The following is a 61,973-nucleotide window of genomic DNA, read 5'->3' on the forward strand; positions in this document are numbered from 1 at the left end:
ACCGGGGAGATCAGTGCGGTGCAAATGCACCAGCGGAGCCAGCCTGACACTCCTGCCAGAGCATTTGCACTGTGTCACACCTTCCCAGTAGACAACAGCAAGTTGGCTATCAGGAGATCAGGTGAGCTTCACCATGCCTAGATCTAACTAAACACCCCTTTCAGAATAATACAGAATCAAGTTGAATCTCTGCAGAAAGGATATGCAATAACTATTTATTCTTTTTGCATACACTAGTGGTTATTTTTATTTTTATTTAGAACATCCCAGCTTTCCAGAGATATAATGCATGCTCAAATTAAACAATCTACAAAGGCAGCTTCTACCAACTCTTCCTTTCCTTCTATTTTCTTGGCTGGAGTCTGGAGAAATCCTTATCGTTTGCCCTTGGAATGCAATGCTTCTCCCTTTCCAGGTTGCCTCAAGGATCTTCTTGTTATCTCTCATTTCCACTGAAGTCACAAGCACCATGCTGTTGGAAGTAGCACCTTTTGGGTTGGTTCCAGGTGAGTATCTTACAGCAATCAAGCAGTATAGGAAGCATCTTTGTTCTCTGGCAAGTCTAGAATAGAAAAATGTATTTTAAAAAAAAGAAAAAAGAAATCCACTAGATCTTTCCCACTCAACTGAAGTTAAAACTTCTGTGCACAAAATTGCCTTTGGGATGTTTTCGAGCGTTTTCATTCTAGAGACACGCCATGGGGGAAAAGTGACGTTTAAATCCATTGTATGTGCAGAAGGGGAACATATGAACCTTAGTTCCAGCATGAGGGTCTCACATTCTCCTGAAGCTTTTGAATAATAATGTAAACAATGAGGTTAAAATCCTATACCTACTTATGTGGTAGTAAGTCCTACTGGACTCAATGGGACTTACTTCCCATTGAGCAGGCATAGGCAAACTCTGGCCCTCCAGAAGTTTTGGAACTACAATTCCCATCATTCCTAGCTAACAGGACCAGTGGTCAGAGATGGTGGGAATTGTAGTCTCCAAACATCTGGATTTTGCCTATGCCTGGTTAAGAGGCTGTAACTTAACTACATTTCCGTTTCTGAAAGGGCAGTCAGGTTAAAAAAAGAGGCCAAGGCTTCTGCGACTTTAATAGTGATGTAGTAGAGGCAATTTCAGCAGGAATGGATTAACGACATCTGCTGAAATCCCCTCTTCTGCAGAGTTATGAATGATGCAGGAATCCTGTTCTCATTTGCCTTTTGGTTCCTTTAGTTGCTGTTTAATACCTACTAGTGTATCTACCACAGGTTTATACCAATGTGGATACTTGGATTTATTTATTGATTGCATTTATTTCACACCTTCTCCAAGGAGCTACGGTGGAGGATTCTCCCCTTCTGCACGTATTCCCCGCAATACCCCTGTGAGGTAGGTTAGGCTGAGAAGCACTGCCTGTCCCAAGGTCACTCTATGTCCATTCATTATAACCCTGATCCAGCTCTAGTTGTGCATACGTAAGTGTACTATAATATAAAAGGGGGTTTGCATCTCACTGGAAGCAGTTAAAAGCCTCCATGTTAGGGAGCTTATCCTATTTATGTGTTCTATGTGTTCTAAAGTCCGGAGAAGATTCTTCATACAGAGATCTCCTCCTTTGAATTGGGCCGAAGGAGATTGTCAGCAGATTATACCCAAATATGGCCATGTGGCAATAAGGCTCATTAGTGTGTGAGGACTTCTTGAAGAACATAGGGGTGTACTCTTGGAACAAATAAAGGTCTGTTTAAGGAAACCAGAATAGGACTTACATCCAAGTACAGGGTGAGTCTTTTAAAAGAGGCCCGGTGGAACATTTGTACTCTGTATCCATGGGGCCTCTTGTAAAGGACTCACCCTGTATGTAAGAAAAACGACTTGGCTACAACTCTGCAGATGGACAAGAGTTCAAGGCTGCTGTGGATTCAGATTGTGGGATGAAAGCTTATGCTCTTCCACTGATCTTTGGCAGAGGAGGAGAGGGATAACAAAAAAACATAATATTCATGTGAATTCCAGGAATGATTATTTGATCCTTTTACATGGTTTTGTATGTATTGTGGTATTTTGACTTGCTGTTATTTTTATTGATTATAGTTTAGTAATTATTTATTGTAATTGTCAAGAATGAATTTCTGTTTAATTCTTATTTGCTGATATTTTGAGAGTTGATTTTGTTGTGTTATGATATGTTATGATATGTGTAGAATATAATTTTTATTATATACTAATGGATTGTTGAATATTACTTTATTTTATATAAATTGTTTATTTTATTTTATAAAAATTTTATTTTTTGTTTTTTCAATAACATCTTGACATAAATACATTCCAGTATTTTCCAACAAATATATGCATTTTTGTCATGCCCCCACACCTTTTGCAGTTTCTTACATTTTAAAATTTATAACACTGCATCTCCTTCATTACTCCAATTAATAATTACTCCCTAGTTATCTTTTAACATTAATTTTAACTGTTTGTTTTAAATTAATCCTGCTAATGAATTTATATGTGTACAAAAGCATTTCAGATAATCCACGAATTTCCCCGTCTTTTGTAAAGTTTTTTCCCTCTTGGTTCTTTATTGCTCCTGTAAGTTTTGCCATTTTGGCATAGTCCATTAATTTAGTCTGCCACTCCTCCTCGGTTGGTACAGAATCATCTTTCCATTTCTGAGCATAAATCATCCTGGCTATGGTCATTGCATACAGAAACAGTTTTTGGTGGGGTTTTTTGGGTCTTTCAGTATCTCTGTACCATAAGTTGTTTCTTTTAAGCTATGTTTTTAATATGACTTTTTGTATTGGGTTGGATTATTATAAGGTGTGTGATCTTTGCTGGTTGTTGTAAACTGCCTTGTGTATAGTAATATAGAAAGGCGGTATACAAATTAAATGAAATGAAAGTTCTTTGTATTGGCTCAGAATGCACAGGGCCAGCCCTGTCATGAGCCAACGTGTGGCAGCTGCCTCATGCAGCAGATGCAGGGGGGGGGGCAGCAGGAAGGTGGCAGAAGGACAGAGCTGTGCATGCCATATGTTCTGTTCTGCTAGCCTGCTGCTCTCAGGTGTTGTGGAGGGCCCTGTCCTGTAACCATTGTTGAAGAAAGATTCAGCTGCCAGCCCATCAGCCTGCATACATAAAACTGGAGTTGTCGTTGCCAGAAAAATTAGCCCTGGGACTAACGAGAGTAGCTAACAAACAGTGCAATCCTATACATACCGTATTGGCCTGAATATTAGCCTCACTTTCCCCCCAAATTCTGACCGTGAAAAGTTAAAGTGCGGCTAACATTCACAACCTTACGGTATGCAACCGGGAGCGTGGGGCAACAGCGCCAGGAGTGCAGCAAACCAGTGCCTGCCTCCAAGGCCAGGAAGGGAGAGAGCGAGGAAGGGGAACGGCCGTCGGCAATGCAGTGCAGCTCCCCGACCCCACCCCCAGTATGAAGCCAGGAGCAGTGAGGAATAGAGCAGCTTATATTTGGGAATTTTCCCTTTTTTTCTTGCCCCCTCCCCTCCAATTTTAAAGATGCGGCTTATATTCAGGCCAATATGGTACCTGCTTGGAGGAAAGTCCCCTTGAATTCAATGGTGTATACTCAGTGGCGTAGCGTGGGGGGTGCAGGGGGGCGGCTGCACCGGGCGCAACATCTGGGGGTTAGGGTTAGGTGGGTGCAAATCCACGGGTTAGGGGACGCAAATCCATGGGTTAAAAGGTAAAGGTAAAGGTACCCCTGCCCGTACGGGCCAGTCTTGACAGACTTTGGGTTGTGCGCCCATCTCACTCAAGAGGCCAGGGGCCAGCGCTGTCCGGAGACACTTCCGGGTCACGTGGCCAGCGTGACATCGCTGCTCTGGCGAGCCAGAGCTGCACACGGAAACGCCGTTTACCTTCCCGCTGGTAAGCGGTCCCTATTTATCTACTTGCACCCGGAGGTGCTTTCGAACTGCTAGGTTGGCAGGCGCTGGGACCGAGCAGCGGGAGCGCACCCCGCCGCAGGGATTCGAACCGCCGACCTTTCGATTGGCAAGTCCTAGGCGCTGAGGCTTTAACCCACAGCGCCACCTGTGTCCCTTTAAATAGGGACCCGCTAGTAAGCGGTCCCTATTTATCTACTTGCACCCGGGGGTGCTTTCGAACTGCTAGGTTGGCAGGCGCTGGGACCGAAAGACGGGAGCGCACCCCGCCGCGGGGATTCGAACCGCCGACCTTTCGATCGGCAAGCCCTAGGCGCTGAGGCTTTAACCCACAGCGCCACCCACGTCCCGAGCGCCACCCACGTCCCGAGAATTACTTGCCTTGCCCTGGGTGCTGACAACCCACGCTACGCCACTGTGTATACTCCCAGGTAAAGTGTTCATTCTGCACCCACTTACCTGGGAGTAAAGGCTACTGAACACAGTGGAACTTTTATTTCCCATTGTATATCTATATAGGACTGTCATGTTTGTTTCTTAACCGAAATAACCCATAGGAAGCCCTATGAAAAATGCCCCATACTGTACTCACTTAGATTTACCTTTTATAGCGGCTCCCAATGAACATGGTGAGAGTTACTTCTGAGAAAATGTGTGTAAGATTAGGCTTCCTAGTCACTAATTTAGCCATACTAACCTCATGGGCATTGCCTGTGACAATTTGTTCATAAATGTGCAGATATGTCTGCATACTCACATATGTTTCATTTGAAAGTGGAATGAAATAGTGAGAATTTAAAAAGATAAATAAGCAAGTTGTGTTTGAGCTCTTTCAGATAAAACTAGTATTCATCATTTAGAACTGCATTTTTAATAGATTGTTTTGTGATTTTAAAAAAGAAAGAAATAGAATGGCTATAGCTATTTGAAAACCGTCCGTGCACTTCATTGTCATTCCACTAGAGGGTGCCAATTTGTAAGCAGTAAAAAATTACAGTATGTGGTTTAGCTTGTTGCTGCTCCCATAGATAGGAGAAATTAGCTACTCCCTCTTCCAAAGTTGCTCTTCTCATTTGCTTCCACATCACTTCAAAATACACAATGATGCTTTTGCATTTGGCTGTACATGCAAAGCTAAAGCCTAAAGCCATAGAATTTGCCCACAGATGCAAAAACCACAGCACAATATTTTTAATTGCAAATTTAGTCAACTAAAGAACCAAGGCTGGCTCAGATTTCTATAAAGCAGGGGTAGCATATGCATTTTTAAGACTTCCCATTGTCAGGACTAGGGCATTTAACCCTTCCTTCCTGTGCCATTTTACCTATCAATATTAACCAAGCTGCTGTTTTGTTCTTCAAGGTGGAAGGAAATGTAGGTGCTTGAATCATGCTTGTATATTTCCACAACCTAGCAGTTTGAAAGCATACCAGTTCAAGTAGCTAAATAGGTACCACTGCAGTGGGAAGGTAAACGGCGTTTCCATGTGCTCTGGCTTCCTTCACGGTATTCTGTTGTCCCAGAAGCAGTTTAGTCATGATGGCCACATGACCAGGAAAGCTGTCTGTGGACAAACGCTGGCTCCCTCGACCTGAAAGCGAGATGAGCACCACACCCCATAGTCGCCAGGGGTCCTTTACCTTTTTACCTGTTTCCATTACATGGAGCAAATAGCAACTTGGAGAGTGATTCACAGTTCAGTCCTATGCATTCAGAAGGAATTTTCCCTGTATTCAATAGGACTTTTCCCCAGGTAAGAATGTATAGAATTTCAGCATGAAACTGAGGGAGGGGTGAGCAATGAAACATTCCCCACAGCTACCTCTCCAATCAAATTATCACACAAATATGTTCCTTATCATCCTGGGGGGAAATGTTATGAGTGGGGTGCCACAGGATTCTATCCTTGGCCCATTATTGTTCAATGTCTTTATAAATGACCTGGACGAAGGAATTGATGGAATGATCATCAGATTTGCAGATGACACCAAACTGTGAGGGTTAGCTAATGCTGCAGAAGATAGTAACCAGGATAGCTCAGTTGGTTAGCATGGGACTGATGACACCAAGGTTGCAGGTTCAATTTCCGTATGGGACAGATTCATATTCCTGCATTCCAGGGGGTTGGACTTGATGATCCTCAGGGTCCCAACTCTACAGTTCTCTGCTTCTATTATTCAAAATGACCTTGACAGACTGGAGAACTGGCCCAGAACTAACAAAATGAATTTCAACAGGGACAAATGTAAGATTCTGCACTTAGGCAAGAAGAACCAGATGTACAAATATAAGATGGGGGACACCCAGCTTACCAGTAATACATGTGAAAAGGATCTAGGGCCTTAGTGAACCACAAGCTTCACATGAGTCAACAGTGTGATGTAGCAGCAAAAAAAGCTAATGCTATTCTAGGCTGCATCAGCAGAAGTATAGTATCCAGATCAAAGGAAGTAATAGTACCACACTATTCTGCCTTGGTCAGACCACTTGTGGAATATTGTGTCCGGTTCTGGGCACCACAATTTAAAAAGGTTGTTGACAAGCTGGAACGTGTGCAGAGGAGGGCAACCAAGATGACCAAGGGCCTGGAAACCAAGCCTTATGAGGAACAGTTGAAGGAGCTAGATATGTTTAGCCAGGAAAAGAGGAGACTGAGAGGAGCTATGATAGCCATCTTCAAATATATTAAGGACTGTCTCATGGAAGATAGGGACGCGGGTGGCACTGTGGGTTAAACCACATAGCCATGACTTGCCGATCAGAAGGTCGGCAGTTCGAATCCCCGTGACGGGGTGAGCTCCCATTGCTCGGTCCCAGCTCCTGCCAACCTAGCAGTTCAAAAGAACGTCAAAGTGCAGGTAGATAAATAGGTACCGCTCTGGCAGGAAGGTAAACAGCGTTTCCGTGCGCTGCTCTGGTTCGCCAGAAGCGGCTTAGTCATGCTGGCCACATAACCCAGAAGCGGTACGCCGGCTCCCTCGGCCAATAAAGCGAGATGAGCGCCGCAACCCCAGAGGCGGTCACAACTGGACCTAATGGTCAGGGGTCTCTTTACCTTTACATGGAAGATGGAGCAAGCTTGTTTTGTCGTGCTCTGGAGGTAGGACTCAAACCAGTGGTTTCAAGTTACAAGAAGGGAGATTCTGACTAAACTTCAGGCAGAACTTTCTGACAGTAAGAGCTGTTCAACAGTGGAACAGTCTCCCTTGGGAGGTTGTGGACTCTCCTTCATTGAAGGTTTTTAAGCAGAGGTTGGATGGCCACCTGTCATGGATTCTTTAGTTGAGATTCCTGCATTGTGGGGGGGGGGGAGTTGGACTAGATCAGTGTTTCCCAACCTTGTGCCTCCAGCTGTTTTTGAACTACATCCCATCATCCCTGACTAGCAAGACCAGTGGCAAGGGATGATGGGAATTGTAGTCCAAAAACAGCTGGAGGCACAAGGTTGGGAAACACTGGACTAGATGACCCTTGGGGTCCCTTCCAACTCTATGATTCTATGAATCAGCATCCACCAACCTGATGCCCTCCAGATGTTTTGGATTAAGATTCCCAGCACGCTAGGGTGTGTCAATCACGCTGCCTTATTATCTCAGACCCTTCATAGATCAGTGTGGCTCTTTATTGTGCATATCAATGATAACAACCTGGTAGTTATTTTCATTATCACTTTGAGCTTGGTTAAAAAGTGGTGATTTAACAGGTTTATGTAGACCACATACTCTAAATAGGATGGTGATTTGTATCTGGGACACAGCAAGGGGTGGTTCAAAAAGGGAGTTGGTCTTTGTCCACTGTACAGTTCAATACTGTCTGCATTCAATTGTTCCATGATAACTAAATTGGGCCACCCTTGGAACATGACATGAATCTTGAAGTGGTTTAAGTTTTGCCATTTTAGGAACTTGCCCACAAACTTTACAAACTATTCACTCATCTTTAACATAATCTCTTTTGAGTTAATAATTTAAATTTTATATTCCACATTTTCTTTTAGCATTAGCAGGGGAAATATGAGTGGAGCACATCACGCTTCAAAGTCTTCTATAGCCTTTTGTCTTTTAAATTAGATTTAAGATAAGCTTCAAGCTCTTCAGACAGATTCAGGTAGTCATAATTAACTGCCAACATTAAAATGTCCTGTCTAAGTCAACCCTGACAGTTTTTATGGCATAAGTTCATTAAAATCATGAGTCCATTTGCATTTCCACATTCTTTGCTGGGTATGTGAACTTGTATCTCTCTTATGTTTCTGATCAACATATCAGTCTTCATCTACACCTCTTGTCATAACATCCAATGGTACCTGGTTTTTATCTTCAGAAGGTACCAAGTACAACAGCCAATGATAGCCATATTAAAATGTGGAAAGTACACACAGGGGAAATGAAATCTGGAGAAAGAGTGCAGGGCATGAGTCGAAATACCCCACCCAAAGCTCTCATGGAGACTGACTCCATCAATGACCTTTTCGCATTCTACAGAATGGTTTGCATTTCAGCTGGACATGCGAAGAATCCTCTCCACAATCCAGAACCCCAATGCCTGGTCATTCGGAAGATGCTTGTCCAGCTCAACATGTGAAAATCAGCCCTTTAAACCTTTGGTGCCAGTGCATAAATATTGCGGACAGGGCTGCTGTGCTCCCTCCTTAAACTGTTTATTCCATCATGCATTCAAATACCTGAATAGGACTGGAAAGTAAGAGGGTTATTGTAAATGTCCTCCCAAGTGCTTTATTCCTGTTGGGTGTTGGTTCAACTTCATACCCTCCAACATTTCTCTGAAGAAAATAGGGATGTCCTATTCCAGGCATAGGCAAACTCGGCCCTCCAGATATTTTGGGACTACAGCTCCCATCATCCCTGACCACTGGTCCTCTAAGCTAGGGATGATGGGAGTTGTAGTCCCAAAACATCTGGAGGGCTGAGTTTGCCTATGCCTGTCCTATTCCTTCATCATCATCATACCCCACCCATCTGACGGGGTTGCTCGAGCCACTCTGGGCAGCTTAACAACATATATTAAAACATAATAAAGCATTAAACATTTTTTAAAAAAACTTCTGTATACAGAGCTGCCTTCAGATGTCTTTTAAAGGTTGTACTGTATAGTTACTTATCTCCTTAGCTCGGGCGTCACATAACTCCATACCATCCAACATTTCCCAAATCAAAATAGGGATGTTCTGAGGAAAAGCGGGACGTTCCGGGATCTAATCAGAAACCGGGATGGCTTCTGTAAATGCGGGAATGTCCCTGGAAAATAGGGACACTTGGAGGGTCTGCAACTGGAACCCCACTTCTTCTGTCCCTTGTCAGGAGGGAGAAGGAGTAACATGTAATGCTGGCTGCATTCTTGCCTCCCAGCCATTGTCCACCAGCAAGCTCCGCTAACTAAGGTCCTGGGGCTGCCAGGTGGCTACCCCTGAGCTACACAACTGGAGTCCTCAATAACACAGAACATTTTCTAATATCACCCTGGTAATAATGATTAATCTTGATACCAGATGGAGTAAAGACTCTCTCTTTTTTAGTATAAATAAATCCTTTTATTTATTGTTCTTCTCATAAGAATACTTGTACATTTTTTTTTTACTTTTCAATTATTGCATTCTAGGATTTTGAAGTGATTTGGAGTTCTTGAAAACCATCTTAAGTATAGCTAATAATCATCTCCTTTTTAAATGACTGAAAAACTAGCTTCTATTGAAATGTGCACAGATATGCAAGGCACTGGGGTCAGTTCAAGGGAAAAGAGAAGGGAAGCAAGATTAGCCAAACCTAAAATGAGTAAATTAGGTACTTACAGACAAGAAATGCTGATATTTCATAATCCTTCTAAGACTTTTTTTGTCTGTGTTTGCAAGATTATGGACTTTATTTTTTTTTTTTTGTCTGTGTGTAACATTATACTTTCAGTAGTTCCTAGGCTGACACCTGCATCTTACATATTTTTGGGAAGAATTATTTCCATACCCTGACTACTTAGATAACTCTTTAGGATTTATATGCATGCATAACTGGGTAGAGGATGTCTGCTGTGCCAGTATGTGGAGTGGTTAAGCATTTTCAAACTAGTTGAAACAGACTCTGAGAGTTTTATACCGTACTTGGGCAGTTAAGAGGGTCAGTATCTAATAGTGGAAGGATTAAGAACATGTACCTTAATGTTTTGGCCAACATGTCCCCAACACACAAACACACACACACACACACACACACAAATTGCATATGCTAATTTATATAAAGGTAAAGGGACCCCTGACCATTAGGTCCAGTCGTGACTGACTCTGGGGTTGCGGCGCTCATCTTGCTTTATTGGCCGAGGGAGCCGGCGTACAGCTTCTGGGTCATGTGGCCAGCATGACTAAGCCGCTTCTGGCGAACCAGAGCAGTGCACAGAAATGCCGTTTACCTTCCCGCCCGAGCGATACCTGTTTATCTACTTGCACTTTGATGTGCTTTCGAACTGCTAGGTTGGCAGGAGCAGAGACCGAGCAACGGGAGCTCACCCCATCGCAGGGATTCGAACTGCCAACCTTTTGATCAGCAAGTCCTAGGCTCTGTGGTTTAACCCACAGCGCCACCCGCGTCCCTGCTAATTTATATGTTTATGTGCAAATTAAGATGGTGGGTGGTGTTGGCTCTCACTGGCACTGTGCTTCATAGTGTGCACAGCAGACCTCTAAGGATTTTAAAAAAAAAAAAAAGATTTTAAAAGTGGGGAGGAGAGGGCAAAATATCTGTCTGGGGCCCAGTGCAAAAAAATCCAAGGGTCCCTGATGATACCCTTGCATATGTGGTTCTTCTTCAGGAGTATTGAAATGTAGCTACTCTACAATACTTTTGCCGTGAATAATGAAATGTACTATGCATGCCCTGCTGCCGACAAAGGTCCATATAGTAAAAGCTATGGTTTTCCCAGTAGTGATGTATGGAAGTGAGAGCTGGACCATAAAGAAGGCTGATCACCGAAGAATTGATGCTTTTGAATTATGGTGCTGGAGGAGACTCTTGAGAGTCCCATGGAGTGCTCACTGGATGGACAGATCATGAAGCTGAGGCTCCAATACTTGGGCCACCTCATGAGAAGAGAAGACTCCCTGGAAAAGACCCTGATATTGGGAAAGATGGAGGGCACAAGGAGAAGGGGACGACAGAGGATGAGGTGGTTGGATAGTGTTCTTGAAGCTACAAACATGAACCTGACCAAACTGCGGGAGGTAGTGGAAGACAGGAGTGCCTGGCGTGCTCTGGTCCATGGGGTCACGAAGAGTCAGACACGACTAAACGACTAAACAACAACAACATGCATGCTCTGCAAATGTATCAATGAGAGCTCCTGAAGGGTAGTGCTCAGGGTAGGGATAACCAATATGGTGCTCTACAGATGTTGTTGGACTCCAGTTCCCATCATGCCTGACCATTTGCTGTGCTGGCTGGGGCTTTGCTGTTGGAAGAGAAGAGGATCGTCTGTCCTAGGCTGATAACTCTTCTTTATAGCTATTTTGAGAAATAAAACGACCACAACAGTGCTCTTTTGGTCATTTAACCTTAAATGTACCTAGAAGTGAGCATTGGGACTGCCGAAATGGCACCTTTGACCCTCCAAGTGTGGTTGACTCCAAATCCCATCCACATGGTTATGCACAGCCAATGGTAAGGGATTATGAAAGTTGTAGCCAGCAACATCTGGGTACCGCAGTGTGTGACTAGCCCTACTTTCCAACGTGCTGAATTTTACCCCTCACCTTCTTTTTATGAGGACTTACAGAAGATTTCCACACAATTAAACTCATGACTGACGTACATTCTCATGCTTTTAACAGTACCCCAAAATTATAATTGGACTCCCCGCCCCCTTACCCATCCAACCATAAGAAAAGAATACAAATGTGCGCATATAGGCATTAGAAATGCTGATTGATGAGGGAACAATCAACAGATGCTGAGCTGGAAATTTGTTCAAAGGGACAGGAATGAATAGGCCTAATGACAATGTATGTTTTCTGTCTAAAATCAGTATTAGGAGAAGGGAAATGAAGATTGCCGCTTGTTGCTCAGGGACATACATTTCACATGATGCAGTTAGGGGGGGGGGAAGTATTTGCTTATCTGTATGTAGCTTCCAAACCTCAAACCCTATTGTCTAGAATAATTGTGGTCTGTCCTTTTTTTTTTCTTTTTTTTTAAGAAAGTGAGATGCAGCCCAGAAGGTGAACCTATTGATTTCAAATACAGGCTGATACTAGTGGAATTTCTTTTGTTTTCCTTCTCTGAGGTTTAGAAGTAAATAGGGTTAAAACAGAAAAGAGGGAAGCCCTACAAATGCAGGCTCTTTAATATAATTGTGAATAGATCTAACTACTGGTCAGGGTGGTTTTCCCTGGTTTTTAATTCGACTAGAGGGCAAAACGCATACCCTTCCTGAAATGCTGGCCGCGGTGAGATTAAGTAAGGAAAATCCCATACCTCATCTACTTCTTTACACCCTTCCTGTTAATATACATGCACTCCTCTCCTGGTCTCTCAGAAGAATGTCATTCTTAGGCAGCCAAGCCAAGGGATTTCTTCTTATTGCTTCCAGGCCCTTGACTGGATCTTAGGATTTCATGGGTTTTCAGAAATAAAAGAAGTCAGAAATGTATCTTTAGAACATCTGGTTACTTGGATTTAAACAAATTGCATTCACTTCCAGTAATCTGTGAAGTCCCATTCCTAATTAGTTTAGCACACCCCCCATTCATAATGTTATATCACTTTAAGTATCCAATGTACTTTGGTAATCCAGATGAAGGTTGATGAACTGCCATTCTGTATTAGCCGAGACCACTCAGAAAAGAAGTTTTTGAATAAGGTTGGTCTACGTAGCCCTGTCTTCTCCAGCCTGGTGCCTGCCAGATGTTTTGAACTACAACTCCCATCAGCCCTGGCCAGTATGGTCATGCTGGCTGTAGCTGATAGTAGCTGTGGTCCAAGCAAAACTCCCAGGTGGTTGTCACCAATGGAAGCTAAGGCGGTGAAAAAACTTAATATGGATACTAATTGGCCAAAATATTGTGAAATCCTAGAACAAGATGGTGAGAAGGTTAAACTTCAGAGTTATGAGAAACTAAAGTTCAAAGTTCGAGATTGGTTACATTACCGTCAGATAAATGAGACATTTAAGCAGGACAGGAAAATAGGATTTCAGAAGGAGAGGTCAAAGTTAGAAACAGAACTGTTAAAACCCAATACTAAGAATTTGTCTAGAATGTATAACTTGCTGTTGAAATGGAATACACAAGATGAAACGGTGAAATCAGCTATGATTAAATGGGCACAGGATATCGGTCATGACATTATGTTTGCTGACTGGGAACAGTTATGGACCACTGGCGTTAAATTCACGGCATGTAATGCCTTAAAAGAGAACATAATGAAAATGATTTACAGGTGGTACATGACCCCAGTCAAGCTTGCAAAAATTTACCACTTGCCCAATAATAAATGCTGGAAATGTAATGAGACGGAAGGTACCTTTTATCACCTTTGGTGGACCTGCCCAAAGATTAAAGCCTTCTGGGAAATGATCTATAATGAAATTAAGAAGGTCCTTAAATGGACTTTTCCTAAGAAACCTGAGGCTTTTCTCCTGGGCATGGTTGGCCAATTGGTGCCAAAGAAGGATAGGACTTTCTTTATGTACGCTACCACAGCAGCAAGAATTCTTCTGGCAAAGTATTGGAAGACGCAAGAACTACCTACTCTGGAAGAATGGCAGACAAAGGTGACAGACTTCATGGGACTAGCAGAAATGACCAGCAGAATCCAAGACCAGGGGAAAGAGACAGTGGAAGAGGACTGGAAGAAGTTTAAATTATATCTTAAAAACTGTTGTAAAATAGGAGTGTTGAGATGTCAAGGGGTAAGAAGTAGAGAAATACAGCGGCAATTATTAAGTTTAAAGAAATTTAATGGAAGGGAAACAGTAGATAAACTGATTAAAGGGTTGCTAAAGAACTTTGGAATAAGGATGCAGCGAAAGGGAGGTATGGGGAAGTCGGTATATGTTTAATGTTGGGTATGTTTTTGTTTTGTAATGTGTATGTCTTTTATTATGTGTTTGGAAAATTAATAAAAAAAATTATTAAAAAAAAAAGTAGCTGTGGTCCAAAACATCTGGAGGGCACCAGGTTGGGCAATGCTGGCCTAGCCCAACACCACCAGTGTACAGTGGTACCTCGGGTTACATACGCTTCAGGTTACATACGATTCAGGTTACAGACTCCGCTAACCCAGAAATAGTACCTCGGGTTAAGAACTTTGCTTCAGGATGAGAACAGAAATCGTGCTCCGGCGGAGCGGCAGCAGCAGGAGGCCCAATTAGCTAAAGTAGTGCTTCAGGTTAAGAACAGTTTCAGGTTAAGACCGGACCTCCGGAATGAATTAAGTACTTATCCTGAGGTACCACTGTATTCAAATGGTATACCATGAAAAGTTAAAACAATATTGACATGAAAATGGAGAGGGGGTTTTTCTTTAAGCCCAAAGGGCATTAGCTGAAAATGAGTTTTTTACTCTGTAGTCTCAAGGCCAAATACGTAAATCATGTTTGCATCAGGGGGAAGTTCGGGGGGGGGCGTATTTTGTATTTCAGGCAATTCTCAAAAATGCTTACAGCATAACCCTATGCATATTTCCTTGAGCATCATTCTCACTGTGTTCAGTAGCCCTTGCCCTCAAGGCATTAGATTGTAGAGAGTTGCTGGTCATTTTAACTGGCTACTGTACAGACCCACAACTGGAGTGAGCTGAAAATTCAGGCTACTCAAAGAAGCACAGTGGCTGTATTTCACGTGCTGCACATTACGGATGTCAGGGGTATTCTTCAACATTGCACAATGAGTTCCTGTCCTCATACGACTAAACAAAATGAGTTATTGGTGGTTAAAAATAACTGTACAGAACCAAACCTATGCACTGGTTACATGCTACAGAGGCTTCTGGCTCCAAATCTATTGTTAGTCTTAAATGTGTACTAAATATTGCAAATATTTCATACATATAATGAAAGCTCAAAGAATAGTTTTCCAAGAAAATGGCTTATGAGATGATTCTGTCATCAACTGAATTGTTAATTAAGCACCAAATAAAAATGACCCTGTTATTTTGGAGGGCACAAGGACAGGGCTTAAATACCGATATAGTGTGAGCATAAGAAAGCTTTGAACATTACCTCTTGTGCATAATCCGCTTTTCATAGAGTTTAATTTTTCTCTTGCTTCATCAGTTCCAAATAGAGCAGTCACCTCCATTAATAATATCCCTCCATTATTTTATTTAACAAATTCAGAATACCAAGTCCCTTATACATACGCTCCAACATTTCTCTAATGAAAATAGGGACATCCCATTCCATAATGACAATTTTACTATTTATACCCCACACATCCTTCTTACCTTACATTTTTTTTAAAACCCTTCCCTATACAGGATTGCCTTTAGATGGCTCAGGGATCAGATAACTCCATACCCTCCAACAATTCTCCAATGAAAATAGGGACATCCTACCATACCCTCCAACATTGCTTCAAAGGAAATAGGGATGTCCTTAGAAAATGTGGGACATTTCAGGATCAAATCAGAAATTGGACAGCTTCTCTAAATCAGGGACATCCCTGGGAAATAGAGACATTTGGAGGGTTTACTTATATCGGGGTGGGCAGAATGTAGAATGGGATGTAGTGGGATTTCCAGCAGAGTTCCAATGGTTTCTGAATCTAGTAGTTTACTGATAATAAATTAAAACGCAAGGGTTGGCTTTTGTTTAATGCTATACCATTGCTGCCTTTCTCCTAATTGCTTAACTCTCAACCCCAGTGTTGTTCATCTGTAAAATAGAGAGTATAAATCTGTTGCCTTTGACCACATCTTCGTGTTATTCTACTGGACAGTTTTCGAGTTTGGTGTTAGAATCCCTGACTTGCAGTAACTTCAGATTTTACTCCAGATTTTCACATTATGCTGATGTATGGTTTATAAATGTAGTAGGTAATTGGCTCCAACTCCCAAGACACACTTTTACAGCTGACACTGCCCTTTCTATTACTGTCCACCTGGCTCCAGTTAGCAGATTTCAACATTCCATGGAAAAAAAATAAAGCAAATCATATAGGACTGAAATCTGCCCACCTCTGTGTTATACAGTATGATGTTGGGCATCTTTAAGGGGATCTGTTCAATGTAGGACAGCCCAGGTAGAATGGAAACTGAGGAGAGCAAACAGTCATGCACTGTGGAAGCCCAAACAGATACAGTGGTACCTCGTGTTACATACGCTTCAGGTTACATATGCTTCAGGTTACAGACTCCGCTAACCTAGAAATAGTGCTTCAGGTTAAGAACTTTGCTTCAGGATAAGAACAGAAATTATGCTCCGGCGGCGCGGCGGCAGCAGGAGGCCCAATTAGCTAAAGTGGTGCTTCAGGTTAAGAACAGTTTCAGGTTAAGAACGGACCTCCAGAATGAATTAAGTACTTAACCTGAGGTACCACTGTACTGGTGGACACAGTACTGCCTGTGGGCATCAGAGTGGTAACCCCGCCCCCAAGCTGAATCACCAGATCCACCAATAAAGATCCATGCCTGTGATATTTCCTGCCATTTGCACAAAAATGAGCAGGTGACCCAGTGAGCTTCATTGCTACCATGATAACCTATGCTGTCAAACTGAAGCTTTTTTAGTCAAGATTTCTTCTTTCTACCCTTCCTGATAGCCTAACAAGTTATTGGATGAGAGCGTTAATGATTAAGTGGGGTGGGTATTTGCAGCAGAATATAAGCTGTTCCCTGAATCAAGGCACAAGTGTTTAAAATGTGCCTTTTTCCATCAAGCTGGAGGGTTTTGTGGTGGTATACAATTCCCTGTATTCTGAAATTAACTTTAACTTATTACATTTTATTAAAGCCTACCATTTTACGTTTAAGCTTTTCAAAAATATGGTCCTTTAAGGCTGCAATCCTAGACTCCGTAGCTAGGGTGTCTATTTAATGCAATGGGAGCTATTTCCAAGCGTTCTTGGGATTTTGCTTTATGTGATGCTATACACAATATAGGCCATTTTATTGCAGTTCTTTATTGATTTTATTAATTAAACCTCTCAGCGTTCAATAAATCTTTGAAGTCATTAACAGCAGTAGAGTCAAAAATAATGTATAGAACTAGCATCAATAGCTTCTTAGTGTTGCTAAGCTCAATGTTTTCAATGGACTGCGTAGAGAGGTTTGCACTCTGAATAGGGAGATGTGGGTTCAAAACCTTACTTGGCCATTAAGCTTGCTGGTGTTGATCTTAGGCCAGTTACCATCCCCCACTTCATCCTCACAGTAATCCTGTGAGGAAGGCTAGCCTGACCGACCTTGTAGGATTATGAGGATAAAAAGGAGGAGAGGGCACATACTGTATCTGCCACTCTGAGATTCTAAAACAAAGGTCAGATGAAAATGTATGTGATGGTTTAGTTTAGGATAACAGTTTCAATAAATACAATTCTTAATTTTCAATTAATTTTTGACCCTTAGTTATCAAACAGGTTATCATTAAGTGCTTACCTCTTTAGGTTGGTGGAAAATCCAAGTCTCCAAGTCTAACCCCTCTCTTATTTTTGCCAGCTAATGCAATCGTTCCCAATTAAATCCATCTGCAGTTCTTCATGTCTCAGAATGGAACTGCAGGATCAGCAAGCAATGTACAACTTTGAAGATATGCCCATGCAATTAAATTGGCATATCTATCATTTCACCCCTGTTTTCAAAGGAACGGTTTTGTGCTACCTGTTGTTACTTTGCAAAGCAGGACTCAGTCTTCTGCTGAAAAGTACAGCCTTTATTTTGTTGAACAGTTCCCAGTACTAACGCATGATTTCTGTGGTTAGTCAACACTAACACAATACATTTTTCTTGACAAAGGGATGGGGGGTGTCAATGTCTGTGTAGAATAACTATATGGCTAACCTTCAACTATTCCCCCTTCCAACCAATCAGGGTTGCAATGATTATTCAGTTAAAAAACACACCGGGTAGTACTCAGCTAAGTATTACTCAGAATAGACTTATTTAAATTAATGACCCTAACCTAGTCATGTTTGATCATTTCAGTGGGTCTACTCTTGAGTATAACTTTGAAACCCCCCATTATGTATACATGCACCATCATAGAGAACCTCCAGACAGGTTTCAGAGTGGTTTCTTCTGCAAGGCAGGGAGACTGGTAGCATTCATGAGTCCAGCACATATCCCTGCACCCCACCTTCCAAAACACCTATACACTGTATGAATTGGATTTTGGTCCAATTCAAATCCTGTCACCCTTGATGCACTTGTTTTGGATCCGTCATGACAAATGGGGAGATGTAAACAGGTATGAATATGCTTTCCTAATTCCTCAGCTTGTTTTTTTTTTAATCTCTCTTCAAATACTGCATTCTTTCTATCTTTGTAGTCTGGAATCAATTTAAAGATTTTATGAATAGAATCCTTGGTAAAGAGAATTCCGCCTGTGTGTCTATCGCTGGTCTGGCCTGGGCTTCTGTGTGAATTGTGAAATGGAGTAAACGAAATGTGAGGCTGCTGTGTGACTAGGTTAATAGTAAATTTGCATTTTTTCTATTGGAGTGTGAAAGGAGGAGGTGAGAAGCATTGTTAATTCCCCCTCCTGTTAAAAAGTGCTTAGGAAACTAGTCAGTTATCTCACAACTTAACATTTTCCATTGCTGCTTAACATTCAGCCACAGTAAGTAAAACCCAGCAGTGGCTACTATTGTACTTATTAAAGCCAACAGAGCATTGCAGAAAAAGATTTACAGTTACAAAAAAAAAAAAAAGAGTTCCCAGCCAGAATTATTTGAAAAATTAAATAAGCATAAAAATTGCTTTATTTGGTGGGTGGGTGCCATCTAGTTCATTTGTAAGTGAAACAATGACACACCCAGGAAACATAATCTAGTGTGTAATAAATAAATTGCACACAATAATAATTATTTTTTCCAGATATTTTTTCAAGTGTCTTACCCAAGAAGAACTGACTGTATTTTTATCTCCCCACAGAGTGAAATAAAGGTACTATTTGGCCTTAGTTATGTTAGGTGCTAGAGGAGACTCTTGAGAGTCCCATGGACTGCAAAAAGATCAAACCTATACATTCTGAAGGAAATCAACCCTGAGTGCTCACTGGAAGGACAGATCCTGAAGCTGAGGCTCCAATACTTTGGCCACCGCATGAGAAGACTCCCTGGAAAAGACCCTGATGTTGGGAAAGATGGAGGGCACTAGGAAAAGGGGGTGACAGAGGATGAGATGGTTGGACAGTGTTCTCGAAGCTACCAACATGAGTCTGATCAAACTGCAGGAGGCAGTAGAAGACAGGAGTGCCTGGCATGCTCTGGTCCATGGGGTCACAAAGAGTCGGACACAACTAAATGACTAAACAACAACAAAATGTTAGGTTAGGGTAAGAATCTAAAGAATAATTGCTGACTACCGCTGAAGTCCCATACCTACTTATCTGGGAGGAAACCCAACTGAATTCAGTATGACTTACTTCTGAGTAAGCATGCACAGGATTGCATGGTGAGGATTGATCCCATGTGCAAATACTATACAGATACAAATGCAGAAGGTCAGAGTGAGACAGGTCACAAGGCTCCTGTATCACGGGGCTGTTTTAAGCAGAAATGTATTCCTCTGCAGAATGGGAAAACCCCCAGAAATGATGCCCTCACATGGGAACTACTTTTCCATAAACGGCTCCTATCTTGTGTGGCTAGCGTAATGTTTATGATCCAACCATGTCAGCAGGGACTGATCACATGACCTTTTCCACTGAATTGTTATTTTCTCATCAAAGTATTCTATGATCAGGATCCATAAACCTGCCTCCGCTGTCATGGTTATTTCATCTGAATCTTGCTGTGTGGGAGCTGCTTGTGGAAGAACAGTCCTTATGCAGATAGGGTTACACAAGGATATTTGTGGCTGCTCCCAAGCAGGAGTTTATTATGAAATTGGTGCTGATCATGTACCCACACAATATTAGAAGCACCCACACAATATTGTTGTCATCAAAATGTCAGCCTGTCTTCTTGTTTGTTTGTTTGTTTGCTTACATTTAATATACATTTCCCTCTTGCCACAGAAATCTGATAAGTAAAAACAACCCCTTACAGTCACTGCTGGTGTGGAAGCTCGTTAGCACATTTGGGGTAGGAAGTGCGTAATATGTGTTGCACCATTTTCTTTGGTAGCCTCTAATGCCACACCCCTAGTCCCATTTCCTCCTCAGATGAGCACAGACTCCGCATTGTGTTTCCATTTCACAAAACTACTACAGTACTTCTACTAATTGCTACATGCTGAGCACATGCTCAGATTTCAACAACCCGATTAGGAGGAGTTGTCCTCTCAAGATTTCCACAGGGTACTTGTGGGGGATTACCTGGGAAATTGCAATTGTAGTACATACTTTAGGCATTAAGGCATTAATTTTAGCATACAGTGGTACCTCGGGTTAAGAACTTAATTTGTTCTGGAGGTCTGTTCTTAACCTGAAATTGTTCTTAACCTGAAACACCACTTTAGCTAATGGGGCCTCCCGCTGCCGCCGTGGCGCAATTTCTGTTCTCATCCTGAAGCAAAGTTCTTAACCCGAGGTACTATTTCTGGGTTAGCGGAGTCTGTAACCTGAAGCGTCTGTAACCCGAGGTACCACTGTATACCTCAGGCAGAGGTTCCAGGCCAGGATTTGATTTCCTTGGAATAAAGGTCAGCAGAGACTGTGGTTGTCAGGATACTGTCAGTGGCTCCCAGCTGGTTGCCCAGGGAAGTATAAAGACAAGGAAAAGTTTCTTACTGTCCTTTTTTATTTCACTCTTTACAGAGAAAGACTATAGAGCCCACCCTCTTGGAGAATGGCGTTGTCCCAAGTGACTCTCCATCCCGTCTCTCCAACTTCCTCATTTGTCACTTCTATGGGTGCTGCTACATGCCCTGTCTTTGTGCTCTTTGCTCTCCTACTTTTAAGGCTCACCAGGTTCTGGGAGATGGAGGATGTGGAATGCTTTCATGTGTCAGCCAGCTTCTGCTCTGGTTCTGCCTGCTCCTCCTTTCTCATTGTTTCCCAACTTTTCCCCTCATCTGCCTCTAAGCTGTGACCTCCCGCAAACCACTGTTGTAAATCTATACTGTCTTCCTCTTCCTCCTCCCTGGGAGGATCAGGATGGGGAGGCGATCTCCACCATTCCTCCTCTACCCAGTCCCTGACAGTGGTGTCTTTAGGATATTTGGTTTTATTTACACATATATACAATCTGAGATGGAGGGACTCACAGCATTAACAGCACAACAAACTTGCTTCTTAATTCATTACAAGTTTGGATCCAGCACAGAGCAAGCATATCCCCGTGTCTCAGCTTCCAGCCTGCTTTCTGCATGCTTCCAACTCACTCACAAACCACCCTCCTATTGTTCTTCTACCTAACAGCTAGGTTGGGGGGGGCACCCATTCATCCTATGGCACAGAACAACTGATTTGGTTGTGCTAATCATGGTGATTAAGTAGCCACCCACAACAATTGTTTAGACAAGGGACTGGTTTGTTAAGTTTTCTCTCATACCCCCACAGATACAGGAACTCAAGAATTGGAATAGACTCAGGGCATCCTGCAGACTGACCCTTCAACCTAGCTTATTTATTCTAATTATTCTTACAGAAGGTTTGTGCAAGGCTTCTTTATCATTTTTGTTAAAGCTTAAGAATATAAATATAATTCTTGTGCAAGACCTGTTTTAATAGTTTTAAAAAACAAATGGAAATGGATAGTGTTGGATAGATAGGTTAATCACATCGTTTGAGAATCAAGGTCCTATAGTATTTTCATATCCCACCTAAAAACATTAAAGTCCAGCTTAAGTGTCTCATCAAGGTTATAACCGATGCAACCACAGTTTGAAGAAGAACAGGATAATCTGGCTGGCTCTACCAGAATCATAAGTTTCCCCACTCAATAAGTGTCAACTCTACACCATACAGCACCTATGTCACTTGCTTTGGATAAAAAGTTGTGTCAGCTAATTTGAACATTATCAGGATAACAAATTAGCTTTTACTCATACATGCTGATGCTCATACAATAATTACTGCAGGTTTATAAGAGGAGACATCCAGATACAGATGGGAAACTTGGCATCTAACCGCAACTTTGGCTTTATTTAGTAATAGCTGACAGGCAGGTAGCCAACTTGGGTCATGTGGGGGGGGGAAGGGATATGCATTTTCTAAAGTATTTTATTAAAATGCTGCAAGGGTAGACCTCAGGAATGTCAGCATGTGTGTACATAATCGTCCTACATAGCACTAAATAATTCAAAGGACTGAACAGGAGGGATTCAAAAGGTTAAGAGCCCCTTTCCACCACACCACACCCCCGCTACAAAAAACAGTATTGCTATCTACTGCACATATTTTGTCACTATAGAAATGAAGTGTTCTTCCAGAATCCAGTGCTTAGAGAATCATAGTAATATTTATAACGTACCTGGAGCATCCAGTTTCTAAAGGTAAAAACTTTGTTCCCAGGCTTATACTCCAAAAGTAAAAGAATGAAGGGGAATGGCTGAGACATAGGATAAAGGGATTGCAAAGATCAGAACATAAAGCTCTGGAGAATAGCTGCTGTTTAAGTGCAGAAAGAAAGAGGAATACATGAATATGTGGCAATGAATTCCAAAGCTATAGTATGGCAAAGAAGTAAAGGTACTGGGGAATAAAGGGGTGGTTTTAGGTTTAAACAGTTGAAGATGAACACAATCAAAATGAAAGAGGAGAAAAATACAACGGACTGAAAGAAAGGAGTAATTTAAAGGCAAAACAATGAAAGTGAATACAACAAAGAAGCTGATGTACATAATAAAAAATATGGAGAGATACGGGTAAATCAAAGACCAGAAAAGCAGAGGAATTAAGCAGAGCATTTCAGCGAAGAGAGATCCTGAAATATAGGATATGAGCATCTCAATATAATTTAGCAGGGCCAGCCCTGGTGACAGTCAGGTGACAGTCGCTGAGGCCAGCAGCAACAACTTTCTAATTCCCTGGTTGTGCCACATCTGTTGGAGGGCAGAGCTGTACATGCCATGTGCCTGTCTTGCACTCCCATAACTAGCCTGCTGCTCTCTGGTGTGGTGGACACTATCCCACTACTATTATTGTTGTTGTTGCCTGTCCTGAAATAAGAGGAACTGCCAGTCCAGTTGGCTTCTGTACATGGATTGGTGGGGCAGCCATCTTTTCCTTTGCCTCAGACAGCAGTACTGTATGGATGGCTAGCTGTGTCTAAGTTTCCAGAGGGTGCAACCAGTATTTCCTTCTTGCAGAAATCTTGTTATTAACACATCCCAGTGCATTAATGTTGCTATTCAAAATGACAGTGCACAGGGATTAACATCTACTGATAATGTTGCATTATGAGAACGCTACCTAAGCCACTTAGAAATTATTCATTACCAAAAGAAAAAAAAACTCTACCAGAAAATTCAAGGGGTTGAAAATTGCACTGGGGCAAAACAACACAACTCTAACTCTAGTGCTGTAATGTATCAGCATCCTGGAAAGAAAAGAAGGTAGCATCATATGTGGTCCCTTGCCAAACAGAATCAAAATAAGAGGCATGTGTGTTTTCCATCATTGGTGTACATCAGATGTGAACTGGTGCACATACAAGAAATGCAATTCTATATGCACATTTGCTTCAATGGCAGTTGTTGGCATTTGCTTGTTTCCAGAGTGCGCCTCGGGGGCAAAGTGACTTTCGTGGCAGTAAATCAAAATAAATTCAGTGAGACATCTGAGTTCACTCAGGATTGCTTTGGAGCCTGTGAGTTCACTGGAGAAGGAGAATATCTACCCTCAATACTCAAGCTGCATATTTTATTTTCCTCTGTCAAAAATGGAAATAAATAAATGATGGAGGACAAGCCTGCTAGCCAGGATGCCTTATGTTCTACCTTCAGCATCGGAGGCAATGGGCCTCTGAACACCAGTTGCAAGTGGGGAAAGGGGTGCTTTTTGCCCATGAGCTTTTTGTGGCTTCTTATGGCTGCAGGCTAGCGGGCTTACGTGGGCCTGATCCACCACGGGCTCGTCTTTACATGCTGCCCCTTGGGACTGCGGAAGGCCATTGCTTTTAATAACTTTAGGATCGCCTAGCTCTTGCAGAGGATCGGGGCTGCAGCAGCAGCAGCCCTGCGCGTGCTCCCTCTCAAACTCTCTGAGGGGAACATCCCCAGCGCCCCGTGGGGATTTACCTCTGAATAAACAGCCAGGGCAGGATCCCTGCCCGTGTTTGGGCTACTTCGGAGTAAACATCCTCCCCCCCCACTCCCGCTGCTTTTGTCTCCTTGAGTCTAAAGGGTCACCGAGCGGCCAGCAGCCCCGAGAGAAAGTGAGGCGGTTCAATGCGCGGCCAGGACGAAGCCCGCTCAGTCTCCTCCTCCTCCTCCTCCGTCTGGGCGAGAGGCTGGGTCTCCCTCGCTCCCTCCCCGCCCAGGGAAGCCGCTTTCCTGCGAGAGAGAGAGCGGCTCGGCTCTCTAATGCGCAGATGCGCCGGCGGAGCCCCTCCTGCCCGCCGGAGGAGAGCGCTGCCCGAGACCGGAGAGCAGAGGAGGCCGGAGGCCGGCGGTCGTCGTCGTCGTTGCCTCAGCCGCCTCAGCAGCTGCCCCAGCCGCCCATGGCTCCCACAGCAGCGGCGGGCTGAGCAGAGAGCGACGCGGGAGGGAGCAGCCAGGGGGCCGGCGGGGAGTCTTGGCCGGCGAGGCGGCGGCGGCGCTTGGGCCCTCCTCCCGCAGCGGGGATTGTGGCCGCGGGGGCTCCCGACTCCGGCTCTTTCTTCTCGCTCTCCCCCCCGTGGCGGTGTTATGGCCCCTTGCTGGAGCGCAAAAGGGTCCCTTGCTTGGAGGTCAGCGCAGCTCCTGCTCCTCGTCGCCTCCTGCTGTGGTAGGTACCAGCCTCTGGGAGGAAGGAGAAGGGGGCGAGGAAGCCAGCCAGCCGGCTCCATTGCTTCCTTTGTCGCCCCCGTTGGCCTTCTATTAAAGGGGCGCGAAGAGACAAAGCAGGCAGCCTTCATCTCTCCTCTCCCCCCCCCCCGTTTGCTTTTTAGGAAAAAGGCTTGATTTGTTTTTGTTTTCCTCTTCTCCTTCTCCCCTTCTTGGCTGACCCCCCTTTCTTCCTTAACGCTGGGGTGGGGGGGGGGTGAGTGAGAGGCGCCCACCCCCAAACAGCCCTTTTTTTCATTCTGCTTATTTTTATTCTTCGGGCATCATTCTTGCCAGTTTTAGAGCAGCAGGGCTGAAGACGACGACTTCTTCTTCCGCCGGGGTTTTGTTTTAAGCCGAGGGCTGGGACCTTGGCCCAGCTAGTCCGCCTGCCTCTTTGTTTTGTGTGCGTGACCCTCTCGCCCGCACGAAACAACGTGCCCGTTGGGGTGTTCTTGTGTCTTGTTGTCAGGGCGTAGGAGTGGGGCTGGTGGGAGAGAGGAAAAGAAGTTCACAGTGGAAATCTGAATATGCTCAAAGCCCGCTGGTTTAAAACAAGTGGGGCCCGACTGAACCATTTTCTTCCCAAATTTAGTTTTGTTCCACCCACGCATATTAGGAAGAGAGGAAGTGCTTTTGGCCCGTCTAGTTCAGCACTGGCTGGCAGCAGTTCTCCAGGATTTCAGACAAGGGCTTTTCTCCCTGCCCTGCCCTGGAGATTCCAAGAACTGGACCTGGGACCTTCTGAATGCAGAACTTTACTAGTGGTCCAAACAGTGATATGTGGTCCTTAAACACTTTTTAGTAGGCAGCTATATAAGATGTCAACATAAAAATGGTTATAGTTAATTGGGATGAAGCCCCGGCTCAACAGCATGTGCCTAAATGTCTGAATGATTTGTCCCTTCATTTGTCACCTTTCTTGGATGCCCTTAGCACCACAACTAGGTTCATAACCAAAACATGCAGTTTCATAAAACCTGTAGCTAGAGTAACCCCAGATTTTGAAATTCCATTGGCCTTGTTTGTATTTTTATTAGGTGTTCTAGCCAACAATTTGCCTTGGAGTGCAAACAAATGAAGGCCCTAAATTGTCAGGTTCCACTGCATACTTGATTTAAGTGGATTATGTGTATTTGACAGTGGAAGATATATTCATATGTCTTAATATTATTGAGCTCTACAGCAAAGGGAACTTGGTGGTGGCACCATAAGTTTCTTTGTACAAGGAGGGACCTACACTGTAATGTGCAACAATGCTCTAGGAAAAGCTTGCTTTTACAGTGGTACCTCGGGTTACATACGCTTCAGGTTACACACTCCGCTAACCCAGAAATATTACCTCGGGTTAAGAACTTTGCTTCAGGATGAGAACAGAAATCGCGGTGCAGCAGGAGGCCCCATTAGCTAAAGTTGTGGTTCAGGTTAAGAACAGTTTCAGCTTAAGAACAGACCTCCAGAACGAATTAAGTACGTAACCCGAGGTACCACTGTACTCTACTTAGACTACACGTAAAGAGATGGCAGTTCATGTAACTTGTTTGTATGTTTAACAATTTGTGAGAGTTGCTGTGGTCCAACAAGTGAAGGCCTGAGTTCAGTTTCGTTTGGGGGATTGGCTTACAGGAGTAGTGTCAAGATGGTCATTCAAGGTTTTTCCAAATTGTGAAAGTTCTCTCCGATTTTTGTTCACCCACAGATCAGATGTAAGGGATTGTATGACTGAATAATATTAAGTTTATTTTAGATCTGGGCATACTGGTTGCGGTCTGAAAGTAAAATCCAAGTTTGCCATTTCTCAATTCACATATTTCCTGAACAAAAGTGAAATTTTAATTGGTTGCTATAACAATCAATACATTAGTATTAATTGACTAAATAAATCATTTATACTACACTAGGTAGTATAAACTAGTCATTCATCTCACATGTCTTTCACGCTATATAATTATATCTGCTTACAGACAAGCTCATAATTAGGAAATTAATGAAGTTCTTCTTTTTCTGTACATATGCAAGGATGCAAAACAAAACGACTTGCTTGAAGAAAAGGGTCACTAACCAATACAAAGTTAGATGGCAACTAAGTGTCCAGAACTGTCAGAAGAAAGACTCCTAACAAGGCAAAAGTTAGAAATGTTCATGATGTCTGGTTAATAGTTATAAATGGTTACAACATGTTGAAAGAGGAGTTGCTCACTCAGTGGGGTAGAGTTGCAGTTATAACCTCCCAGCAGCAGTACTGCTGTTGTGTACATGGATGGGTGAGGCACTGGTGAAGTTGGAAGTGTATGGATGCGCTGGTGGAAGCATTTAGTTCTGTCAATGTGACTGTTCATACCCGACCTTGCTGCTGTCTTGCCCCTGTGGTGGTGATGCTGCTACCCAAAAGTTATAGCTGTGGCTCTACCCCCACTGAGTGAGCTGCTTATGTGCTGTAGTATTAATATTAGTAATAATAATAATAATAATAATAATAATAATAATAATAATTTTATTATTTCTACTCTGCCCATCTGGGCGGCTCCAAACAGAATATTAAAAACATGACAAAACATCAAACATTAAAAACTTCCCTAAACAGGGTTGCCTTCAGATGTCTTCTAAAAGTCAGATAGTTGTTTATTTCTTTGACATCAGATGGGAGGATGTGCCACAGGGCGGGCACCACTACCAATAAGGCCCTCTTACTGGTTCTTTGCAACCTCACTTCTCGCAGTGAGGGAACCACCAGTAGACCCTCAGACTAACTATATGTGAGTAACTATTATTACATGACCTTAAAAGTCAAGTTACTGTTCACTGCGACCCCCACCCCTCTTAGATAGAAAGTTAGGCTTCAATTCAGTGTATTTAGTGTAGGACCATGGACTCCGGTTTAAGTGATAAGTAACTCATTTCCCCCTCCAAAAAGCATCATTTGTCTTTCAACACTTTCATAAGCCATAGTTTACCAGATATATGAGAAGGAAGGGTGCATTGTATATCTGCAAGTTGTGCTATCCATTGTTTCTTAGACTTTGAACAGCCTGGAGGAATGAGAATGTTGTATCTGTTTTCGCACACTTGGTGTGGACGTGGTAGGTAACTCACTTGGGCTTTATCCATACCAGATTTAAACTGGTTTAATAGTAATTAGCTTTTCCAAGGGAACACTGATAATTATTCTCTGAGGGAGCAGGGAAGCACTAAAGATCTCTTAACAATTTACTTTAAACAATTTACCTCAGTTACTTTATTCCTTTTTAATGTGCAACCAAAGTTGAAGCAAGCAGTCTTATCGTAGCATACGTCCAAAATTGGTTATGGTAGTTTTCCTCTAAAATTACAGTGATAAAAACTGACCACCTTCTTTTGCAAACATCACGAAGTTCATGTTGTCCCTGGCCTGCTGACTACATTAAGTACTGTTTCTTCATATATAAAGGGAAATCCTGTCTCGATATTTAAAATGCTTCTATAAGAAAAACAAAATAACATAGATAAATTTCGGTTCTGAACTTATGCTTACCAAAACAAGATGCATGACTTACTATGACTGTAAAGAAACAAGTATGCAATGTGATCACACTTAATGCAGAAAAGCCTGGCACCAGTAAGATCATATCCATTAAAACTTCTTAAGTATAAAAGGCCTCAGGGATCTCCAAAATCCATAGGAAGCAAGACTTGTGTTAAATAGTATTGCTATTCATACCATTGGCTAAAGCTGTATATCTGTTCTTCATATTAAAGGAAACAGGAGCTTGGTTTTTAAGAAACCCACTGTTTTCCAGAGGGACATAAAGTAAAATACAATTATGTTCATAGACCTGGAAGCATTCCCATAGATCATTTTAGCCTCAGCAGGGCACAAACAAAAACATTTACTTTCTTGGTTATTGTTTTCTTAATCTGTTTGACCAGTGTTTTTCTTGAATTGAAGTGCTTGGAACAGACAGAGGATGAAAAAATATAAAACATAAATATATGCAGGGAACTAAATCCAATGTTAACTGCAGGGCGTATGAGAGGAAGTTATGTTTGTGCAAACAGATTTATTACTCCAGCCGACCAGTTTTTCTGAGATAATTTTTAAGATTTAACACTAGCCTTTCTTTACAGTGGGTGGTGCCCAGTTAAATCATACTCAGAGTAACTTTGGTTTCAGAGGATGACTTATTTGAATATCACTCACTATGTTAACTATTTACTGTTTTTGTATCCTATACTGTATGTATGTGAAAGCGTGCAGGTTATTCTCATCCATCCATCCATTTTATTTGTATGCCACCATAGTTAAAACCACGCTCAAAGCTGCTTGCAACATGAAAAAGATACATAATTACAAATATAACAAAAGTAGTCAAACAATAAATAAAACACATAAAAAGCGTACAACCAAACTGAACAGTTGCCACATAAATCATATTAAGGTCTAAAAATATATGTACAAAAGAGTAATATCATCAACAACAACAGTACCCCACAAACAATACCCCAGTCCAAGGGTCTATTCAGCAGCCTCAGCATTTTGATGAAGACCCAGTTGCGACCATGTGGAGCACCCGCATTAGTTAATTAGGTTTGCAAGACTATTAATATGGTGCTTGTTTTTAAACCTTCAGTTGAATTCACCTTTTAGCAACAGCTGTGCAATTATTAAAATTCTACTCTTTTATTCAAGGAAAGCTTTTTTAGCCTCTTACTGGGATCTCTTCTTAACTTCCCCAGTGTGACCCTACTTAAACCCATGTTTTGATCATAATCCTCAGTGCATTATGTGAAAGTAAATATTATCAATTTCTATAGAAACAACATCCAAACAATACCTTTAGGAACTGGCCCATTCATAGCCTACATTTTAAACTTTGCATATAACTATGTTCTGTACATCTGTTAAGAGGCCACCCCATCACTGCAGCAGTGGGGAAATGGGCATGGGTGGCTTCTCAGGAGACTTTTTTTCTCTAAATATAAATAGCAAACTACGTATTTCCTGTTCTTATGAAATTCAGTGTGTAATTAGAAGCATCAACATAGATTACAGTCTTAAAAGTCTAGCTCTTGAGTCACGGTCCTCAAAAGCTTTGATGCCCACCAGTGTAAGTGACATCAGCCACTTGGGAAGGAAGGAGCTGGAGAAAATGGATGCCGCACCAGGGCAGTTTGACCATGCCATGCAGTACAGCAGGGATTGCATAAAAAACCATCTACAACTTTTGATGTTGTCCTGCATTATGGTGCTCTGTGCCAGTGACCCTGATGCTGAATAATAGAAATACAGTATGCAGGGCAGTGTTAGAAATTCCCTGGCACCAGGCACATTTTACTATTGGTGCGGGTCTAATTGTGGCTATGTGGAGATTTCTGACATCGAGCCAAATTAAAAAAAACCTGCCTTAGTCCATCATTAATTCCATTTCCACTGTGTGTGTTTTTCCTTCTTGCATACTGGGACTAGTAAATGGTTGTAAGAGTAATGTACATTGCCAAGCAATGTAGCTGAGGTCATAGGATCAGAATTGTAGCGTTGGAAGCGACCCCAAGGCTCATCTTAGTCCCGCACCCTGGAAAATAGACATTCTGCTGTGGTAGCCACAACCTAGGTTTAAGGTGGCGTTTGGCGCCTAGCTTATATATCTGAGCTTATAACACAACTGCAGGGATATATGGTACAGCCTTTACACTGATTTCCTTAGTGCTCACTTTCCTCTCCCCTTTCACAGCACTTCTCTCACACAGTACTAGTCTGTCCATTCAATAAGATCTGTAGATTAGGCCCTCCTGGTTGTTCTGGTGGCTGCAGGTGTTCATGGCAACAAAGAAGGTAGCCTTTTCTGTTGTGGTCCCCAATCTTTGGAATTCCCTTCTTGCCAAGTATGACGGACACCAGTCTTACTTGTGTTTCCGCTTCTGTTAAAGATGCTGAATTTAATGCCTTGCTTTTAGTGATGTGCTATTATCATTTCAAGCTGTGGTTGTATGATTATTTTTTGGTGCACAAGGTATTTTTGTCTCCTTAGATGCTTGAAGTATGGGTGAAGAGGGATTTAACAGATTGTGATTGTACGTATACTCACAATGTAGCTATAGCTCTTGAATTCTACCATGTAAAATATTTATTTGCCTCCTCTCTGTGAATAGACTGTGCTCTTTGCAAGCAGATCAGACTCCCCGCCCCTTCTAATTAAAAGATTTGAAAACCCTCCTTCATTCAATGAATGGAAAAGCTTGTTCTTAAATATTTTTGGACAAGGGTGTGTTGATAGCTAAAGCATATGTAAAAAAGAAAAAAGAAAATATTCACCTTTTTAGTGAACAGATCTTTGTTGATTGATTCTAGCAAAGTGCCCACAAGTGCAGGCATTGACTGGAAATTCAGCTACAGTTTCAGTGGTAGGGTTTTGTGATATTTGAGGCAGTAGGCCCCGAGCACAGATACTTACATTAGTGAGGAAGAAACTTAGGTCAAATTTTATTAGTTTACAAAACGTTAGCTGTGGAGAACAACAGAGGTCTTAAATGTTTTTAGGGTACCCAGGATTCCCATTGACTTCAACAGTTGTTCTCTGTGGATGAAAAATACAAGGCTATAAGTCTTTTAAAGTGCTCCTATAAAAATCTTAAGTGTGTTATCTGTTACGAAGCTATAAAAAATTTTTTTTAATGGCTTTATACCCTGAAAGCTGCTGAAATGGATTCTGCTGAATTAAGCCAGAAAATGTCCCCCCTCCACCCCTGTTGACACCTCACTTGTCAAACTTGTTTTGATAAGTTGGTAGGCAGCTAAGAAGTGACTGAGCCAGTGTCTCAGGGTTTTCTTTATTTCAAAAGGAGCTCTCAGATATTGGTATATTGATTGTAAATCAAATTCTTAAAAACTTTTGACTGTTTTTGCAAAACAGGAGTCCTTGAGACGCCTAAGAAGTGACATGATAGTAAATAAAATTATGCATGGCATGGAGAAAGCAGACAGAGAAATGTTTCTCACATAATATAATACTATAACTCATTGACATCCAATAAAGCTGAAAGTTGGACAAAAGGAGGTATTTCATCACACAGCATATAGTTAAGCTATTGAATTTGCTCCCACAAGAGGCAGTGATGGCCACCAATTTGGATGGTTTTAGAAGAGGGTTTGACAAGTTCATGGAGATAAAGGCTATCGAAGGTGGTTGTGTTCTGCCTCTAACATGCTTCTGAATACCATTTACTGGAAACTGTAGGAGTGGAGAGGGCTGTTCTGCTCAGCTCCTGTTTGCAGGCTTCCATCCATCTGTTATTTTATATGTATTCTGCTTTTCCATAGTTAAAACCATGCTCAAGGTGGATTACAACATGAAAAAATTACATAATTACAAACAATAAATAAAACACACAAAATGGCAAATAAATCATAACAAGTTCTAAAAATAAAAAATACAAATGAATTAGTGTCAACAAAAACAACAGCAACATGGCCCCCTCAAACAATACCGCAACCCGACAGTCTGTCCAGAGCAACCTCGGCTTTTGTAGCTTGAGTCAGTCAGGGTCCTGTCCTCCCAGGTCAAGTGGGAAAAGGCCTGCAAGGCAGGGAGCAGATGTTCCAGGACTCACAGCTAAGATGGTTTCCCACAAGCATCTGGTTGGCCATTGTGAGGCAAGGTTGCTGGACTAGATAGGACAGGGGCCTGATCCAGCAGTGCTACTCTTCTGTTCTTCTCTTTAATTTTGTCTTGGTTTTCTTAAATCAACAACTTAAGAGTGGTTTTCAACCAGTTCTTAACTTACCTAAAGATAAACCTTTTTTCATGCATCACTATAGACTCCTTTCCAGTGTAGGAACAGAAATGTGAACTGTTGTAAATACCAATTGTAAATGTTAACAAGGAGTTAACAGGAATAAAAATATTAAATTACTTCTGTTGACAAATGTAGCAAATGTAGAGATTGCTTGATGACAGAATAAGGCCAAATTATCTGGCAAGTAAAAATTGCATAGACAGGATGAAGAGTTAACTCAGTAGCAGGAAAAAATGAAACTAGAGTGGCTCAGGAAAGTTTTGGTGATACAAAGGTAGCTTAATGCTATTTATATAGGAAGGCAGTTCCATGGCAAAAGAGAATAAAGACAGTTGATTCATATCAAATTAACTTGCACAAAGCAGAGAGTGTGGGAGACACAGAATAAGGGAAAACGTAGGACCAATTTCACAGGCTTGCTCCTAAAGGGAAGCCTCTTTGTGCTTCCACGGACTTCCAGTTCCCATACTAGTGTAAACATAAATAATATTCTGTACATTGTTGTCTCTTTAAGAGGTTAGTGTATAGAATTAGCAATTTGCCTCTGTCTCTTTCCTTTCTTGTGGTTAAAGAACTCCTTCTAGTCTATCCTCCTTACAGATTGAGAGCCACTGCCACCCACTCACCTTCAAAGAAGTCCCAGCTTTTCCTTGTTAGAGAGAACAAGCTGTGATTAGTATTGAGGACATGGACAAAAATAGAGCTAAACTAGAAGCAGGAAAACACTTTCCATTTCTGTGCAGTTTGCTTTTCAGGGTGTATGGACCGTAGTTCCCAGTTTGATAATAAGTGGGAAAGAAGCAGTCTGGCAGTCAACGTTTCAGCGACGGACATCCTCATACTGACAGAACTGGATGCCAGTATAGGCACAGTGAAGTTTCTGTACAAGTGGTGCCTCATTAAGAGTATAATAGTGAATTGGTCAAAAGAGATATGATAAGAAAGATTAAAAGCTTGAAAGATTAGAACTTGACTTTCGTTGGAAGACAGAACATAGTTCAAAGACATAATGAGAGAGGTGTCACGAATGTAGCAATAAAGGAGACTAGGTGTTAGCAGAGGCATTCTATATTGAACTGAATGAAGTGGGACAAGGGGAGGAACAAAATATAACAGTACTATGGAGAATGGCCTAAGGGTACATTACAATATTACATTGCCAAAGGACAGTGTCTGGGATTCTGTTGTGAACTATTTCTCAAAGCAACAGCAGAATAGAAGCTCTGTAAGTCTCATAGGATGTTTTTCCCTTCTACCCATTCCCCATCTGACATAATATTGGAGTCCAGTTTCCATCTTTACAAGACAAAAAGATCAGCCAGAATGTATATGATTCCACCATGGAACTTGTTTTAGATTGTACGTGACCATTGCATATCATAGAATCATAGAGTTGGAAGAGACCACAAGGGCCATCGAGTCCAACCCCCTGCCAAGCAAGAAACACCATCAGAGCACTCCTGACATATGGTTGTCAAGCCTCTGCTTAAAGCCCTCCAAAGAAGGAGACTCCACCACACTCCTTGGCAGCAAATTCCACTATCGAAAAGCTCTTACTGTCAGGAAGTTCTTCCTAATGCTTAGGGGGAATCTTCTTTCTTGTAGTTTGGATCCATTGCTCTGTGTCCGCTTCTCTGGAGCAGCAGAAAACAACCTTTCTCCCTCCTTTATGTGACATCCTTTTATATATTTGAACATGGCTATCATATCACCCCTTAACCTCCTCTTCTCCAGGCTAAACATGCCCAGCTCCCTTAGCCGTTCCTCATAAAGCATCGTTTCCAGGCCTTTGACCATTTTGGCTGCCCTCCTCTGGACACGTTCCAGTTTGTCAGTGTCCTTCTTGAACTGTGGTGCCCAGAACTGGACACAGTACTCCAGGTGAGGTCTGACCAGAGCAGAATACAGTGGCACTATTACTTCCCTTGATCTAGATGCTATACTCCTATTGATGCAGCCCGGAATTGCATTGGCTTTTTTAGCTGCCGCGTCACACTGTTGGCTCATGTCAAGTTTGTGGTCAACCAAGACTCCTAGATCCTTTTCACATGTACTGCTCTCAAGCCAGGTGTCACCCATCTTGTATTTTGTGCCTCTCATTTTTTTTTTGCCCAAGTGCAATACTTTACATTTCTCCCTGTTAAAATTCATCTTGTTTGTTTTGGCCCAGTTCTCTAATCTGTCAAGGTCGTTTTGAAGTGTGATCCTGTCCTCTGGGGTGTTAGCCACTCCTCCCAGTTTGGTGTCATCTGCAAATTTGATCAGGATGCCCTTGAGTCCATCATCCAAGTCGTTGATAAAGATGTTGAATAAGACCGGGCCCAAGACAGAACCCTGTGGCACCCCACTAGTCACTCTTCTTTATGATTAATTATTGTACGGTATGGTATGCTGGAAGTGACAGATGCATAGATACGATTCAACATATTGAGCAAACATATTTTAAGTGATTATAGCTGTGTATAGTGTATTTAGCACTTGTGGGATGTTTTCAATATTATGGCAGATGGTAGAAAATTCAAAGGTAGCAAATTTCTAACAAGCATAAACTTTGAACTGAACTATTAAGAATTGGATTTAAGGGATTGTTGAAGACTCCAACTTAGCTATGTATTTATTTTGTGGCTTGTTTAGTAAGTTGTAGATTAGGCACTTGAAAAAAAATCAGAGTAGCTGATTTTAATTTTATTCATAAGCTACAATCTTCAAAAGGGGAAATCAAAAGTTAAGTGAGGATGTCTGTTTTGGCATTCCTTTTCTTCAACTATTATATTAATTTATTTGCCAATTTAATTTTTTTTTTACTGTCAATCTAAGGTGGCAAAATCCCTTTTAGTATATATGTATTATCAATAATAGAATAATTGTGTGCAGGACTTGCTTGACCATGAAATGACTGAGGGCCCCACATTTATTGGGTCATTCAAGAAAAGGAATGATGTATTTTGAGACCTGCTGTACAGAGAACTTGACTTGGATTTGACACAGGTCCATTGTGGCTTACTAATTTTGAACCCAATTAAGTTTATAAAGTGCAGGGGAAAACTAAAGTACCATATAAATGTTTACTACTAGTAGTAATCGCTGCAACTTGAATATGAGCATAAATAGCTTTAAAAAAATCATTAGGAACAGTCTGTCAGTGGATTCGTGCCAGAATAATCAAAAACACTTAAGAACTTTCATATAAAACACAGCTGCTGACTCAGGGTCAGCAGCTGACTCAGCGACTAATGGTAGTCTAGCTTAGCCACCATCCTGATCTCATGAAGTGTATTTCTGGTAACTGTATTCAGAGAATGCGGAACTAGATGAAGCATCAGTGTGATGCAGTGTGGCAAGTCTTGTGTTATTATGATACATTTTGCAGAGAAAAGAGACTTCAATTTGGCAAGATAAAATCAGTGATTGGTATCCAGTTGTGGTATCCACTGGCAGGAAGCATCTTTCAATGGAATGGGAGGGGGGAGAGACATATTTCAGCAACTCTAAGCAATTTAAAAAACAATTAAAAACAATTTCAATAAACACTAATTTAAAAAACTAGAAATATAGAAATAGTTTTAAAACAACAATACATACATAAAAATTCAAATCCAGGACAGCTGACAACTGGGATAAAGATTTTAGAAGACTTATTGAAAAGCAGATGCTTCAACCAGTAGATGAGACACCATAAGATACAGCCATGTGATTTTAACATCACAATGCATAAGCTCTGTCTCACTGAAGGAAAGAAACATCAATAGGGAAAGACTGGACTCTTCTGTAGAACGACTTCACATTTGTGTGAAAAATTAACTTGTTCCATCCTTTCAGTGTTTTGCTTTGCCCACTGAAAAATTCTTGCAGGTGCCCATGTGGAGAGATCTATGTGTGGTGTGTATGCAACAGAGGGAAGGAATGAGAATTTATGAGTGTGGTCTGTGAGAGAGAGGGAGAGAGACATATTTGAAGTGTGTGTGTTTCTGTTGTATGAGTGTCTGCATGTGTGCAGGAGACAGTGTGTGATATGCGGACTGTACTTTCAAGTGTAATGGCAATGAAAATCTGTATTTTAAAAAAGTAAAATTTCTTTAGCTTCAAAAAGCTGTTGCATAATGGTAGTTCATCCATCTAGTCTTTAGTCATTGTCTATAGTTACTAATTAGAATAAATGCTGTGTTCAGGGAGGCTCCATTAGCGAAAGTGCGCCTCAGGTTAAGAACGGACCTCCAGAACGAATTAAGTTCGTAACCCGAGGTACCACTGTATTGTCATGACTACATTTGTTAGTACTTCCTTCTGCACTTCCAGTTTAATGCTAAAACACAATGTCAGCACATAAAACTATGGAGCCTTTTAAGGTTGTCTGTTAAGAAAATAATTCCCGTGGAAAACATGTCACAGTAAACTATGGTTTAGCAAACATTCAGGAGCAGGAAGGATCTGTAGCAAACCTCAGACTCATGAACGCTCAGCTCCCTCCACTTCCTGTACAGATGGGAGGAGGTCTTCAGCAGTGTGTACTTTCAGTTTCACTCACTTTGGGCTTTCTTTGTAATGTGGAACAGGGTTCATAGGTTATCCCTCAAAATACCTAATTTCAGTTTTGGAAACTGGCCATAGCTGGGAATAAACTACTGTAGACAAGCTGAGATTCAGGAAAACTGAAATTCACTTCTGCTGAAGTTGTCATCCTGGAATTGGGAAATGGAAGTGTAGGTGCATGTGAGCTTGAGACATGTTGTGGCTTGTTCTTGCTTGTCCACATCTCAGTAAACAATGGTTTAGCATAACATGAACATGACCACCACTATAGCTTACATAGCATTAGGCAGCATACAAGGTGTTAGTCAGTGCCTGTACAGTTCCAAACTGCTTTCTGAGCTTCACATTACTTTCCCTATTGGTCACTCTCTGTAGCCTTTCCAGTGGTTGTTGTTGTCGGCATCCTTCGGGGGTCAAGATGCCAGCTGGCTAGCCCCCAGCTGGATCATGCCCTTTCAGCCGTGACAAACCCCCGACCTCTGGTGCCATGTAAATCAGCGACTCAGACTTCAGAGCCTGAGCACACTATATCAGCAGAGCATACTGCGCAAACAGAAGAGGCAAGAGGCGAAAGGCTTGTGGAAACATACTAACAAGCTACGGATTTATTAAGCATAAATCAGGACAAAATAAATATGTCATCTCTCGTTCCATTTCCTCAGAGAGAGAGGCAAAAGCAAAAGCTATACACAACGGAAGTTCCCAGCAAACTGTGCTGGAATGTAAACAGACATGTGACACATAACAGTTCCATGTCTGCAACTAAAGGTGGAATGGAAATTTCCAACAGTTGTATGTGTGCTACCTTAAACACATCTGAATACATCTATACAGTACTTATCAAATTACTTAGGAAAAGCAGTGAAAAACTTGTTGGTGAGAACTAGAAATTCATCTTGAGAAACTAGCTATGCAAAGTCAGATGCTCATACTTCTGCTTTGATTCTTTGAGAATGCTTTGAAGTAGCTGATAAAGGATTGCCTAGAGGAAGCTGTGCAGTCTAGTCTTCTTGGCACACAGCAAACTAAAGTAATCAAAACTTGCTGATTTGATTCCAGATGATGAATCCTCTCTCACCACACACATATATAAGAATAAAAACTCTCAGAACTCTTAACTGATTAGCAGTTTTTAAAAGTGACTCTTGCTTATAGCATGTTTTTCAACTGCAAGCTTGACAAACACTTTTTTTTGTATTCTTTACATTAATTAGCTATTTATTGATTTTCATAATGGTAAGTAAAATACAAGGGAAAATAAATTAAAGCCTTGTAAATATACGCGGGTGGTGCATGCGACGTCACAGCCAGTACAGCGCCCGCCACAGTGGGGAGTGTCGGAGTGCACAATGCGCTTCCTCCCCTCGCTAGTATCTGCCCCAGAGCCGTGGCAAAGGTGTAAAAGAGCCACATGCGGCTCCGGAGCCGCGGGTTGCAGACCCCTGGCCTAGGACTTGCCGATCAGAAGGTTGGTGGTTCGAATCCCTGCGACAGTGTGAGCTCCTGTTGCTCGGTCCCTGCTCCTGCCAACCTACCAGTTCGAAAGCATGAAGTGCAAGTAGATAAATAGGTACCGCTCTGGCGGGAAGGAAACAGCATTTCCGTGCGCTGCTCTGGTTCACCAGAAGCGGCTTAGTCATGCTGTCCACATGACCCGGAAGCTGTATGCCGGAGTGCCGCAACCCCAGAGTTGTCCGCATCTGGACCTAACGGTCAGGGGTCCCTTTACTTTTACCTTTAAATATACAAAGGGAAGGGGCTACAATAACATTGCAACAACAAAAACAACAAGATTGCAACTATAACAAAATAATAAAAATGTCCAGGGGATAGAAAAAAACAGCTTTAAGTTTCCACTGTTTCCAAATACAATTCTGTTTTACACAGAGTCAGTCCATTAGTCCATCTAGTTCCCAAACTTATTTGGCCTACTGCCCCCTTTTCAGAAAAAAAATCATCAGTGCCCCCCTGGAAGATGAAACATGTACGAACAGTTTTTCAAAACTATGCTTTCACTGCCTCCTTATTTTTATTCAATGCCCCCTATTGAACCTGAGGATACTACTGCCCCCTGAAATGTTTCAGTGCCCCCCCCAGGAGGCAGTATCATCTACTTTGGGAAACACTGATCTAGTTCAACATTGTGTACATTGACTAGCTGAGCCTCTCAAGGATTTCTGATAGGGTTTACTTCCAGCCGTGGTGGGAGATGCTGGGGCGAATTACACCTAGACCCTGCTCCATGCAAAGCTCTGCTACTGAGCTACAGTCCAACCCTGATATTATTCCAGATAAAACATCTGGCCAATGTGGCTCATGAGGAGTTTCTTTTAAACAGTTGTTTTAGCAAACCTATTTCAAGCAAACCTACCAGTAAAGCAGAGTCTGTAATGTTCTTAATAAATATGTAGTTTTGTTCAGTTCTTTTGACAAGCAAGTAATAGATCAAACTTCAAGTAACTTCAAACAAGTATTAGATCAGTTTTGTTTAGAATAAAACTCACAGTTTTTTCTTTTAAAATTGTGTAATGCAGATTTTTATAGAATTTAAAATGTTTGAAGTAGATATTGCCCTCATAATTGGCAGCTGTATACACTTCAACAGCAAAATGCATTTTTAGATTTTTTTGTTTTGTCTAGGATTCTTGAATGTACAAGTTTCTGTGTGAAAAATGTCCCCAATGCATTAATTCTATAATATGAGGAATAGATTCTGACTTCGGTTTATGATTTGGGAGACAAGGAAAATTGTAGAATCATTGTGGGTGACATGAGAGAATGCCGATACAGTGGTACCTCAGGTTACAAACGCTTTGGGTTAGAAACCCCGCTAACCTGGAAGTAGTACCTCTGGTTTAAGAACTTGGCCCCAGGATGAGAACGGATATTGTGCGGCAGCGGGAGGCCCCATTAGCGAAAGCGCCCCTCAGGTTAAGAACGGACCTCCGGAACAAATTAAGTTTGTAACCTGAGGTACCACTGTATTGTCATGACTACATTTGTTAGTACTTCCTTCTGCACTTCCAGTTTAATGCTAAAACACAATGCCAGCACAAGCATAGGAAGCTGGCAAGCCCTTCCTGAGCTGCTCAACTTTGCTGCTGAAGAAAAGCTTAGTGAACTGAGCTAGAAATATATACGTTGCTACAATTTCTATGCCTTTTTGAAACCCGTGGCAGTTCCTGAATTGGAACAATCTGGCTATGATAACTTATGCATTGGTAACCTCAAGTTTGAATTATTGCTCTATGCCCTGTATGGGGCTTCCATTGACATTGGTCCAGGATCTGCAGCTGGTGCAGAACTTAGTGGCTAGGCTGACTGGAGCATCCAGCCACAAGGATATGATGCCATTGCTTAACGCATTGGACTGTCATAGCACTTGTTACTGAGTCAAGTAGCAACCAAAGGCAGGACCTTCTCTATAGTGGCACCCAGTTTTTGGAATCATCTCCTTCCTAGATGCCAGGCAGGTACCAAGACCTCACTGAAGACTTATTTTACTTGAGTATTTGCTACTTCCATTGCCTAGCTTTTAGTATTTCTGGTTTCCTGCTATGGATTTTTTAATTTTATGGTTTTATTTGTATTGGTGTTTATGGTGATGGATGTAAACTACCTTGGAATTTTCAATGAAGAGTGATAGATAAATATGTCAATAGATTATTGTCAACAATCTACTTGAAACAAATATTTTCCAGCTGTGCTGTTCGATTTTGGCATACATTCTCTTCTAAAAATTCACAATTGCTACTTCTGAAAATAGTTTACTAAGAAATGTGTATCTGGGAATTATTTGGTTTCTTTCTGGCTTATGCTTATTTTATTTGAACAGATTTCTGAATCCTTGTTTCTATTTAATAATAGTACAGATAGTGGTACCCATTTTGTACCCAGTAGAAGTTTTATGAATTTGTTTCCTGATGTTGGTTTGTGATATTGTCTACAAGTCTGCTATTTTTTGGTAGCTGATGTTTGCAGTGGTTTCACTTTCACACTGCACTTAATTTGCTTGACATCCTTCTGATGATTTACCAACATGTATGAATTATGAAAGTTTTCCAGTCTAATATCCTTGTCTTTAATCTGCAATATAAATAAGTTCATGCAAGCCAAAAATCATGTCACATCACATTCTCCCACAATGATATTACATAAGATTATTTTATTTCTAGATCTCTTTTGGCATTAGTGCTTATTTAGTGTAATTCCTTTGCTGAATTTTAGCTCTAGATTATTCTTCCAAATGCAGTGGTTTGTTTCTGTCTAAAAGCCCCCCTGTTGGCACATTTCCTGTCCTATTTTTATATTGGATTCTGTCCATTAGATGTAATCAACCAAGTTGTGCATTGCAGGTATTAAAATGTGTGTCGGTAGTTGGAACGCTCTTGCCATAAAATTCATAATTTTTATGGAAAATACATCTTTTTTATGAATCAGCCAAGTAATTTTTTTTTGCAAGTGTGCTAAGTATAGTTGCATACTTATTTGGCGTGAAGTCTATCAGAATGAAGGTGGGTCAAAACAGTTTTGTTTGTTAAGAAAAGAAGTTAGGTTTAATGGAAAATCGACAGTACCAGTTTACTACCTTATTTAGATCTCTAGGTGACCTCACTTCTTTCTGAGACTCAAAGAGTCTTGTTTGTCTCTTGTGTATCAGCAACTGTGTGAAATACAGAAACTGTAACACAATGTTCGTGGTAGTTGCTTTAGGTGAATTTCTGTGTTCATTTCCAAGTAGCCCTTAAATGTGGGAGACCCTTCTGTAATTAGGAATAGTGAGAAGTGAAATATTGTGTGTGGGGTGCCCCATTATAGGCCCTGTTCTGCCTGATAGCACATAGGACACACAACCTGTTCTGCTTTTAGTGAATAAACAATGAGAGGGAAGGAAAGCGTCCCCTAAAAGTGTCAGCCCTGATTACTGGTTCTGCTATCAGAACACACTAAGGTAAGGGAATCTGGCTCTGCTTTTTACAGCAGAAAAGAGCAGGAGAAGCATAAGTTATCTGGGAGGGAGCCTGGAAATTACAAGTGGGTTAGCGTAATGTCTGTCTGTAGAAAACTGGTAGAAAGTATCGTTGAATGACCGAGCAGTTGGTTAGAGTGTGGTGCTGATAATGCCAAGGTTGCAGGTTTGATCCCCATGTGTGACAGCTGCATATTCCTGCATTGCAGTGGGTTGATCCTCAGAGTCCCTTCCAACTCTACACTTCTATGATTCCATGATTCTGTGGTAACATTACAAAAAATAAATGATGGATGGAAATTGTGTCCTGGGGCACACTGCACTCCACACAGTAAAAGGGGGTCTTCAAAGATAATGTCTGGGAGTCTTATTGAGTTATTATTATAGGCAGTGCGATATAGTGGTTAAAGAGTTGTACTAAGTCCTGGGAGACCAGGGTTCATATCCACATGCAGCCATGAGCCTCACTGGGTGACAAGTTCATCTCTCAGCCTAGCCTATGTATTTTATTATTATTATTTATGCTGATGGTCCACCGAAGTCTCAGGCTCATATTAAGACACGGCAATATAAGAAATAAAAATTATTTAATATTGAAAAAACAATATGCAGAATAAAATGCAGCTTGAACAGGCTGGAGGATAAGAGCCGGAATTACTGAGGCTGCAATTCTGTGCAGAGTAACTTTGGGGGTACTCATCACCAGTGCTGTTTTTTTAGAAAAAGAGGTGCTGGAACTCACTCTTATAATGACCATGGGACCCACCTCAGAGGTGCTAGAACCAAGTTCTAGTGAGTTCCGGCTGGAAAAAAAGCCCTGCTTCTCACTGAACTCGGGGAATTTGACCCCAAGAAACAGGGATGGGGTTGGGCTGCATCTCCGCTTTCTCCGCATCAGCAATATTTCATAGTGCACCCTTAGATACCACTATTCCAAAACTGTTGAGTTAAACAAACAAACAAATGCATGTTCTGGCTATCACCCAAGTGAAGACGTGAGCCTGGAAAGTAGACAGTGCACATAGGCAACTGCATATGTATTGGTTACCACCATATTAATAATAATTATTATTATTATTTATTATTTGTACCCCTCCCATCTGGGGTAAAAACTTCCCTAAACAGGGCTGCCTTACGATGTCTTCTGAATGTCCGGTAGTTATTTATCGTGATTAATTATTAAGTGATTTAATACTACTTTTCTACATAGCCAATGCTGCATGTTTGCTGGCCCTGTAATAAAGTACATTGTGGTGGTTTCACTGTGCTGGAGGGGGCCATTTTGGTTACTGAGGTTCTCCGCACCCCCTTCTGTTATCTTTATTTAACTCACTCTGCTAACCTCTGTTATTAGGTGGGAGGGGAACAGAATTAGAAAAAGTCTTGAAGAGAACTGGAAGAAGAAACTACTGGACTAATACATCTTAATTCCCTTAAAATCTTTTAGGAGGTAATCAAGCTCTGAAGCTGCCTAGGTTCTCCATTTAGCTTGCTCACTGCGTGACAAAGAAGCCATTTGTGTCTTGATTGTATAATCGTTTTATTCTCTTCCTCCCCGCCCCCGCCCGGCCGGGCTTTATTCTTCATTTAAAAATGTAGTGGAAGAAGCCTTGGGATGTAAAGTATTTGAATATTAAAAGTAGCTTGGTTTTTGTTCTTTTTCTTTTCTGTAGTACTGTATCTGAAGAATTTTTACAAATTTTATCTTGGAAATTAGTTTATTCATTATGTTTAATTTTAGGAAACAGTGCTCTTGCAGAACGTTCTGAAAATGTGCATATTTCAGGAATCTCAACTGGTAAGTCATTTTTTTGTAATGTTTAAATTTCATGCATGACTTAAATAGTAAATATTGAAAGCCACCTGGTATCTTATGAAGAGATATTTGGCTATAAAAATTATTACTGCCTTTTGCAGCATGTAATAAGGAATGAAGCAACTGGAACATGGACACATTTTCATAAGATAAATTTGATACTTCCATGCTCATGAACAGATTATTCCTTTCTAATGCTTAATTATTTCACCATACAGACATTAAAGAGAAAAGTTAGCCTAACTTGATTTTTCCTACATTAAAGTTTTGTAAAATGAAATTTATTGAAACATTATTTGAAAAGTATCAATAACACAAGCAGCTTTATTACACATTTTGTTTGATAAGACTTGAAGCAGCATCTGAAACTGCGGTTCACCTGATTACACAGTTTATACCATGAGTAATCTCACGTGACACTAATGGAACCCTGGCAGAATCCTTACGGCTTGCATCTCTTCTTTGCCAGCAGGAAAACAGGTGGATTGAATAGATGGCTGAAGGTCAGAACCTTTGTATGCTGTACATACTGCAAGCACATACGAAAGAATTGCTTGGATCCTAAGATTAGTTATTGTAAGGAGCTTTGGTGGGGTGGAAGTTAGAAAAAACCAATATTGTCCCTTTCCTCTCCTCTGCAGTCACCTGTGACTCTGGAATATCCTCTTTGGAGGAGCAGAGCTGGCCCTCCTGAAGAATGTGGTCTGGGGGGTGTGGGGAACAAAATATGAAACCAGCATAAGGTGGAAAAGCCAATTTAAAGCTTCAGCCAGACGTCTAGCATCTTGAATTCACCCCCAAAGGCCAGAGAAAAGAAACGAGTCTTTAAGACTGCTTGTTAAGGGTATTCTCTGGCTTCAGACAAATGCAAAAAAGCAGATAATAATAATAATAATAATAATAATAATAATAATAATAATAATAATAATAATTTATTATTTGTACCCCGCCCATCTGGCTGGGTTTCCCCAGCCACTCTGGGCGGCTTCCAACAAAGATGAAAGATACACTAAAATGTCACATATTAAAAACTTCCCTGAACAGGGCTGCCTTCAGATGTCTTCTGAATGTCAGGTGTTTATCGCTTTGACATCTGATGGGAGGGCGTTCCACAGGGCGGGCGCCACTACCGAGAAGGCCCTCTACCTGGTTCCCTGTAACTTGGCCTCTCGCAGTGAGGGAACCACCAGAAGGCCCTTGGAGCTGGACCTCAGTGTCCGGGCAGAATGATGGGGGAGGAGACGCTCCTTCAGATATACTGGACTGAGGCCTTAGGGCTTTAAAGGTCAGCACCAACACTTTGAATTGTGCTCGGAAACATACTGGGAGCCAATGTAGGTTTTTCAAGACCGGTGTTATATGGTCTCGGCGGCCGCTCCCAGTCACCAGTCTAGCTGCCGCATTCTGGATTAGTTGTAGTTTCTGGGTCACCTTCAAAGGTAGCCCCACGTAGAGCGCATTGCAGTAGTCCAAGCGGGAGATAACCAGAGCATGTACCACTCTGGCAAGACAGTCTGCAGGCAGATAGGGTCTCAGTCTACGTACCAGATGTAGCTGGTAAACAGCTGCCCTGGATACAGATTTGACCTGTGCCTCCATGGACAGCTGTGAGTCCAAAATGACTCCCAGGCTGCGCACCTGGTCCTTCAGGGGCACAGTTACCCCATTCAGGACCATGGAATCCTCCACACCTGCCCGCCTCCTGTCCCCCCAAAACAGTACTTCTGTCTTGTCAGGATTCAACCTCAATCTGCCATCCATCCTCCAACCGCTTCTCCAAGATTCTCCAAGAGCCAGTCTTTATCTAGCCAAAACTGCACCCCCAACCCCCACGAGGCAGGTATCAGCTGACTGGCTTTGGGAACAGAAGTAAAAAATGAAGGTAAAAACCCTAATGTGTTTAACACCAAAAGCAGCCCAGTGAGGACTAAGGATGGTTTGGGATGGCAGAACACGGAATGTCTTGTGGGTGGGGAATGGAATAGCTGGCTGACTGAAACCCTGAAAAAAAGCACTACACACGACAACATTTTATTGCAGGCTGTGTGTGTGTGTGTGTTTTATATCTCCATAGCTCAAAAAGTTTTGTATTTAACCTTTGGGAAGGCCAAAGGCTCTTTCACTATGATACTTTTTCTTCCTTTCTTAACAAATTTAGTTGCCACCCTTCACCAGAAGGCAGTTTACAACATAATCAACAGCATAGCAATCATACAACACAAAAACTTCCTCAACAGATCTCGTAATAAAGGAGCAGTGTCAAACTGTTATAAATTTATTCCACTGCAGTTACAAAGCCTGCTGGAGGCCTAGTTTATTTTCAAAAAATGTACAATTAAAAGTTTAAGCTTCCACCAATTTCAATAATAATAATAATAATAAAAAAATAATTATAGTTATAATTTTTATTATTTATACCCTGCCCATCTGGGTAAGTGGCATCTTCAGCTCCCTGTTGATGTGTTAAAATCCTATTTATCTGTTTGTTTGTTTGTTTGTTTGTTTGTTGCATTGTAAATGGCATGAATAATGATGTTGGTTGATGTTGGTGAAATTCAAAGAACTGTAGGGTTGCTTCTAGGTTCATTGATGCCTTTCGGCCTCCCTCCCCCCAAGCTCCCAAAAGCCAACCATGAGGGTCAAGACACCATTTCTGCATTTGACAAGAGTGTGAGGGAATGTAGCCAGAAGCAAAGTCTAAATTATTGTGTGCTTGAGGCATATGTATGGCTGGGTCTGCATCCTAGCCATTGTAAGATTTCTTACATAATAATTTTTTCTAAATAAAATAATTATATTATTTTAGGGAATTGTATACAGGTATGGTTTGTGAGCTGTCTTTGTCGGCATATATTGCATTCTAGTTGTTATAATTACACTACTTTAGTTGCACATTATGTAAGATAAATTGGTCTTTGGTGTGCTTCTTTTGCAGATTGCATATGCAAGTCTGACTTTCTAAAATCCTTATGTGAATTCTCTTATAAGCACAGCAGTAAAGATCACACGGAGATTTAAATTTCTTATCTATAACTGCATTTGCAGTTCTTTGTGAGTTCAGTAATTAACCCAGCCTTTATCATTCACACTTTTGAAGTTAATATTTTACAAAGCAGAAGGAAGTTGTCAGTAAAGGTGTCTTCCAAGGGTGTCATCATGACACAAGAAGCATTAAGGGGAAAAAAATCACGTCTTTCTTAAGCTCCCTTGTCTTGGAAACATAATATAACGATGACTGGTGTTTTGTATGTACATGCAATTTGACCCTAGGAAAAGAATAGCTGCAGTGATTTAAATTCTGTTGTTGCAGTTTTATCCCGAGCACTTCCTAGAATTCTATTTACATTCATAAGATATTTATTTAACTACATTTATATACTACCTTTCCTCTCTGGCAGTGCACATGGTTCCCCATCCTTCATTATATCCTCACAGCAACCTTGTGAGGGAAGTGAGAATGAGTGACTAGTCCAAGGTCATCCATTGAGCTTCATAGCTGAGTGGGATTTGAACCAACCACAAAACTGGGGCAGCATCACTGTCAAGCAAAAAAAAGCACAATCTATTTCAGCAGGGTCTGCAGGCGCTGTACACCTGAAAAGTAGGTGGAGCTTTAGAGATCATAGTAGGTTGCAAGAGGGAAAGACAGTCTTTACTTTAAAAATCAGCTGAGTTCTTACATAAATAGAATCATAGAGTTCGAAGGGATCCCAAGGATCAAGTAGTCCCAGTGCCCTGCAATGCAGGAATATGCAGCTGGCCCTTACAGGATTGATCCTGTGACCTTGGCATTGTCACCACTACGCTCTAACCAATGCTGGTAATACCTGCTGTTTACAGCCTTTTCCAGCCTGGTGAAATGCTGAACTGTTGTTGTGGTATTCCAGAAAGCTTGGAGGTTATTTAAAACTACAATAATAGAAGCTCAGCTGTACTGTCGATTAAGAAGGGTACCACCCAATCCAATATGTCATTGTGGTTAACAAGCAGAATCAAGGAAGCTATTTGACAAAGAAGGCTTCCTTAGAAAATGGAAGTCTTTCCCAAGTAAAAGAGGATCTAGGAAATTATACACATATTAGGTTGATAGCTTGTTCTGGATAAACTGATTCAAAGCATTACTAATGGTAAAATTATCAAGCATATAGGAAAATAAGTCCTGTCTCACTAACCTATTAAAATTCTTTGAGAGTGTCGTGAGTATGTGGATGTGTGACTCAGGGAACATTATATAGCTGGGGTAGGGGCAGACCTTGGTAATACTGCGCCCTGTGCACAGCCAAATTTTGACACACATTGCTTGGGGGCAATTGCTGAGCGAGTGCTAACTAGGCTTTGGGAAGGAGGAGGGAGGACTCTAGGACTCTGTCGAGCCCCTGCATCTCTTTCCCAAAACCCAGTGCTTACTAGGCTTTGGGAAGCAGGCAGGCAGGAAATTTCGTAATCTAGCTATATACCGTATTTTTCGCTCTATAGGACGCACTTTTTCCTCTCCAAAAATTGAGGGGAAATGTGTGTGCGTCCTATGGAGCGAATGCAGGCTCCTTGGCTTCAGCGATAGCAACGCTAAGCCTCCGAAGCGCAGAGGGAGTGCTTCCTCCGTGCTCCGGAGGCTTCCCATTGCTTTCGCTGAAGCCTGGAGAGGGAGAGGCGTCAGTGCGAACCGACCCCTCTCACTCTCCAGGCATCAGGGATAGCTGCCTGAAGGCCTTTGGAGTGCAGCGCAAGTTCCCGCTGCATTCCGGAGGCTTCAGGTTCCTTTCGCTGAAGCCAGGAGAGTCTTGCTCTCCCGGCTTCAGCAAAAGGAACCCGAAGCCTGAAGAGCGCAGTGGGAACTTGCGCTGCGCTCCGAAGCCTTCAGGGATAGGCACGCACAGCCCCTCCGGCAGGGAGAGGCTGCACGGGGCTAAAGAGGAAGCCAAAACAGCTAGCGGGATCCATCACGCTCGCTGCCTTGGCTTGTGCCATAGCCACACAAAACCCCTCTGGCAGGGAGAGGTTGCGTGCAGCCTGTACGCTGCTCTTTGGGACCGGGGGGAGGGGAGATTTTTTTTCTTGATTTCCCCCTCTAAAAACTAGGTGCGCCCTATGGTCCAGTGCGCCCTATTGCACGAAAAATACGGTACTTCAGAATGTAAAATGTCACCATGCTATGGTTGGCGTGGCTGCCAGTAGGCAATCATGCTAACTGCGGCGTAGGCAATGGCAGCCCAGCCCGGGCAAGTTGTTTAATGAGGGGAAAGGAGCCAGGAGTGGAAAGAGCGGGGGGGGGGGCGTTGAGGAGAGGTGTAAATCAGGGGTCAGCAAACTTTTCCAGCCATGGGCCGGTCCACTGTCCCTTAGACCATGTGGTGGGCTGGGCTATATTTTTTTTTGGGGGGGGTGAATGAATTCCTATGCCCCACAAATAACCCAGAGATGCAGTTTAAATAAAAGCACACATTCTACTAATGTAAAAACACCAGGCAGGCCTCACAAATAACCCAGAGATGCATTTTAAATAAAAGGGCACATTCTACTCATGTAAAAACACACTAATTCCCGGACCGTCCGCGGGCCAGATTGAGAAGGTGATTGGACTGCATATGGCCTTAGTTTGCCTACCCCTGGTGTAAATGGTGGAGAGTTGGAAGAGGAGCAGGGGGTAGGTGGGGTTGGCAAGTGTAGCAAGCAGGGATGCAGCCTCTAGTTTCACATATGCTGATGTGGTCTGAGCTGGCAGTGACTGACTAGGAAAGGGATCTTGCATCACGGTGGGTACCTCAGTGAATATCCAAAAAGGGTATTGCAGAGCTGTAAAGATGCAGAAAAGGGCAACCAAAATGCTCAGAGAGCTGCTCCAAAACCATAAAGATTCTGCCAGGTTTCAGAATTGGCTATAGTAACTTTAGAGGTCTGTTAAATCAAAGTGCTGAGCCTTTTCCAATTAAGTTAAATTCTAATTGATAGAGCTGGCTGAGAGACTGAACTGCAAGTCATGAAGTCCCAGATTGACTTGTGTGTCTTCCATATTCATTTAGTAGACTAGGAAAGCCACTTGGCCTCTGCTCCCAATCCCAGCATCTGCAGTAATAACTCTTGTATTGTTTTATAAATGTATTTGCCATGAAGAAGAATCCTGCTTTTCTGTGTTTGAGATTTTTTTTAATGAGTTAGCTTTTATAATGTATGTTCAGTTTTAAAAACATAACTCCATGACTTTTTTTTTAAAAAAGGGGGAAACATTTTGAGTGTCATGCATTGACATTTACATATATAAATGTTGATATTCTGCCTTTTTTGTTTTTGCAATATTTATCTGCTTTGTTTTATAACATGAATCTCAAGTAGGAGGTCGCTTTGTTTACATTCAGTCCTATGAATGTAGAATTCCAAAGAGTAATGGAATAAGAGCACCACCTAATGGGTGACTAAACGAAAATAATAAATCTTCTGTAAAAACCTATCGCTCCTGCTGAACTGATGGAAAATCTGACTTTTAAATTTTGAGGCTTGCTTTTTCCCCATTTTTTAGAATTGTCATATTTTATTAAGCAGAAGCCATTTTTATTTTCTTGCAGATAACAAAATAATTCTTCATAATGGAAAACCGTAAAGTCGCCCATTGTGTCAATATTTTATTTACTTGCAGATTGTTCCCTTTACATACAACACCTTTCCTGCATTGGTATATTTTCTGTCATTTGTGGAAGAAGCAGGCATATATGGTTTTCCAAGTGTTTGGAAGCTGCTGCAGTTGCATTCATTTTGTTTACTTGTCATGGCTGATTTTTGCCCATTTTACTTTCTGCTCTTTATAATACAGGCATCCATATACTGTGTGTTGGATTTTTCTGCAGAATAAAAGCATGAATAATTATTCAAATCTATAAATATACTTTGCTGGAAAAAGATATCATTGCAGTGCTATGCCACATGATCCAGTTGCTCATAAACCTCTACTTTTTTTAAAAAAATAAAATGATTGGTTTTGATTTAATTTGTGTTATACAACAACAGTGTTTTGCATCTTCATTCAGATGAACCCATCTTCCAAGGAATGGTGTGTTCTTACACTGAACTTTTGGAACTGTTTGTAAATCTGCAAAAGTGCATCTATAACTAAAGACATCAATTTATATATTTTTCAGCTTGTGGAGATATCCCAGAACAAATTAAAGGTCCAAGTGGGATCATCACTAGCCCAGGTTGGCCTCTTGAATATCCAGCAAGATTGAATTGTAGCTGGTATATCCGAGCAAACCCAGGTGAAATTATTACAATAAGGTAATTTGGGTGCTGTACTTTATAAATATATTGTGGAAAATGTAAGCAATTGTCTAAAAAAAAATGTACATGTTTTACTAAATGTAAATTTAGTCCTTGTAAACATTCCATTTTCTAATTTTATTCTGCTTCTTGACTTTATTGAATTAAATAGCCAGATATATAGCAGGGCTAAATTATGTCTGAGTGTCAGATCTTAAAACTAAAATTTGGTTATGGGTGTCTGGGAGCATTTCATTGAATTTTACATACTAGGTTCTATAGGGAATACTTTATATGATTCGAAGGTTTAGGAAATACAGTGGTACCCCGCAAGACGAACGCCTCGGAAGACGAAAAACTCGCTAGATGAAGGGGTTTTTCGTTTTCTTAGCCGCTTCGCAAGACGCATTTTCCTATGGGCTTGCTTCGCAAAACGAAGCTTGCCCCGCAAGCTCCGGGGATAGCGGGGAAGCGCAGCGCGTCTTCCCCGCTGTCCCCGGACCTCTTTTGAAGCAAGGGGCGGCGGGGAGAAGATCGCTTCTCCCCGTTGCCAGCCCCGCAATCTCCGGGGACAGAGGGGAAGGCTCTCTCCCCGGACCCCTTTTGAACCAAGGGGCGGCAACGGGGAAAAGCGATTCTCCCCGCTGCCTCTTCCCTTGCTTTAAAACAGGTCCGGGGACAGAGGGGAAGGCACGCGGCCCTTCCCCTCTGTCCCCGGACGGTCTCCATAGGAACGCATTGATTGATTTTCAATGCATTCCTATGGGAAACCATGCTTCGCAAGACGAAAAACTCGCAAGAAGAAAAAACTTGCGGAACGAATTAATTTCGTCTTGCGAGGCACCACTGTATATGTTTCCTATATACAAACTTATGGCAGGATCCAAAAAAGGTTGCTTAGGCTCATTCAAGGACTTTTACTAGCCTTGTGAACTTGTGACTTCTTTCTCATGAAAAAGTCAATCCCCATGCAGTCACAAACTGCTTTTGAAAGTCCTCTTTTTCAGAACAAGCAAACAAACACACACACACACCAGTTTGTTTGTGCCTCTTCTGCTATTTGAAAATATCAAGGTTAAAATTCCTTGTGGAAGTAGTTAATCTAGGTTGGATCCAAAAGTGCCTTTAGGAATATAGGAGGTGTCTTCCATGCATGTAAGTGCTGCACTAAACTTCTCAGTTAAAGTAGCACAGAAGCTTTTGCATTGTTGGTTTTGCTACCTGCAACTTGGAAATTCCTGTCAGGGTTAAAGAGCAGAGTAGAAATACTGTATTTTTTGCTCTATAAGATGCACCAGACCACAAGACGCACCTAGTTTTTGGAGGAGGAAAACAAGAAGAAAAATATTCTGGATCTCAGAAGCCAGAACAGCAAGAGGGATTGCTGCACAGTGAAAGCAGCAATCCCTCTTGCTGTTCTGGCTTCTGGGATAGCTGCGCAGCCTGCATTCACTCCATAAAACGCACACACATTTCCCCTTACTTTTTAGGAGGGAAAAAGTGAGTCTTATAGAGCAAAAAATATGGTACTTGGAAGTTAACAGGGCTTTGTTTCAGCCGGAACTGAGTGGAACTCAGTTCCAGCACCTCTCAGGTAGGCACCATTGCCATTACAAGAGAAAAAGGGAGGCATGCATAGTGAGTTCGGGCACCTCATTTTTTAGAAAAATAGCACTGGAAGTAAATAAAACAAATGCAAATAGAAGCTAAATTGGAATATGTTCTTTCACCTGTAAACTCTTGTGCCTGTGAAAGCATGCAACTTGCTATAGAAGCTATGATATGAAATCTGGTATTTGACAATAGTGTTTCAGGTTGCCATTTAGGAAAAGGGCACACACAAAAAAGATGTATATATGAGAAAAGGTTAAAACGTCTGTGCATTGGCTCTGATTTTAGTGGAAAGCGAGAGGCTGAGAAAGAGAGAAAAGAATCTTCCTAATAGATGTAATATATGTATCATATCAGTAGTTCATATTTAGAAATAATTAATAATAATTATCTGTGCTGGATTAAAAACTGTTAAGATTTTGAAATGTATTTTTCCAATTGGGGAGGTAAAAATTAGGTCTTGTTGAACTTAATGTCTGTCAAAAAATTAAGGATATGTATATTAAATAGTTGTTTGTTAAGGGATTATACTAATATTTAACAGCAACAAAAAAGAAATATAACTCATTATTTACCTTGTGTAGTTTTCAGGATTTTGATGTTCAAGGATCACGGCGATGCAGTTCAGATTCCCTGACGATAGGGGCATACAAAAACATGGAAAATTATAGAGTGTGTGGGTCTTCTATTCCATCTCCATATATATCTTCACAGGACCATGTTTGGGTCAGATTTCATTCAGATGATAGTATATCACGAAAAGGATTCAGACTGACTTATTTTGCAGGTAAACTTTAAATGTTGTAATTAAACATTTTCTAGATTTAGGGGCAAATCTTTTCAGCGTTTTTTTTTTTAAAAAAAAAACCACAGTGCATCAATTAATGGAAGCTTAAGAAAGAGATTATGGTTATTAATATTCTTTTTATTTTAAAAAATGTAGAAAGTAGGACTGCAGTTGCTAACATCCATACGTTGCCATTTCAGACCCATTGTAGAGACATTTGAAACACTACTTAAGGCATTTGTAGTAGGTATATTGAAAATATTGACAACTGTTCTAAAGCTCAGAAAATGAACCCAGTCCTCCAAACAACTTTCTAGAGAGACACACCAGATTTTATGCAGTAGATCCTTCACTCTTGATGGGACATGTTATACATTTTCATGCACTCTTCGTCCATGATAGAACATGAAAACATGTTATGGGGTACAAAATGTTAATCAGCCAAAGGCCTGGTTATAGAGCAACATTTTCACCTGGTGCCTAAAGATGTACAGTGGTACCTCGGGTTACATACGCTTCAGGTTACAGACTCCGCTAACCCAGAAATAGTATCTCGGGTTAAGAACTTTGCTTCAGGATGAGAACAGAAATCATGCAGCAGTGGTGCAGCGGCAGCAGGAGCCCCCATTAGCTAAAGTGATGCTTCAGGTTAAGAACAGTTTCAGGTTAAGAACAGATCTCCATAATGAATTAAGTACATAACCAGAGGTACCACTGTACAGTATAACAAAGCCATTACAGAAGAAGGCCTATTCTTGTGTTGCCACCCTCTGAACCTCTCATGAAGGAAGCACACAAAGAAGGGACTCGGATGATGATCGCAGAGTCCAGGTCATAGGGAGAGGCCGTCTTTGGGGTATTGTAGTCCTATATAAATAAAACCGTATGGAGCTGCTCAAACTGTGTGGTTGGTTTTTTTACACCAGTATAGTTCATATTGTTCCAGATAAACTGTTAAAATACTATTTCCAGCTGACTGATTTTTATTGATTAGTGCAGGGCTAGCCAACATAGTGCCCTCCCGAAGTTGATGTGCTGCAGCTCACACCATCCCAGATAACTGGCCAATCCTGGCTGGGGCTGATGGGAATTAACAGTCCAATAACATCTGGGGGGGGGGCATCTGTATTGGGTCCCAGTACATTTCAGAGCACAATTCAAAGTGTTAGCGTTGTCCCAAACAGCCTTGTCTCTGTATACCTGAAGGAGTGTCTTTGTCCCCAGACACTGAAGTCCAGTTTCTGAAGGCAGTTCCTTCACTGCGAGAAGTGAAGTTACAGGGAACCGGGCAGAGGGCCTTCTTGGTAGTGATATCCACCCCATGGAACACCCTCCCATCAGATGTCAAACATAAACAGCTGCACAACTTTCCAAAGACATCTGAAGGCAGCCCTGTATCAGGAAGTTTTAAATGTTTAATGCTTTGTTGTGTTTTTATTATGTTGGAAGCTATCCAGAGTGGCTGGGGCAACCCAGTCAGATAAGTAGGCCATTATTATTATTATTATTATTATTGGCATGACACTGTAAGATAAACAAGTGATAAATGTAAAAGTGGGTATATGAGAATTTCTTTAATGTTCATTTTTAGGGAAATCCAGCGAACCAAGCTGCGACTGTAACCAATTCCATTGTGCTAATGGGAAATGTATTCCAGAATCTTGGAAATGCAATGACATGGATGAATGTGGAGACAACTCTGATGAAGAAATTTGTGCCAAAGCTAGTCCTCCAACTGCTGCTTCCTTCCAGCCATGTGCATACAACCAGTTCCAGTGTCTGTCTCGTTTCAATGTTTACACTTGCATTCCAGAATCCTCAAAATGTGATGGAAACCTTGACTGTCTTGACTTGGGAGATGAAATAGACTGTGGCATGCCAACATGTGGGCAGTTGCTGAAATATTTTTATGGTACTTTCAATTCTCCCAATTATCCAGACTTTTATCCTCCGGGGAGCAACTGCACATGGCTGATAGACACTGGGGACCACCGCAAAGTTATTTTGCGTTTCACTGACTTTAAGCTTGATGGTACCGGATATGGGGACTATGTCAAAATATATGACGGTTTAGAGGAGAATCCACGCAAGCTATTGCGTGTTTTAACTGCTTTTGACTCTCATGCCCCTCTTACAGTTGTTTCTTCTTCTGGTCAAATCAGAGTGCATTTTTGTGCTGACAAAGTGAATGCAGCAAGAGGATTTAATGCTACCTATCAGGTTGATGGCTTCTGCCTGCCGTGGGAAATTCCATGCGGCGGAAACTGGGGTTGTTACACAGAGCAGCAGCGCTGTGATGGCTATTGGCATTGTCCAAACGGAAGAGATGAAACAAACTGCACTATGTGCCAAAAGGAAGAATTCCCTTGCTCTCGGAATGGTGCCTGCTATCCACGCTCTGATCGCTGCAACTACCAGAACCACTGCCCCAATGGCTCGGATGAAAAGAATTGCTTCTTCTGCCAGCCAGGAAATTTCCACTGCAAAAATAATCGGTGTGTGTTTGAAAGCTGGGTTTGCGATTCCCAAGATGATTGTGGTGATGGTAGTGATGAAGAGAATTGCCCGGTTATTGTACCCACCAGAGTAATAACTGCTGCTGTCATTGGAAGTCTTATATGCGGGCTGCTCCTTGTCATTGCACTGGGATGCACTTGTAAGCTGTATTCTTTGAGAATGTTTGAACGAAGGTAAGATTTTCCGAATACAAAAGAAAAGCTGCTATTTTATTGTTCCCGATTTACCAGAAAATACTGTCTAAACAATTGTCTGTGGGTGGCTACTTTCATTGAGGAATGCTAGACATTTTCTTTACCGTTCAAAAAAGTTGTCTTAGTACGTAGCTATAAAGCAGCATGGCTGTGAATGCTTCAGATATTCAGGGGATCTTCCAGTGCCTTCAAATAGGAGTTTGATTAGACTTAAGTAATTAACACTAGTAATTCAAATTGGATTCACATATTATATAGGTAACAAGTTTGTGCAAGCACAGTTCTTCCTTCCGTAAAATTGTATGAGGGTTGTTATCAAACTGTTAGGGCTGTTGTTATTTAGTAAATTATTATTGTAGCACCATCAGTGTGCATGGCAATTTAGAGGATAAGGGGATAGATGCCTCCCCCCATGAGACTGCAGTCTAAAATTTGACTCAAATGAAACAACAGAGACAGAAATCACTGATACAGTGGTGGCGCTCTTATTATCTATGAAAACTAAATTGCAACCTGTTTCTGTTCTTAAATAGATCTTTTGAGACACAGTTGTCTAGAGTCGAGGCTGAGTTGTTAAGAAGGGAAGCACCTCCTTCCTATGGACAGTTGATTGCTCAGGGCTTAATTCCACCAGTTGAAGACTTCCCTGTTTGCTCACCAAATCAGGTAAGAACTTTCATATTAACTAAAAATAGATTACTATGAATAAGAAGTATAAAATCACAAAGTACTGAATCAGTTAGCTAGCCAAATGCCTTATTGCAGCAGTTTCTGCTCACTTTCAACAAGTTGATAAAAACTTTTTGCAGATCTTTGAATCCCAGTCTCAATGTGGTAAGTGCTTGTGAAAAAAAGTTACTGTGAACAGCACAGCATCTGTTGACACACTATGTTTTAACACCACATGGTGGCGCTTAACAACCTTGTCTAAGATTCCCTAATTCATACTGTAGCTTGAAATTCAGTGATCGCTCTTAATTCTTCCACAAAACACGGGCAAGCTGTTTCTCTTCCTTGGTCATAAATCTGTGTGATCATATAAGTTTGTTTTTGTATTGCCACTGGATATAGCTTTCTGCAGTACAAAGTAGTTTTATTGTCACCAGAATAAAAACATACTTGGTTGGAAGTCAGGTTTTTTAAAAAAATAAAATATAATGGGTATATCATCAAACTCCACATTAGGAAATTTTGCCCTGCCTTTCTTATCCAAAAGCATTTAAGGAATTGGTAAGCAGCAACTTAATCCAAAATCACTTTAAAACCAGGCTAGCGATTTGGGGTACCTAAATGTGGATCAGTATAAGTAATTTTGCTCACTTGATAAATGCTATAAATGGGTGCTTAATTTACGAAATGTATTAGATACATGTCATGTGTGTATATTCATATTTTTATTTTGAGAGATTTAAATGTAAACAAAAAAAGAACATAAGCACTGTCATTGAACCCAGTCCTCAACTGTTAACAAAATGATTTTCACATATGTATTCAACTGAAGAACAGTCAGAAGACTTAGATTCTAGACTTGCTTGTTGCCAAATTGAATGAAGCTTATCTAGAAAGCTCCTCATTTTATTTTCCCCCAAGTTGTTGTTTCTTCATAGCATCTGCCTTACCCGTGCCTTTGTTTTCACAGGCTTCTGTTTTAGAAAATTTGAGGCTAGCAGTGAGGTCTCAGCTTGGATTTACCTCTATCAGGCTTCCAATTGCGGGCCGGTCAAGCAATATTTGGAACCGAATCTTTAATTTTGCAAGATCTCGCCATTCTGGATCCCTGGCACTGGTTTCATCAGACGGAGATGACATTGCCAACCCGAATGCTAGCAGAGAAGGTGAAAGAAACGGCTCTCACCGAAACCTCTTTTCAGTAGAGTCTGATGATACAGACACAGAAACTGAACGAAGAGACACAGCAGGTGCCGTTGGTGGCGTTGCTGCTACTTTGCCTCAGAAGGTCCCTCCTGCAACAGCCGTCGAAGCAGCTGTCGTCTGTGGAGCTTCCTCAGCTCAGAATATCAGCAGCAGTTCGGACGGTGGAAGAGAAGCAGCGAGCGTGGAACCCCCGAGTTCCAGTCCAGGACGCCACCAGTTCTCCAGTGCACTTAGTCGTATGACTCAAGGGTTACGTTGGGTACGCTTCACTTTAGGGAGGTCGAGTCCCGTCAGTCAGAACCAAAGTCCTTTGAGACAGCTTGATAATGGGGTGGGTGGAGGAAGAGACGAAGATGATGATGTTGAAATGCTCATTCCCGCCTCTGATGCGGCGTCAGACTTTGATGCGAATGACTGCTCAAGACCTCTTCTTGACCTCACCTCAGAACAAGGACAAGGGCTTAGGCAGCCTTACAGCGCGGCACATAACGGGATGCGCTCCTGTAATCGAGATGGCCCTTGTGAGCGCTGTGGAATTGTACATACTGCCCAGATACCTGACACTTGCTTAGAATCAGCACTGAAAAACGAAACTAGTGATGATGAGGCTTTGCTACTTTGTTAAGTCTAGTTTGAGTGGGTGGAAATGTATGTAAGTTGGAGCAATATTGGTGATTGTTTTGTACTTCATAATTAAGGAAAAAAGCAGTTTGTGGGTTTTTTTCATTTCAAAAAAGAATCCAGGGCAAATCATGGGACTTAAGATGTTCTTGTGCATGACTGAATGAATATTTGTCATACGGGCAACTAAAACAAATGTTTTCCCAGGTCAATATACATAATGTACACCTGTTGCTATTTGGTTATTTAATGGTCATCCTCTGAGGGCTTTTCAAAGAAACTCCTTTTTCTATTATTAGTATTCTTAAAGCAAGTGCAAGGAAGTGACTGCAGACAGAATACCTTTGTAATTTGTGAAACACACTAGCAACATATGAGCTTTGTGGAGCCTCTCAAAATGTTCAGGCTTGTCTGAACATTTGCGTTTAAAGTGTTGCAGAGGTTTGCATCTGTAGCCAGTCCCTTACCCAAACTTTAAAGATTAATGCAGAATGAGGTAATATGAGAAGCCCTCTTGTGTCAGATAGTTTAAACATGGTGGTGTAATTTAGAACAGAAACTTAGCTGCTCAACCACTTATGTCTGCCTGCCACTCACTGCAGGTTGTCAGGCTAGTTTGTACAAAATATTTATTCCTTTTTGAAATCAAAACCAACGTACTTTTGCCAATATAATTTTAACTGAATATACTAAATGCTGATTGCAAAAAGTATTCTTTTTCTCTCTTGTGGTTTATAATATATTTGTCTAATTACTGATTGTCATCATGCCGAACTTTTTCAGAAGGAAGAGAGACTTTCTCCAATACACTATATATTTTTTTCTTTTAGAAATTCAAACAGCAGTTAACTTAGATAAAACTGATGGCAAAAAAATCTTTTGTAGCTTTTATAACATTGACTTTAATAAGTTGGTCTAGTATGGTACAACCAAATAAGGTGTAAAAATTCAGAGTAATTTTTCATCTATCTTTGAAGATAGATATCCGAAGCAGTTAAAATATGCATTTAATTCTTGTATATAATGTGTTTTTTAAAGCTGAGATAGGTACCTATAACTCTAGAAAATATGTTCCAACTGCTAATGGATCTTCTCCCTAATAGGGTTTAAATTTGTCTGGTCTAAAGGGATTTGCACTAAAACTATGTTAAGGTCTCTAAAGAGCTTAGTGCACAAGCACTATCACTTTAAGTACTAGTCTCTAATACTGCAATGAAATATATATAAATATCTAAAAAAAAAATTTCCATTGCTCTGTTTTTGGGTTCTTGCTTTCTTCTGTTGTTTGTTGCTGCAACTGAATTTGCTTTACTAATTTCCTATTTATTCATTGTATTTAAAAAGCTGGTTTACCTGGCATCAGTTTGCGCTTTTTTTAAAAAAGAAAAAGAAATATTCAGTATATTTCAAGGTTTTTATTTTTGTTACATCACATTTTGGCTGCAAAACACACCAGTGGGGAGAAAACATTCATAGTTTCCAGTTTTGTGACCAGAAAGTGGTTGTTGTTGCTACTAAATGATATCAAGAAATCCATCTTTTGAGAAGGTAAAGATTGTCAATTGCTGTTATATTTATTCTTTGCCAGTCTAAGTAGGCTTAATGATTTAGTATGAAAAATGTATTTGTGTGTGACTGTATGCTATTTATTAAATTTTCCATACATTGCTGAATGTCATTTTTAAAGCATGTTTAAAGTCTTGTGGATTTCTTGTTGTGTTATGCTGTCAGAAAAAAACTGGCAATGTTTTAAGATGTATCAAATTAAAAAATCTTACTATGTATTGAGGTACTTTGTAAAGAGAAACCTGAAGGTATATTAGTTTTCTATTTTTGTAGTTTTTAAAAATAAAAATAAAAATACATAAATAGAAAACATGGTATAAAAAGAGGGCTGCTGCAGTTATCATTATACCATACCAAGAATGGACATAGTGTCCAAATCATTCACTTTGTACACAAGCTCTATGCCTTTGCACACAATATAGACTTTACAGTAGCACCCAGAACAATATTTGCTGAGCATGAAAAATTTGCAGTCACAGAAGGGAAAAAACAATTTGCTAACAGCAGAAGCAGCAGCGGCCAAAGTAGTAATTCCCAAGTAGGGAAAAACAGAAATTATTTTGCTGTAAATTAAACAGAAAAAAATGTCATAGTGCTCAGCAGATAAAGGTCACATCAGATTTCCCAAGCTTGTAGCAATCTGTTGTATGGCGCTTCACAGCATAATAGGACAAACTTGTAATTATAGCTTGCAAACAGAGTTTTTGAAATTGATAACCTGGTTCACATGTACGAAGGGGTTGGTTCTATATTTGCATGATCACCCCCTCTATTCCTTCATGAAAACAATACTTAATGTGATAGTGTAGAGCCCTGGTTTCTGTCATTCCCCTAAAAATGGGGGAGGGAGAGATTGCTGCCATGCTGTAAGCCCAGCAAGAGTACAGAAGCTCTGGGACTCCATAGGGTCATAATCTCTACATTTAAGCACCTGGCCTACAATTCCACCACATATGAGCTACTCTCTGCAGCTGTAACAACTGGGGTACAGAGACATGCTAAATACCTACTGTGCCTTGAAGCTCTGTGTGTGACCAGTTACACTCTTGCTAAGAAGCCCTTTATTTTTATGGCCAGTTTCTATGTGAAAAGGAAAGCTAGAAATTTGAGGTGCTAAGCATTCATTTAGGTACACACATTAATAGTGGAATTCTAAACATGTTTACTAAGTACTTAGTTCCACTGGTGGTGAAACTCCTTGGCAGTGGTGCAGTTAGGGAATTTCAGATGCTGGTCTAAAATGGAAGTTCTGTCTTTAGATGGTAATGTATATTTACTTCAAAATGTAGTGAGATAGTTCTGCTGTATACAGAGGCCTTCTGGCTCGTTTTTCTGACTGGGGCCTTGGACTTCTCTACACTAAGGTTCTGCCATACAGTGATACCTTGGTTTACAACTATAATCTGTTCCGGAGGTCCGGTTGTAAACCAAAACAGGTTGTAATCCAAGACGCACTTTCACCAATGGGGCCTCCAAAAAAAAATGGGT

The 61,973-nt window shown here is 41.4% G+C and overlaps 1 protein-coding gene and 1 long non-coding RNA gene across 2 annotated transcripts; both read left to right on the plus strand.

Annotated features, from left to right (window-relative positions):
- The first annotated feature begins 11,433 nt into the window (after window positions 1-11,433).
- On the plus strand, window positions 11,434-17,999 carry LOC309374276. Its single transcript, XR_014170481.1, has 2 exons — window positions 11,434-11,574; window positions 17,569-17,999. It is a non-coding gene; the product is annotated as an uncharacterized lncRNA (long non-coding RNA).
- Window positions 18,000-24,350: 6,351 nt separating this feature from the next.
- LRP12 (LDL receptor related protein 12) lies at window positions 24,351-60,701 on the plus strand. Its single transcript, XM_081918711.1, is given in 9 exon segments — window positions 24,351-24,618; window positions 24,620-24,680; window positions 24,683-24,943; window positions 43,992-44,048; window positions 51,197-51,332; window positions 53,510-53,712; window positions 55,304-56,402; window positions 56,957-57,089; window positions 58,063-60,701. Coding segments are annotated over 9 exon segments (3,024 nt in total). The 5' UTR covers window positions 24,351-24,405; the 3' UTR covers window positions 58,924-60,701.
- The last annotated feature ends 1,272 nt before the right edge of the window (window positions 60,702-61,973 follow it).

The sequence above is a fragment of the Podarcis melisellensis genome (assembly GCF_964234715.1).
Source record: "Podarcis melisellensis genome assembly, chromosome: 7".
NCBI classification, from domain to species: Eukaryota; Metazoa; Chordata; class Lepidosauria; order Squamata; family Lacertidae; genus Podarcis; species Podarcis melisellensis.